The sequence below is a fragment of the Maniola hyperantus genome, chromosome 18 (genome assembly GCF_902806685.2).
Source record: "Maniola hyperantus chromosome 18, iAphHyp1.2, whole genome shotgun sequence".
Lineage (NCBI taxonomy): Eukaryota > Metazoa > Arthropoda > Insecta > Lepidoptera > Nymphalidae > Maniola > Maniola hyperantus.
The window spans coordinates 10,935,473-11,007,561 of record NC_048553.1 but is presented as its reverse complement, the minus strand read 5'-3'; the positions used below and the strand labels follow the sequence as shown (position 1 = coordinate 11,007,561).

At 37.8% G+C, this 72,089-nt stretch overlaps 5 protein-coding genes across 11 annotated transcripts in view; 2 read left to right on the top strand and 3 right to left on the bottom strand.

Annotated features, from left to right (window-relative positions):
• Positions 1-33,757: 33,757 nt before the first annotated feature.
• LOC117990485 (uncharacterized) lies at positions 33,758-36,897 on the bottom strand. The gene is made up of 3 exons (XM_034977936.2): positions 36,574-36,897; positions 36,041-36,110; positions 33,758-34,119 (listed from the first exon to the last, which is right to left on the bottom strand). The coding sequence occupies exons 1-3, from the start codon at positions 36,820-36,822 to the stop codon at positions 33,809-33,811; spliced, it is 630 nt and encodes a 209-aa protein (XP_034833827.1). The 5' UTR covers positions 36,823-36,897; the 3' UTR covers positions 33,758-33,808.
• A 1,154-nt stretch (positions 36,898-38,051) lies between these two features.
• Positions 38,052-39,302, top strand: LOC138403563 (ATP-dependent DNA helicase DDX31-like). The gene has a single exon (XM_069504700.1). It carries the CDS (start codon positions 38,195-38,197, stop codon positions 38,858-38,860), a length of 666 nt encoding a protein of 221 aa, XP_069360801.1. The 5' UTR covers positions 38,052-38,194; the 3' UTR covers positions 38,861-39,302.
• A 7,423-nt stretch (positions 39,303-46,725) lies between these two features.
• On the top strand, positions 46,726-58,707 carry LOC117990866 (cilia- and flagella-associated protein 36). 3 transcript variants are annotated; one of them, XM_069504463.1, is made up of 8 exons: positions 50,628-50,693; positions 51,091-51,164; positions 56,713-56,789; positions 56,860-57,063; positions 57,241-57,377; positions 57,459-57,645; positions 57,971-58,097; positions 58,502-58,706. In XM_069504463.1, the coding sequence occupies exons 4-8, from the start codon at positions 56,869-56,871 to the stop codon at positions 58,657-58,659; spliced, it is 804 nt and encodes a 267-aa protein (XP_069360564.1). In that variant the 5' UTR covers positions 50,628-50,693; positions 51,091-51,164; positions 56,713-56,789; positions 56,860-56,868; the 3' UTR covers positions 58,660-58,706. The 3 variants fall into 3 exon arrangements, with proteins under 3 accessions (XP_069360563.1, XP_069360564.1, XP_034834252.1); XM_069504462.1 differs by lacking the exons at positions 50,628-50,693; positions 51,091-51,164 and adding an exon at positions 46,726-46,854; XM_034978361.2 differs by lacking the exons at positions 50,628-50,693; positions 51,091-51,164 and adding an exon at positions 51,596-51,844 and having other exon boundaries at positions 58,502-58,707.
• Positions 47,700-50,392, bottom strand: LOC117990867 (phosphatidylinositol N-acetylglucosaminyltransferase subunit H-like). The gene is made up of 4 exons (XM_034978363.2): positions 49,996-50,392; positions 49,522-49,646; positions 48,803-48,907; positions 47,700-48,528 (listed from the first exon to the last, which is right to left on the bottom strand). The coding sequence occupies exons 1-4, from the start codon at positions 50,276-50,278 to the stop codon at positions 48,406-48,408; spliced, it is 636 nt and encodes a 211-aa protein (XP_034834254.1). The 5' UTR covers positions 50,279-50,392; the 3' UTR covers positions 47,700-48,405.
• Positions 58,708-67,261: 8,554 nt separating the features above from the next.
• flfl (serine/threonine-protein phosphatase 4 regulatory subunit 3 flfl) overlaps positions 67,262-72,089 on the bottom strand; it is a 10,229-nt gene continuing 5,401 nt past the window's right edge. For 4 of the 5 annotated variants that reach the window (XM_069504685.1, XM_069504686.1, XM_069504687.1 and 1 more), the window contains exons 7-10: positions 71,353-71,543; positions 70,841-71,035; positions 69,701-69,987; positions 67,262-67,886 (exon numbers count right to left, since the gene is read on the bottom strand). In XM_069504685.1, the coding sequence (XP_069360786.1) occupies positions 67,767-67,886; positions 69,701-69,987; positions 70,841-71,035; positions 71,353-71,543 (793 nt within the window). In that variant the 3' untranslated portion in view covers positions 67,262-67,766. The remainder of the gene's footprint in view (positions 67,887-69,700; positions 69,988-70,840; positions 71,036-71,352; positions 71,544-72,089) is intronic. The other variant, XM_034977800.2, reaches the window with a different exon arrangement.

Below are 72,089 nucleotides of genomic sequence, written 5' to 3'. Positions count from 1 at the left end.
CCCTAAGTCAAGCTTCAAGGTTAAGGAAAAACAAATACTAGGATAACACCTTGCGCTGGAGCGAATATCTCTTCGGCGAAAGGCTGCGCTTCAAAGTTGGTATCTGTGTTGACTTTTGAGACGCGGTGATGTATGAAATTCTTTCTGGCGCCCGACCTGCGCTGCTCTGTAAATTGAAACATGTTTGGCCCTGGTATTCTGTAAGTCTTTACAGCGCTGTGCTCGTTGACGAGTTCACCGTGAAAATATTATTTACAGCCTTACTAGTACAAAGACGTATCGCTAAAAGATTTGGCTTTGTCGTATAAACCTGCCAATTTAGTTTAGAGATTGTGCACAACAGAAGTTGCCTCAATGTCAGCTAATCAGCTCTCATTTTAAAGCAATCAACCCTCTGATCGCAGTCAAATATATCATTGTTTAAAGAAATCTTATTCGTATCGTTGCTGTTTCAACGTTGAAACCCGGAATGTGCGTTTACAAAATAGCTCGCCAGCGATGTACATTGTGCAACGCACGTCTCTCGCTACGAAGCAGTATTAAGTTGGAAGCGACTTTGTTAAATTGTGAAGCATTCCTCATACGAGGAGCTGGAAGAGGTTCAGTAAACAACGTCATATTTTGTGCTGCTTGGAGAACTTAAAATAATGATGCTGTCATGGAAAGAGGATCTCTATTAATAAGCCACTTTAAGTTATTTACTACTAGCTGATGGCCGTAACTTCGTTCGAGTAGATTTAGGTTTTTAAAAATCCCGTTGGAATTCTTTGATTTGCCTTGATAAAAAGTAGCCTATGTCACTCTCCAGGTCTTTAACTATACATATGCAAAAAATTACCTCAATCCGTTGCTCCGTTGCGACGTGATTGACGGGCAAACCAACAAACTAATAAACCAACAAACAAACACCATTTTTATATTGAAATGATTGATGATAAACCATGATTGAAAAATAAACGTTTTATTAAAAAAAAAAAAAAAAAAACCTTTTTGGTTAGGTAGGGATGTTAGTGAAGTAGCTCTCTATATGCTTGTAAGAATGCATTGAAATAAACGTCGTAAAATCGTGTGGATCTATCTATATTAGGTTTATTTAAAATCGCTAGTAAACCTTATAAAAATAGCTTCTTAGAATCATATACCTACGCATTTCGTTAAATCTAGAGCTGTTTGGTCTTTTAAAACGTTTCCCGTCACTGCCATGACGAGCAGTAGTAAGAAAGTAGAAAAGAGCATTCTTCCTCGCAAAAAACACTGTGCAGGTACCTAGGTAGACTTTTGAAATGTATCAGAGCGCGAAATTCTTTGTAACATCCACTTCCGCTTACGAACGAGTGAATATTTAAAGACGTTTCTGCAATTTGTGCAGATAGGTACTACCGTTTCCATGTTTGAACTTGCTTGGACAACTTATTTATAACTATCATTCATTTTAAGGCAACTTTTTAATTTTAATATAATAATAATTATGTTTCGATACTAATATTATAAAGAGGTAAAGTTTGTAAGTTTGTAATAACAAAGAATTTAATAAAGTTTGTCTTACGTCTACACAATAATTACCTATCAATTTTTAAGTTAGTATGTAAGTATAAATTATATACACTTAATATTTAAAATAGCGCATAATTATTTTATCAACAAAAATAGTTCATTCTCTTTTATTTGAATGAAAGTGACTTCAATGGAAATTTATAGAACAAAATGATAAACCTAAGTTGCTTAAAACTGTCTGATTGTATAAGTTTGTTAGTATCGAAAGTAATTTCTAGAACTAACGAACCGACTTATAAGCTATACTATTCCTGAGTTACATAGGCTATGTTTTTTTTTTTAAAGAAACGGGCCGAATTGAAAACCACCTCCTTTTTGGAAGTCGGTTAAAAAAATTAGAGATCCTTACGAAAATTTTAATAAGCTACGCGTGTTTTTAATAAAGTGTTTCACCTACAATTTAAAAGACTTTTTTAATTCATATCAATAAAATTATTGTGAAACCGGCAGGGTTCGAACCTCGACTCGTTCTGGGTATCACATCCTGAGTGCATTTGAGTAGCACGGTTGCCAATCCTCAGTGCCGAAATTTCCGTACTAATCGGTATTATAATCCATGCGATAGTGTGTCTAGCTAGCTTTACACGGTCCAACAGTTTAACCGATTTTGATGAAATTCTGTACAGAGTTAGCTTAGATCCCGGGGAAGGACGTAGGCTACTTTTTATCCCGGAAAATTAAATGATTCCCACGGGATTTTGACAAACCTAAATCCACATGGATGAAAGTCGCGGGCATCATTCTAGTAATATGATAATTTTTACGGCTCATCCGCAAAACTGATTTTGATACAAGGTTAGCTTGTGACCCGGCACGGATATAGGCTACATTTTGTCCTGAAAAATTTAAAAGTTGCCACGGGATTTAAAAAAGAAATATACGCGGATAAAGTCGCGGGCATCATCTAGTAAAAATAGCTGCTCTGCTCTGAGTATGTCAGTTAATTGTTTCAGAGTAAATAATGTATTTACATAATACCACGCTAGTCTAATATTAATGTTAGCAGAACAAACAGTCCCCCCCCCCCTAGTTGCAGCGAAAGGAGGTTCTCGAACTAGACGCAGTCTGAATACAAACACGTAGAGGGGAGGCTTCTATATTGTTTGAACTCCAAACTGCGCCGGTGTCCCTCCCAAAGTTCACTTTTAATTTCGGAACGAGCTTGCTCTTAAGTTCACATTGAAATATAAAGATTTTTTCAAATAAATTTTAACAAGTGCTTTTGAGTCATTTAGTAAGTAGGTACTTAAATCTAACCGAGGTTCCGAATAACCTTGCATTTTGTAAATTTGTTAACCGAATTCCATACTTTGATTAAAACCGGTTCACGACAATCAGGAAACTTCTAACAAAGTCGTTGAGTCTACTGGCAGGCGTCAAATGTCACCTACATTTGACGCTAGGTAGGTTATGAAATAACAAGGTTTCTTTGATTTCACGTCACCCATAGCATAATATTTGACAGATTGTCGATTCAGGATCAAACTAAAAGTTCCCTCACTCTAGTTCACTCTGCTAGAACTTTAAATAATCTAATTGCACTGGTAAATGAGGGCATATTACTATAGTAAAGTAAAAATACCAAAATTAACGTGCAAAAATTCACCTCAGTATAATTAATGTAACCGCCACACTTTCTAAACAATAGAGGGGAACTTCTCCCGTTTTTATTACACAAGATTACAACGCCGCTTAATTTATTCGCGAAATTTGTCCCATCGTGAAAAATCCCCCGTCACAGTCGCCAACAAAAGAGTGACAAATGGCTTCGAGACACAAACTTACTGAACGCACAAACTGTGGACGCTTTCCCGCCCGTGAAATATTATCTCGGAATTTCCTCCGCGATTAGAACTCCAAAAAATACTTTATGAATAATTAATTCACAAACTTTTCTTTTCTCTCTTAATTTTTAAGACGTTTATTTAATTCGCAGGATATTTTGAGGTATTTCAAGTTTGGAATCTGCTTTTCGAATCGGTGTTAGGTAGATTCTAGATTCTAAAAGGCACTTGTCTCACCGCCGACGAAGAAGCGACTAGCTTACGACTACTTTCTCGCTCTATGATTCTGTGTCAATAAAAGAGAAATTTATTTATAACTAGCTGATGCCCAGGAATTCGTCCGCGTGGAATTAGGTTTTTAAAAACCCTTGGGAACTCTTTGATTTTCACGCAGGTCTTTATCTATATACAAAAAAACCGGCCAAGTGCGAGTAAGGCTCGCGCAACGAGGGTTCCGTACTACAGTCGTTCTAGGTCAACGGGAAGTACCCTGTAGGTTTCTTGACAGACAGACAGACAGACAGACAACAAAGTGATCCTGTAAGGGTTCCGTTTTTCCTTTGGAGGTACGGAACCCTAAAAATCACGTCAATGCGATGCACCGTGGTGACGTGATTGAAGGACAAACCAACAAACAAACACACTTTCGCATTTATAATAAGGGTACTGATTTGATTGCTGACTATGCTATCTGTAGGCGAGAACTCTCTCTCTCTCTCTGCGTAGTTTGTCGCAGTGAGTTAAGCTATCAAAGAGAAAAACTCACTCAGTGACGCTCTCTTGGTGATCAAGACACTCGCACAGTTTGATCCGAGGGACCGGTCACTCGCTCATAGTCCAGCGACAAAACTATCTCAACTACACTTTCGCTTCACGTTGTTCACCAAACGGGTTCTAGTTTTTATCTCAACTCCATTCCTCGTTAACTGTCGACGGTAGGACAAATGACATGATTTTGTTTTAATAATTACGAATTTAAAATTCTGGGGTTGAACATCAGTACCTACCTACCCGTATAATAAATGCGAAAGTGGGTTTATTTGTTGGTTTGAGAGTGACATAGGTTACTTTTTATCCCGGAAAATGAAAGAGTTCCCACGGGATTTTTAAAAATCTAAATACACGCGGACGAAGTCGCGGGCATCAGCTAGTTTTAACCTTGCCTAAACGGACTCCTTTTAATAATATATTTTAGTTATAATATTATATTTTTTAAGGTTTTAGCTAGTTTTTAATCATAAGTATTAATACATGAAATCTGCACAAGGTCAAATACAACAAGAGTTATTATTACAACGGTAACCGAAGAGTTATGGCACATTCAATTTCCAACTACTCTAAACCAGAGAGATTTAACCGTGAAACTTTCGCTGTTATATTGTCGATATGCCAACCATTGGGATTTGATTACCTGAACCCGAGGTGGGTGCGCCCGTTTTGATCCCGTCAGGCCCTTTATGACTTGGGAACCTTAAACTTTCGTGTACGAATACTTTTGTTTAGCAGCAGACTTACTTTGCGGAAATCCATGATACAAGGATCCAAAAGCTTAATTTGATGAAACAGACAAAATCTGTATGGTGCATAGGGTGCATAATCGCATGCTGCATGTTGTACCATACTGATTTGTCTGTTTCAGCTGATTATAGCAAACTAGCGTATTCCCGCGACTTCATCCGCGTGGACTACACAAATTTCAAACCCCTGTTTTATCCCCTTAGGGGTTGAATTTTCACAAATCGTTTCTTAGCGGATGTCTACGTCACAATAGCTATCTGCATGCCAAATTTCAGCCCGATCCGTCCAGTAGTTTGAGCTGTGCGTTGATAGATCAGCCAGTCAGTCAGTCAACTTTTCCTTAGCTTTGTCATAGGTGTAACGGACTTCCATACATCCCGATATCCCGATCTTGCACTGCCTGAATCTACTTATCGGGTAACTGCGACTCGCCTGATGTCGGTCTATCCACCTAGTTTGGGACTCCCAACGCTTCGCCTTGGAATTTCCCAACTATTTGCCTTGCCCTGCGTAGCTAAAGTGGCAATGGGCAGGGCACAAATTAATAATAATTAGTCAAACCAAAAAGCTCTAGCGGGTGAAGATTTTTCTGCGTATAACAGGTAAATTGCTCGCGATCGAGTTCGCAAGAAACAGCTAGTATCAAGTTTTAGCACAAGGCTATTTATTATAGTCCAAAATTATTCAGAATAATATTTGCATTGCCTATTTGGTATTCAATAATACAATTGTACCTCAGATAATTATTTTAACCCCTAGAGAATCGGCACACTTGGCCGATTCAATTAGTATGCAAAAACAATTATTGCAAATGCTACTAGAATAACTAGGTGCTGTTATTTGAAATAATAATATATTCTGAGAGATATTTAATATATTACAAGTTTTTACCTGCTACTTCGTGCTGCTACTGCGATTACAACGCTACTACAACTTGAACGTACGGTAGAAATTAGAAAAAAACCGGCCAAGTGCGAGTCAGGCTCGCGTAATGAGGGTTCCGTACTACAGTCGTATTTTTTCGACATTTTGCACGATAATTCAAAAACTATGATGCATAAAAATAAACAAAAATCTGTTTTAGAATGTACAGGTAAAGACCTTTCATATGATACCCCATTTGATATAGTCACTCACTTCCAAAGTTGAAAATACTAATTATTAGTTCATGACCACATTTAAATTTTTTTGTGTGATCTAACCCTAAATTCACGGTTTTCAGATTTTTCCCCAAATGTCAGCTATAAGATCTACCTACCTGCCAAATTTCATGATTCTAGGTCAACGGGAAGTACCCTGTAGGTAGGTTTCTTGACAGACAGACAGACAGACAGACAGACAGACAGACAGACAGACAGACAGACAGACAACAAAGTGATCCTATAAGGGTTCCGTTTTTCCTTTTGAAGTATGGAACCCTAAAAACCGACCAAGTGCGAGTCCGTACCGACTACACTCGTATTTTTTCGACATTTTGTATGACAAATCAAAAACCATTTAGCATAAAAATAAATAAAAATCTGTTTTAGAATGTAGGGGGTAGAGCCCTTTCATTATGATACCCCATTTGGTATAGTAGTCTTACTTTTAAAGTTGAAAATACTTACTAATTATTTTTCACGAACACATTTCAATTTTGTTTCGTAATGCTCTAAGATCTTAGCCACCTGCCAAATTTCAAGATTGTAGGTCAACGGGAAGCATCCTAAAGGTTTCTTGACACACACGACAGATAGACAGACAGACAACGAAGTGATTCTTTTTTCTCTGGAAATAAGGACCATAAAAACAAGCAGGAGAAGTGTACCAGATTTGGGTCACTACCGCTACGCCAAAATTAAATCTGAATTTGAGTTGTTGAAAGAAACAGCACTGTTCTAAAATTGTACTTAAGTCTGTATCTTTCTTGAAAGGTATAAAAACCATGAAGTGCTTAAGAGAACGAGGAGTAAACAAGGGGCAAGCAATGAATCACGTTAACAGTTTTCCGATAAGGAGTGGGCACTCGATACACTGAGTCCTGTTTTATTGTGCACTATTTTCCCCTATCGCCAGAGGAGGCAACGGTACGGAAACTCGGATAAAGTCGCAATAATATACAGCCCTTATAAAAAGTGTTTGGATTTGGTAAGGTAACTTATTTTTAGACTTACAGACCTAAAGAGTGGACCTAAAAATGAAAATAGGCTTAACACAGACCGTGGTATTAGGTAAGTCAGTCTGCGTAAAATATGAAACTGCATCTTACCACCCAAAGATTCCGTGATGGATAAAAATCGGTCTCACTCAAAAAGCGGCGGTCTGCGTTAGATTTAATATTCATAGACGATGAAAATTTTGCTTGTACAAACTTTCATCCTTGATGAATATTTAGTTGTAGTTACCTACTTTTAAGTACAACTACATCTTTTTAAGTACAACGAACAAAGGTTAAGAGCTTGGTAAGTAAACAGAGCAAGCAATGAATCACGTTAACAGTTTTCCGATAAGGAGTGGGCTCTCGATACACTGAGTCCTGTTTTATTGTGCACTATTTTCCCCTATCGCCAGAGGAGGCAACGGTACGGAAATTCGGATAAAGTCGCAGTAATATAGAGCCATTATAGCAATTCTTTGTTGACTTTAATCAAGAATTGTTACTAAGAAAAGCGCGTAGAGGTAGAGGTAAACCTCAAGATTTTCAAGTCTTCTCAGTATCTATTCTAGACCAACTTATGGACTATCAAAGCAGTTCAATTATTTAATCAGATGTTTAATTTTTTAACGTTTTTGTTCTGTAGATACAATAAAAAACGTAAAGACCGCCGATATCTTTCTCAAGTTTAGCGGTGAGCCACTAAGTACCAAAAATATGCTATTGTAAGTAAGTAAAAGTAAAATATTCTTTATGGTACACCAAAACCAAAACAATAGAAATATAACAAAGCAAGTACGTTAGGCGGCCTTATCGCTAAAATAGTGATCTCTTAATAATAATAAGTACATACTTAATACTTTGAAATTACTAAGACAAAATTATTTTTAATCGGAAATCATATCACATTTCCTCATAGTCTTCGTCAAAATTTATAATTAACAAGTGCCACGCACCGGTTAAGTATAAGAGATGGCAAATAAACCCAAAGCAATGAATTACCCTAGCAGTTTTCCGATAAGCACTGGCCTCTCTCCTCGATACAGTGAACCCTATTTCATTGTGGCACTATTTTCTCCCTGTATCCAAAGAACGCAGCGACACGGAAATTCAGATAAAGCCGCAGTCGTGGCAACTTCTCACGGTGTGTGAAACTACGAACCGAACTGTCTTCATATTTTAATGGATCGTGCCACTCAAAGCTACCACTATAATAGAAAAGTGTTCGAGCAAAACTCGTAATACTTAATAATAATAATGTAATAAAATTTATTTATTTAAAATCCTACTCTCTGTCATCAGTAATTTGACATTTGAAGGAAAAAGACAAAACAGAGTATAACTATTCCACCGCTATTCCAGGTTTATTTGTTAGAGTCTTTACAATGTTACGTAGTCATTAGTTACTAAGGACGTATGAATGGGCCGCGTGACAACCCCTGTACTAGTGAATACTGTATTACAGTGGGTTCTTCCCCATTCCTAAAAACTTAAATAAAATATGTTATTACAATTTGGTGCGCTAAGGTCGGACATGTTATACCGGTGTCTATTACAAGCGATAGTGGTGTGTATGACTGTGTGTTTGTGTGGGTGCGTGTGTGTGTATGTGTGTATGTGTATTATTTGTTGTTTATATTAGCTAGTTTGTTTCAATCATATTATTTTAATCAGAAGATCCTCAGTTCCGTTATAATTTAGAGCATTGAGATATTTTATTGATTGCGTTTTCGTTTATTAATGACTTCAATTCAAACTTCAGGCCCTCTTATTCGGCAAGCGATCGTGTATTTACTCTTCATACCTTAAAATACGACCCATAGAACAATGTTTGGCAACAAATCAGGAAGTTAAATCGCTCGCTCCTATGGACATTCAGCTCACGTTCGTTTAACAACAGTGACGCTTTACTCAAGACCCGCACGATAATGTAGCTCGAGCTATTACGCATCATGGGAAGTCACCTTAAAGTACAACCCGTAGAAAAGTGTTTGGCCACAGATCAGGAACTTAAGTCGCTCTGCTGCTATGGGCATTCAGCTCACGTTCGCTTAACAATGGTGGCACGTAATTGCTTTACTCTGCACTTCGAACAGTATTGTCACGTTTCATATACCGTTTTATGTGGTTAACTTTTTATAGACAAGATATGATTAAATACAAAACTACTTAATTAAAAGATGCGAAGGACGTGTGACCTTTTTTTTAACGCTGGGAAATGCATTTTCGCACCTCCTTCCTGGAAGCCAGCCAGCTAACCAGCCCGCCAACGAACTGGAGGGAAGGTATGTGGGACTCGCCGGCCGAGGGGCGACCGGAATACCCACAAAAACCCAGCGGCACTCTTGCGTGTCGCCTGGTGACTGGGTCACGGGAACACCGAAGTAAACCACTGCGACCCAGCCAGCGACATCCGCCGAGGCGGACCCTCCACCGGGGACCCCGCTCACGAGGCCCCCATACCGTACGTCCGAGGCGCACCGACGATGTGCGTGCGCCTCCCTACCCGGGGACCCAACGGGCGACAACTGCAGACTCCGCGCACGTCGCCCGCGTCCCATCCTCCGCTTCGTCCACTGTGCCCTCTGCTAGTCAGAGGGACACGCGGAGAAACCTCCCCCCCTGCCAGGTCATTAGCCATGGCTAACAATATCCCCGAAGAGAGATTATTAGCCATGTTACCGGGGTGCACCGGCCCGAATACTGTTCTTCCCCTCGGATGCCCGATGCATCCAAAAGGGACCAGCAGCACCCAGGCAAACTGGAAGGTTACCTGGCTAGCACCCCAAGGACGTGTGACGTAGTTGCATGTCAGTCAACAGCCTTCGTCCTTTGTGAAGTTGAATATAGCTATGCTTTTGTGACATGATTTTAAATCAGTTCTCAGATTTGCCATTGCATTTTAACACAACATTAATTGTTAGCATTTAATCTATCGTCAGTGATATCCAATTATCAAATACATTGTAAACTCTATATAGCAAAATTGAAGGAACCGGGTGTTTTATAAAGAGTTTTCGTTAAACGGAGATTAAAAGAAAACGATATAACCTAACTAAATACTCGTACATAAAAGGAAAAGGTGGCTGACAGATCTATCAACGCGTAGCTCAAACTACTGGACGGATCGGGCTGCAATTTGGCATGCAGATAGCTATTATGACGTAGGCATCCGACAACAAAGGATTTTTGAAAATTCAAAGTAGGTGAAATATGGGTTTGTTTGTGTAGTCCACACGGACGAAGTCGCGAGCATAATCTATATATATAGAAGGAAAAGGTGACTGACTGACTGACTGACTGATCTATCAACGCACAGCTCAAACTACTGGACGGATCACGCTGAAATTCGGCATGCAGATAGCTATTATAACGTAGGCGTCCGCTAAGATTTTTCAAAATTCAACCCCTAAAGGGGTAAAATAGGGGTTTGAAGTTTGTATGAAACTCTGTCAGTTTTGAAGTGTCTATAAAGAAGTTTTGTAGTTTATATTTTTGCAATTAACAGTATGCCATATTTTATTAAGCTTACTTATGTTAAAATCTCATAGTTAAAGATCAACCCTAAGGGTGTAAAGTAGGGGTTTAAAATTTGTATAGTCCACGCGGACGAAGCCGCGGGCATAAGCTAGTCTAGTATAATCGTCTAATTACAGTTTTATTGTAACTAAATTACTCGATCAGAATTTACTCAATTAATCTGATCCAGGTTTAGTGCAGTTTGGTAAGTACCAAGTACTTATCGAATATTGGTTTGTTAAGAGCTATTCCGCAAAAGTTCGTTTGTTGGTCTAGCCAACTGGGGTTTAAATCAACGATCCCGTGGGATAATATTTGCTTTCAACAAGTTTAAATCAATCATGACCTTTGAACATTATTGATAGATCAATAATAGAAATTACAGTGTTAAATAACAGAAATTACAGTAGATATAGGTACCTACGTAATACGATATACGATTCTGTGGTATAGGTAGGTAACCTTCTCAATCTGAGAGGAGACCCGCAGTAGGTAGTGAGTCAACGATGGGCTGACCATGATTTTTTAAAATTCAGATACAAGTTAGCCCTTGACTACAGTCTCACCAGGTGGTAAGTGATGATGCAGTCTAAGATGGAAGCGAGCAAACCTGGAAGGGGTATGGCAGTTTTTATTAAATCCATGCCCCTTTGGTTCTATACGGCATGATACCGGAACGCAAAATTGCTTGGCGGCACGGCTTTGCCGGTAGGGTGGTAACTAACCACGGCCGAAGCTTTCCACCAGACCAGACCAGAAATTTAGAAATTATAAAATTCCAAACCCCTGCCAGGAATCGAACCCGGGACCTCACACTAATAAGACCACAGTGCTTACCACTGCGCTAAAGAGGTAAGGTGACTTAGGGTAATTTTGACAGGAATTTCTATGAGATGATAACGTACACAATTTAAAAATAAGCTGTTTGATTTGGTTTGAATGAAATTTCGTAAAAATGAACAGTGAACTCTATCAATTTGTGCACTTTAAAAGGTCCAAGCACGTCCGTCAGAATTCAGTGCGCCTCAAAAAATCCATTATAAATACTGCGAGCGTCCAGGGAGGTAAAATTGAATATTTCATCGTGAGTTCGTTTACCAGGCGCCCAGCAAACGAGATGAGTCCGCCTCATTGAGCCCACGACCCAATAACCTACTACAATTGTTGGGACACCCTCGGGAGGACGAGAATTTCAAATCTCATTAACTAGCCACGAGATTTTATTATTGAATCAAAGTTAAATGCTGCTGAGTGGAACTTATCACAATTGCCGATTTAACTAAGATAACAATTGACTTGATTCAAAATAATAAAGAATTACAACACAACAATACAAATATTTTGAATTTGTGGCTTAAAAAGGTCCGGACGCGTCCGTCAGAATTCATTGCGCTTCAAAAAATCCCGAGCGTCCAGGGAGGTAAAATTGAATATTTCATCGTGAGTTCGTTTACCAGGAGCCCAGCAAACGAGATGAGTCCGCCTCATTGAGCCCACGACCCAATAACCGACTACAATTGTTGGGACACCCTCGGGAGGACGAGAATTTCAAATCTCATTAACTAGCCACGAGCTTTTATTATCGAATCATAGCTCAGTGCTGCTAAGTGGAATTTAAAACTATTAGGTACTATGTACATATATACCTACCCTCGTAGCTTTAGAATTAGAATTAGAATTTGTTTATTAATCACTTGGTACACAATCAATTAATTTACAAAACCACTATAATTATTATTAATCAGTAAAATAATATGTGTAAACAAAACAACACAAATCGATAGTACTGCATTAGTGAAACACTGCGTCGCAATTCTATCGCCCATCCCTAAGCTTTAGTTTTAAGTTCGCGTAAAAATTATCATCTTACAAATGCAACAACCTACTAACAAAAAGTGTAATTTATTATATTTTGAATAAACCATTTGATTTGATATGTAGTTACATCATAATTATTTTCGTGCTGACTCCTTCTTTTACCGACGAATTAAAAAAAATCGGCCAAGTGCGAGTCAGGCTCGCGCAATGAGGGTTCCGTAATACAGTCCTATTTTTTCGACATTTTGCACGATAATTCAAAAACTATGATGCATATAAATAAATAAAAATCTGTTTTAGAATGTACAGGTAAAGACCTTTCATATGATACCCCACTCGATATAGTCACTCACTTCGAAAGTTGAAAATACTAGTTATTAGTTCATGACCACAATTTTTTTTGTGTGATCTAACCCTAAATTCACGGTTTTCAGATTTTTCCCCAAATGTCAGCTATAAGATCTACCTACCTGCCAAATTTCATGATTCTAGGTCAACGGGAAGTACCCTGTAGGTTTCTTGACAAACAGACAGACAACAAAGTGATCCTATAAGGGTTCCGTTTTTCCTTTTGAGGTACGGAACCCTAAAAATGGAATCCGGCGTACTTACCTACGTTTTGTATTATTTCAACCGCGCGTAGGTTGCTACACGCTGTATTTTTTTAACGATAAAAGCATTTTAATAAAATATTTCAACACGAATTACTGAATTACTGGTCTTCAATTGTTGAAATACTCTTGAGATCTCGCTGAAAAGACTGCCCACGGAATTTAAATCTCATTAAGTAGCCACGAGAATTTGTTATTGAATTATAGTTGAGTGCTGCTAAGTGGAATTTGAAATACTTACTGGGAAATATTATCAGGCGCCATTTCCCGCGACTTCACTCGCGCTATTTATACTTATGAACTCGACTTCGTACATGTGGACTTCACAAAATTTCCAATCCCTATTTCATCCCCTTAAGGGTTGAATTTTCATACATTCTTTCATAGCGGATGCTAGGCAACCTAATATGGTTGGATTGACAATAAATTTATCTTTCATCTAAATATATAAAACGAAAAGGTGACTGACTGACTGACTGACTGATCTATCAACGCACAGCTCAAACTACTGGACAGATCGGGCTGAATTTTGGCATGCAGATAGCTATTATGACGTAGACATCCGCTAAGAAAGGATTTTTGAAAATTCAACCCCTAAGGGGGTAAAATAGGGGTTTGAAATTTGTGTAGTCCACGCGGATTAAGTCGCGGGAATAAGCTAGTTTCATATAAAATTCAATTTAATAACAGAATTGATGAGGGAAATTAATAACGCTTACTTATCTGTTTATGCTTATAATAGCTGGAGCTTATAAGCATAAACAGATAAGATTATGAAGCTGTGATAGCCTAGTGGTTAGGACGTCCGCCTTCTAATCGGAGGTCGGGGGTTTGATCCCGGGCACGCACCTCTAACTTTTCGGAGTCATGTGCGTTTTGAGAAATTAAATATCACTTGCTTTAACGGTGAAGGAAAACATATAAAGTATTTCAACGCTCGAATTATGTCAACGTATGTACGTAACGGCCGGTTCACACATGTCTCCGTTTTACTGTTCCGTTTTATCGTGTACGTTTTTTTTTCGTCAATGGCGTATGTAGTTGTATGAGCGACTTCACACATGGCACAGTATTTAGTATACAGTTAAAAATAATATCGTTCCGTAAAAAAATGACATTCCGTTTTTTCATCGAATACTGGACGGACGGAACGGAAATACGTAGAATTTTAACGGATAGATACTGTGTCCGTGGCGGGTGGTGTCAGGTGTGTAATGACGGATCCGTTGAACGTTATACGGTGCCTATGTGTGAACAGAGCATAAATTTATGACGTATCCCTTAAAAACGTACCAGTAAAACGGACTCCCATGTCTGAACGGGCCGTAAGATGTAATATCTTATACTGAGCCTACCAACACTCCACAGTTATAGGTAGGTACATAAGATACCTTCTGAAATAGAAATACGATTTATGATGTTGTTAGGACGCCAGGTAAAGTGGAGTGTGGCAGGTGATCCGTCGTATTGAGCTTCTTACCTTTGTTGCCGGTCTATTGAATTACCGCGCCCCACCGGAGATGTGTTTTGGGGAAATGGCGAACTGAATTAGTACCTATTGCAGTATCTAATGTTATTTTGACGAATTAGGTATATTGGATGAACTGTGGCTAGAATATTGGGAAAAGTGGAACCATATCACCTGGGATTTAGATATACCTACCTACAGTGGCGTGCAGCTCATAGAAGCATAAACGCACTGCTTACCCTCATTGTAATAAATCAATGCTTATTTTTCATTATAACCTGCCGTAAAATAAGTTCATACCTAAATGCATACCCTGGCTTGAACTCCTGTGCACGCCACTGCCTACCTACCTATCACATGAAGATTAACGTGAATGTGGAGTGGCCAGTATTTCGTATTTATAAATTTTTTAATTTAAAATTTTGATAGAATTTCACAATAAAACATCGCGGCCTCAAAAATAGAGATTTGGTTTGGCTTGGCTATGGAAGTGACGTTCGTGCGTTACGTCTGTCCAGAAAAGACCTCAAGTTGCGACCTCATGATATACGGACTGAGAGAGAGACAGAAAAGTGATATTTTAATAGGGCTCCGTTTTGCTCAAAGGCGTTTGCTCTTAGCCTAACCCTTGGACCTAAAGGCTGAAATTTTCCACAGAGGTTTTATAATGATTGATTGATAAAGGCGGATTTTTCGAAATACCTACGGGAGCGCAGCCACGAGAAGTCCCCAGTAGTTAATACAATAATATTATTAAACTGTCTAAAAGCAATAACATTAGTAAGCCTTGGAACTATTTAACTTTGATATATCACCAGTAATGGTACCTAATAGCAAACTTTGTTGTGTTAGTCCCAGAAGACTCGTGAATACGGGCAATTACGCATATTATAGTACTGCGCTAAATGGCCTGCTGAAATGCATTCAATTAATTTTAAAAGCATCTGTATCTATACTAGGTATAATGGAAAACGTAAAGTTGAAATAGAATATGTAGATTAAATACATCGAAGGCTTAGTGCGATTGGCAGTTACACCTAGTTTTCCCAACTCCCAAAGTAATCTTGTCTTTCCTACCCCTAGTCGCGCGACGCTGTAAAACAAATTGCTGTAAAATACATTGCCTTTCCTCTCTTACATATTCTTGCAACCAGACACTAGCTTTTTACCATGTTAGTACAAATTTTATTATTTTATACAGCTATATAGAAAGCCACCTTGAGCCGTCGCGCAGTGCATATGAAAACCAAACATCTCAGCCCGAGTGAGGAATTAGGTAATGGGATTTGCCTAATGTAATCCCACCCGCCTCGCGCGCGTCGTTGTAAAACAAATTGCTGTAAAATACATTGCCTTTCCTCTCGAACATATTCATGCAACCAGACACTAGCTTTTTACCATGTTAGTACAAATTTTATTATTTTATACAGCTATATAGAAAGCCACCTTGAGCCGTCGCGCAGTGCATATGAAAACCAAACATCTCAGCCCGAGTGAGGAATTAGGTAATGGGATTTGCCTAATGTAATCCCACCCGCCTCGCGCGCGTCGTTTGTAAAACAAATTGCTGTAAAATACATTGCCTTTCCTCTCTTACATAATCTTGCAACCAGACACTCTAGCTTTTTACTATAATATAAGTACGGATTTTATTTTATGCAGTCAGTTGCCTCGTGTAATCCTCCTTGCCTCGTCGCTGTAAAACAAATTGCTGTAAAACACATTGCATTAATTACTCTCCTATATAATATTGCTAGCAGATACTCTAGCTTTTTATCATATTAGTACAGATTTTATTATTTAATACATAGCAAGCCACCTTAAGCCGTCGCGCAGTGCATATGCAAACCAAACATCTTAACCCGAGTGAGGAATTAGGTAATGGGATTTGCCTAATGTAATCCCACCCGCCTCGCGCGCGTCGTTGTAAAACAAATTGCTGTAAAATACATTGCCTTTGCTCTCCTCCTTTATAATCTTGCTACTATACAAACTCAAAACATTTGCATTCACACAAAGTTAAATGGTAAAAAACCTCACAATTATTTTAAGATACCATCGATTTAAAATGCGGCCAGTGGCATGCAAGTCACAGAGCAGAGGCATACCCCACCCATATTTGCTTCTTATTTATACCCTAGTCTGAAAGGTGCTATTACTATTAAGTATCAAGCTGTGGTAGCCCAGTGGTTAGTACGTCCGCCTTCCAATTGGTGGTCGGGGTTCGATCCCGGGCACGCACCTCTAACTTTTCGAAGTACATAACTTCGTAAAGCTAACTAGCGTTTTTAAGTAATTAAAATATCACTTGCTTTAACGGTGAAGGAAAACATCGTGAGGAAACCTGCATGCCTGAGAGTTCTCCATAATGTTCTCAAAGGTGTGTGAAGTCTGCCAATCCGCACTTGGCCAGCGTGGTAGACTATGGTCAAAACCCTTCTCACTCTGATAGGAGACCTGTGCTCTGTAGTGAGCCGGTGATGGGTTGATCATGATGATGATGATGATTCTGTGCCCTAGTTAAAGTAGCTCAAATCAAAGCTTATTTTTTTACCTATCGATGGTTCGATGGTAAGTTAAGATGCATGAGATCATTTATTTATATAACATATTTTACTTTTCTCAGAGGGGGCTTATTATTTTAACCTGTCTCGTACTATCATGGTGTTATCGCGCGTTGCTACCGTCGCGCTTCTTGTATGTCCAACTCCTTAAATGTAAGGAGATGTTCGTACATTAACCCTTGTTAGCCGCTTTGACATCACAGACCCTACTCACTTACCGACCGTAGCGATTTTGCGAACGAACGAAATGCTCCAAAGGCTCGAAGTGAATAGAATTCTCAATGCTCCGCGATTTTTTCAAGCTTCAACCAAGAATGCGGAGTGGGTCGTAATGAAGTCCTTTGTTATGAGTCATGACTTATTTGGATTTACGCATTTAATGTACTTATCGGCGTTTTTTCTTACTTTCGTTAGTGTTATCTTATATTTTACATATTTTCGAAGAATTATTTTCGTTGGTTACCACTAGGTAACAAGTGGCATTATGTCGCAACTTTTTTTTTAATTTTAATAATATTTATTTATTTAATTATTATATATCTAACTAGCACATTTTAAGAACAGATTCTATCACTTTTCGGAGACGGTAAAGGAAAAGGTTCTAAAAGATGTGTGTAATTCTCAGTGTGATGGACTATGGCCTAAAACTTTTCTCATTCTTAAGAGAAGACCCGTGCTCATTAGTGGGCTGCTTTGACATTACAGACCCTACTCGCTTACCGACCGTAGCGATTTTGCGAACGAACGAAATGCTCCAAAGACTCGAAGTGAATAGAATTCTCAATGCTCCGCGATTTTTTCAAGCTTCAACCAAGAATGCGAAGTGGGTCGTAATGAAGTCCTTTGTTATGAGTCATGACTTATTTGGATTTACACATTTTACGTATCGGAGTTTTTCTTAAATGCTTTTGTTTATCATCATCATGTACCATCGCCATCGCCGGCTCACTACAGAGAACGGGTCTCCTTACAGAGTGTGAAGGGTTTTAGTGGTAGGTACCTACTATAAACGCTGCAGGTATGTTCACAATATGGTCCCGTGTGTTTTCATCAAACCCGTGTCTCTTTGTATCGTACAATATCACATCTCCCTTTCAGCAGTTCTCAACTAACTAGTTAGTCAAATGTTCGGGAGTTACCTACTACGACGCTGTATTCATTGAACCTCGTTAGATGTTTCTAATGACGGGAACTTTAGATCAAACTACCTATCTGCTGTTTCATCCACTTCGGGTTACATTATAAACTAGCTGATGCCCGCGACTTCGTACGCGTGGATTTAGGTTTTTAAAAATCCCGTGGGAACTCTTTGATTTTCCGGGAAAAAGTCTTAAACTATACCCATGCGAAAAATCACGTCGATCCGTTGCTCCGTTGCAACGTGATTGAAGGACAAACCAGCAAACCAACAAACAAACTAGTTCCTATGTAAATTTGAAGAATAAATAAAATAAAATAAAAAAATAAACACACTTTCACATTTATAATAGGGGTAGTGATTACTAGAAGATGCCCACGACTTCGTCTGTTTAAAAATCCCGCAGTCACCATGAAGCTTTACAGAATAAATATGCCTATGTGTTAATCCAAAGTATAACAAGGACTGAAAACCGAAAGGTCGACGGTTCAAACCCCGCCCGTTGCACTATTGTCGTACCTACTCCTAGCACAAGCTTGACGCTTAATTGGAGAGGAAAGGGGAGTATTAGTCATTTAACATGGCTAATATTCTTAAAAAAAAAAAAAAAAAATCTATCTCCATTCAAAATTTCAGCCAAATCCACCGAGTAGGTTTTGCATCATCATTATCAACCGATAGACATCCACTCCTAACATGCGCACCACGAGAAAATTTTGTCTACGCATTTACTCGTCTTATTTGTACGAAAATACACGAGATAATGCGTAGACAAAATTTTCTCGCGGGGCGCATGTTAGACCCTCTGGACATAAGTCTCTTGTAGGGACGTACAACAAAGTCTTACGCCGCACCGCCAGGGACTGGTCCCCAACGTCTATCAATTTTTTCGAACTACATCGGTATGTGCCCGCCCATTGACACTTTTGCCACCTCGCTTCTGATTTGACCACGTATGTCACTTAACTTGACCAGACTATCACCATATTTAACTCTTTTACCTACTATAGTCTATACCAGTGTTTCCCATTTGCCGGGTCGCGACCCGGTACCGGACCATCAAAATAAAATCCCGGGTCACAATATTCCCGCATTGTTTTAGAAATAATTACCAACTATCGACAATATTACTATCAATAAATGTGTATTATTTTACTCAATGGAACCAGCCGGGAGTTGTGTAACAAAAACGTATTCATCGTTGTTGTCATCGTCAACAAATTCTGCCCTTTGATTGGCTGCGAAAAAATGTAAACAGCGAATCAACCTATCAAAGGGCAGATTTTTTTGACGATTACGATAACGATGAATACGTTTTTCTTACATAATCGGGGGCTGCTTGGGTCTAAAAGTGTTAAGTGGGTCACGAAAAGGCAATGTAAAAATTACCGGGCCATGGCAGAACAATGTTTGGGAAACACTGGTCTATACTGATACTAAACTAGCGGCACGCTATGATGGCCGGTTTGACGTTTGTCCGCTCATGAAGTTCCGTATTAATTGATAACGACTTTGAAGGAAATAATTGTATTACTTTATTGACGATAGTGATGTGCAGAGATTCATAAATTTTATCGAATGTAGTTTTAGGTTTAGGACTCAAAATTTATTTATTAAATTGATTTCTTAAATGTATACAAGTGTAGAAAAATCAGTTTGCACCATTTAAGGGGTGAATGTACTTGTGAATATGAACAATTTTCACTATGTGGACAAACCTCTGAAATCGCAAAAAAATATCAATAAATTTTTAAAAATGGAATCTAATACGATCGTCACATAGGATCGCTGGCTAGCACAACTACTACCTCCGGCAAACTCGCGTCAATGCTCAATGCAAAACAAAGCAGTTTCGAATTGACGTTGCTTCGAAAAGTATAAACTGTCAGTGCAATGCGATTGTGATATAGTTTTGACCTGGCTTTGGATTTCAAATATTGATACTGCATTACTGTTGACCCTTGCTCGTTAATTTGGACTCTGTTCAAGCCCTTTGTTGTGGATTTCGTCGATATGACCGAACGTACGCAGAGAACTGTTCTAAATAGTCAGACACGTGAGTTCCTAATACGCCTTCGTAACTATTTCGATCGTGAAGCTCAAAATGGAGGGCCAATTTTACCTATAACGTCAGTGGTTGAACGCGTAGCTGATGCGCTTAATATTGGACAACGAACTGTTAGACGGATAACTAAAAAAAAATATGGCGAGACTGGCACAGAAGAAAATAAACTTCACACACCAAAAAAGAGAAAACGAGCAAAACCAGTCGTAGGCATCGATAGCTTTGATGCCGATGCTATCCGAAGACATGTTTACGGCTACTATTTACAGAAGGAGTATCCAACAAGAAAAAAGTTGGTGCATTCACTGAAGGAAGCTGGATTATTCTTCGGTGGGGAAAGTTCTTTAACGAAGATTTTGAAGACCATTGGATTTCGATACAAAAAATGTAACAAACGCAAAATATTGATGGAAAGATTTGATATAGCGATGGCAAGGTATACTTTTTTACGGCAAGTGAAAGAAATCAAAAATTGGCAAAATGTTGTGTTCTTGGATGAAACATGGCTTAATGCTAACCATACTGTAGGCCGTTCTTGGAACGATGACACAGCAGCATCTACTTCCAAAGTTCCTGTAGGAAAAGGATCGCGACTTATAATTTGTCACGCCGGAACCATCAACGGGTTTGTCGAAGGTTCTCTCATGGCTTTTGCGTCAAAAACCACTGGAGACTATCATGAAGACATGAATGGAGAAAAGTTTACTGAATGGTTTACCTCAATGTTGTGTAGCCTCCCTGAACCATCTATTATAATTATGGACAACGCCCCATACCACTCGATGCAAATTGACAAGCCACCTGCCCAATCCCAAAAGAAAGCTGATATCGTCGCATGGCTTCGTAAAAATGGCGTAGATGCAAACATGAATATGTTAAAAGCGGAATTAGTACGTCTTTTAAAAGAAAACAAACCAACCAAGATCCGATACGTCATTGACGAAATAGCATTAGAACATGGGCACAGAGTTATACGGTTACCGCCTTACCATTGTGAGTATAATGCGATTGAGTTGGTGTGGGCTCAAATTAAGGGATATGCTGCAAGACACAATACAGAACCCCCATTTACCACAAAAAAAATGCTAAAATTATTAGAAGAAGCTTGTGAACATGTGACTAAAGGAGACTGGGAAAAGGTTGTGAATAGAACTGTTAAATTAATAAGGGAAGATTATGAAAGAGATGTGAAAATAGATAATATTATAGAAAACGAACATATAATTATTAATGTATGTGATGATAGCAGTGACGACAGTGAAAATAGTAGTATGGACGAATCTGATTAATTATGGCCTTTTGTGGCACCTTTTTCGGTATCTTTTGTATTCATATGTTTCTTGTGTGCATATAAAGTATGTATATTCATTTTCGTTCAAATATTCAGTTCGTTCAAATAAATTAAATAAACATATACATTTTTGTTTTATTAAACCTATTTAATCAGGTACAAAAACAAAACTTAATTGTTTTTTGTTCGAGAATAAATTGACATTCCACATCACTATTGTAATGTGTCAAACCGGCCATCATAGCGTGCCGCTAGTGTAGCGTACAATAGGCTACTTGACAATTTTTTTAAGTTGGTCTTAAATGGTTAATATTTGTCCTATTATATCAAAAAAATTAACACTATATTTTTTTGCGCCCTAAAAACCGTAAAACTTTAATTTAAAAAAATATTTTTCTTAGACAGGTGAAAACACTGTCGGCCATGTTTGGCCGATAGATTATCTGTGCTCTGACGTCATGCATTTGTAAACAACAGTATAACCCTGGTTATACTGTTGTTTACAAATGCATGACAAATGTAAACAACAGTATAACCCTGGTTATACTGTTGTTTACAAATGCATGACGTCAGAGCACAGATAATCTATCGGCCAAACATGGCCGACAGTGTTTTCACCTGTCTAAGAAAAATATTTTTTTAAATTAAAGTTTTACGGTTTTTAGGGCGCAAAAAATATAGTGTTAATTTTTTTGATATAATAGGACAAATATTAACCATTTAAGACCAACTTAAAAAAATTGTCAAGTAGCCTATTAGTTAAGGTACCATTAAGATACATTTTTGGACCAGAAAGATTTCTACGATGTTAGATGGACAACACTGTAATCTGATGTATTTAAACGGGAGAGAAAATGGACTTTTCGACTCACAGAGTCATAAAAATGCACCACAGTACTACGTGTACTTGTGAATATGGTTCATAACAATAAAAACACTGTTAGGGCCCGTGTACACGACACGGTTGGACGACTCTAGTTGACAATCTTTTCTCTGCGAGATACAATGTTTACGAACCAATACGATCCTTGTACGTGTTTATACGGGCCGGCATCGGTACAATAGCGAAGGATTTCTTTGTTTTAGCCTCAGCTCAGAATATCTCCGCTCTTGTTATTATGTTGGCAGTGTTTTAAGAGAGAATATTTGTTAAAGAAATTTTTTTACTGAAAACTTTTTATTAAAACTTATCATCATCATCATCAAAAAACATTAGCTGCCAAACAAATATATTACTTATATTAAAATAAACTTAGCGAACCCACTACTGGCTCCTATGTGCGGGTGCGTGTACACGCTCTCTTACAACAGAACAAAATAAAGAAGACACTCAGATTTTAAGAGTGCAAACTTTTATTTCACGTTTCATTTCCAAGTTCCCCCTTTTTACTCTTCGCGTACACAATATAGCGACATCACGCCGCGCTGTGTGGCTGCAGCTTAGGTCAGCTGCACACTGGGCGACTAGTGGTGATGACTAGTGGCCACCCTGTTTATGGCACTAGCGGCCACCACTTACAGTCACCTGTGACTAGACGCGGTCGGCCACCTGTCACGACCACCTGTGGGTAGTAGTGGCTAACAATCGCGGCTACCAGTGGCTAGATGCAGCCAACACTTGTAGCTACTAACGCGTAGACAAAGCCACTTTTCCGCTCATTTACTCCCAGTAGTCGACAGCAGTTGGATGCATATTACATGTGTCATGTGGGGCGACTGTGGTCAAGTGTGCGTGGGCAAGTAATGTGAGCACCCGAAAACTTTTTATATATCACGCTTCATTTCTTAGTTCCCCCTTTTTACTCTTCGTGTTCACAATAATATAGCGACATCACGGCGCGTTGTGTGGCTGCAGCTTAGGTTAGTTACACACTGGGCGACCAGTGGTGATGACTAGTAGCCACCAGTGGCTACGACTAGTGGCCACAAGTAGTTAAATAAGTGATATTTAATTGTTTAAACTATCGTGAGTGATTTCCATATTATACATATCTCACACCCAGCTATACTCACGTGTTTCGTCGACGTTAGCCCGACTAGTCTCAACCACGACGTGTGCGCGAACTCCTTTGAAAAAGAACCTCGGATGGGTTCGAAACTAGACGGGCTAGCGTCGACGAAACACGTGAGTAAACCCGGGTGTGAGATATGTATGATATTTAATTGATTAAAACACACATAGCTCCGAACCACTGGGCTATCACGGCTAGTGGCTATGTAACAGGTGGCTACCTTGAACTATTCGTCTCTGTGACAGGAGACCGTCTAGTGGTTTGGTTGGGCAACCAGTGGCGGCCACTAAGTCGTCGCCATAAGTGACCCGGTGTGCGATGTAACAAACACGAATAAAGGTTTCCTAATAAAAGTGTTCATCAACCGAAATTGACTTTTTGTACTGGAGCTCCACAGGAAATGTGGCAATGAATATAAATCTGTAGTATTCGGGTCAAAGATTAAAGAATTATGTACTTACTTTTACTTTGTCTGGTACCATACCAACAAGTTCCCAACACACTACCTGGTTGCTTGGTATAGTGCATTCAAAATAAACTGGCGTGTTTCCACTTGAGACCGTCATTAGCAATAAGTAGCCTATACATAGGCTACTTTTTATCCCGGAGAATCAAAGAGTTCCCACGGGATTTTTAAAAACATAATTCCACGCGGACGAAGTCGCGGGTATCCTGTAGTGTATTATAATCTACATATTCTATTTCAATTTTACATTTTCTATTATCCCTACCTAGTATAGATACAGATGCTTTTTAAATTAATTGAATGCATTTCAGCAGGCCGTTTAGCGCAGTACTAAAAGAAATAAAATTATAACGGCTAGAAGAAATAAAATTATAACGGCTGTGAAATTGAAAATTCGGTCAAAACTTAAAAAGACTTTTCTGAAAAATGCCCCGTTTGAGCTTCTTGGAGCGTTGTGCCATTTTCTTAATGAAAAGAAACAAAATTATTTATTTTATATAGGACAATATTTTGTCCTATATAAAATAAATAATTTCACGACTTATAGTGAGAGAGCCAGGTGGTGCCAGACCTTCGTTATTTTAAAAAAGCTGAAAGTTTCTCTGCGTATTGTCCCCAACACTGGGAGGAACGTTTGTTGGGATCATGGTAGCTTTGGAAGATAACATTGGCAGAATAGTATTAGAAAAGGGGCTGTGTGGGTGTGCGGGGGCGTTCTCACCCTGATTGCCATGTCGACCTGTCGCGATATTATGTTGCTGTAAAAACACAAACTATGACGGCAAATCGAAATCCATACTAATATTATAAATGCGAAAGTGTGTCTGTCTGTCTGTCTGCTAGATTTTCACGGCCCAACAGTTTTGCTGATTTTGATGAAATTTGGTACAGAGTTAACTTACATCCCGGGGAAGGACATAGGCTACTTTTAGGAAAATTAAAGAGTTCCCACAGGATTTTAAAAAACCCATATCCACGAGGGTGAAGCCGCGGGGATCAGCTAATAAGTATATAAAAGTAAAAGGTGACTGACTGACTGATTATAATCGCACAGCTCAAACTACTGAACGGATCGGACTGGGCATGCGGATAGCTATTACGACGTAGACATCCGCTAAGAAAATAGTTTTGAAAATGTGTTGTAAAGTAGGGGTTTGAAAGTGTACCTAGGATAGTATATAGATAGTATAAACCCTAAAATAATAGAAGAGAAAGGATAACCATGTCAAGTGGGATCTTAACTCCAACGCGCTGCATGTGAACTGAAAACATCTTGAAATGTGGGGAGAATTAGGTATTGTATTTGCCTAATGCAATCTTGCAAGCTTCGGCGGTGAAAAGCTAAATAAACTACTTTCAAATAAAATGCACATGTAAAATCTATATGAATAATCATCTTCTTTATATATAAAACTAGCTGATGCCCTGGACTTCCGTACGCGTGAATTTAGATTTTTTAAAATCCCATGGGACCTCTTTGATTTTCCAGGATAAAAAGAAGAAGAAGAAGTTTAAGATCTGGAGAGTGACATAGGCTACTTTTTATCCCGAAAAATCAAAGAGTTCCCACGGTATATTTAAAAACCTAAATCCACGCGTACAAAGTCGCGGGCATCAGTTAGGCCGAAAGTAATGTACATCGGCCTTTAAAATGACATTTCGGCTTTGTAGAGCGTTGTCTCTGTCTGTTATACCTATATGACGTTTTATCGGTCTCAACGACAGTGACAACGCTCTACAAATTTGCTGTCTCCTTCTTAAGGTCGATGTACATTACTTTTGGCCGCGTACTGCACTTAGTAAACGTTTCCGGGTGCAACACAACAAATTTTACAAAATCCAATATTGTGGATGCATCCAAACCAAACGGATACACATTGAGAGGAGCTTAAGGTGCTAAAGCTGTGTATTCTTTGCGCAAGGACACACTAACGACATTTTGTTTTTCAATTTTTTTAATGTACTATTACTAAGAAAATTTAACCCTTGATAGCATCGATGTACTATGATATAGCTACTTGATAGCGACTGTAGGTACAGTGGTACAGTCAACCAATCAATCAATCAGTCAGTTATTTTGTCAAAATCGGATAAACGGATTAGTCGTAAAAAGGCAGATCCCCCAGATCCACTTTCGCATTCATGGTGTTTAAAAATTTATTTGGGTTACACAAGTAATCTTATCCAAAACTCATACGAATTTAATAAAATGAAGTGTCATTTAATATCTATGAAAACTTAAAAACCTTTCGTCAAGTCAACATTATAAGTCGGAGTAGGGTTTAGTTTTTTGACTTTATCAACCTTATTTTATACGAAATGGGGTATAAGTCCCTCAAATTGCTAATGCGCGTGGCCGCCACTTTAGTGACGACAGCACTAGACTGAAGTTTCGAGCTCATGGTATATTTTTATTTCGAACAACCTCAAAATGGCGTCATTTCGATGTTAATGAGACATGGTTCCACCGCAATAGCAATTTGCGCGACTTATATGCCTACTACGACTTTTTGCCGACGAACACGTCGCTAATGTAAGCTTTTAGATTTCTCGATGCTTTTGTGACGGTACGAAGGAATTTTGTATAAGTGGCTGTTGCAACGAGTTTGGATTCGGTAAAGCCCTTTTACGGTATCAGTATACTGCGAACACCTAACGAAAGCCTGGTTCGAAGATATGCTGCTGTGCTGTGGACTTGTTCGATACACCTTTTTTTTTATAAAGAATATTAGCCATGTTAAATGACAAATATTCCCCTTTCCTCTCCAATTAAGCGTCAGGCTTGTGCTAGGAGCAGGTACGACAATAGTGCAACGGGCGGGGTTTGAACCGTCGACCTTTCGGTTTTCAGTCCACTCATATACCGGTTGAGCTATTGAGGCTCAAATCAAATATCTAGTAGCGAAAAAAAATATCTAGTAACGATATACCTCGATAGCTCAACGGTTAAAGGAGCGGAGCGGAATTAGGTTTTTAAAAATCCCCTGGGAACTAAATTATGGGCGGTCAATAGCCTCACCTGGTGACAGAATAGCTGGCTCATTTTTTGCATTTTTTTTGATAAGGCTAGCTTTAAGTTTTATATTCTTTTTTTAAAAGTCTTGTGCTCTTACGTATGCTACGTTACCTACGAGGATAATGAAGCTTTCTAATAAGTGAAAGAATTCATTAGTTCCGGAGATAAGCAGTAAGTAATTCCTACATACAATTTTATCTCTTTACTAGCTGACCCGCCCCGGCTTCGCTCGGGTGGAATTTAGAAAATAGAGGTGGGGGGTTGAATTTCAAAAAATCCTGAAATACATTTCTTCATTTGTTGCCGAAAACACAAATACCAATTTTTATGCAAATAACTTGAAAAACGACGGACTTTCATACAAACTTTCATCCTCTATTTAACCCCCTTGGTAGTAGAATTTCCAAAAATCGTGAAATATGTAATTTTTTATTTGTAACTGAGAGCTTAAATACCAATTTTCATCGATGTAACTTCAAAAATGACGGACTTTCATACAAACTTCCACCCCCCATTTAACCCACTTAGGGGTGGATTTTCAAAAAACTTTCTTAGTGGATACCTACTCTTTACAAAGAACACACTCTCCAAATTTTATGTCTCTAGGACCAGGGGTTTAGGCTGTGCGTTGATATATATGTCAGTCAGTCAGTCAGTCAGGACTTTGAATTTTATATATATAGGTAATATTAGTATAGGACTTTAACACGTTCGAGATTTTATCAGAACTTCCGTAGCATTGTTTTCTCTAGCATAATAGCGTAGCGTAGCGACGTAGCACATAGTATCGAGGAACCTCTCCCTATCGGAAAGCTGTAAGGGTGATTTATAGCACCCCTATTTACTGAGCTTAGCCGCTGAGAACTTTACTTGGAAAGTGTACCTCGTTCTTTACAATAAGCCATCTTTAGTTAGGAGACGTGAGATTTGTTAGGGCGGGGCCTAGGGCGGGGGTTGTAGAACCCACTGATAACTGTCAGATAACCAACTTTTGACTCTTTTTAAGATCTTGATCAGTCGGTTTATCGTCGAACTCGAACCCAACGAATTTCAATTTATTAGTTCGTTATCTAGCACTAAGGGGGAGAAGTTATTATTTAATATTTTTTAGTTACCTTTACATTATTTAATTCTATGTTAAATTAATTTACACCTACTTAATCCATACTTATATTTTATATTATAAATGCGAAAGTGTGTCTGTCTGTCTGTCTGCTAAGTTTTCACAATTTGGTACAGAGATAGCTTGCCTCCCGGGGAAAGACATTACGCCGCATCGGAGCAACGAATCGACGTGACTTTTTGTATGATTAAAGTTGAAGACCTGAAGAGTGATATAGGCTACTTTTTACCCCGGAAAATCAAAGAGTTCCTACGGGATTTTTAAAAATCTTAACCCACACAGATGAAGTGGCGGGCATCCCGGGCACATCTAGCGGCGAAATAAATTTTATCGGTCAATTTCAGGGACATTGCCGGTATTCTTCCAGCCATCAATCAGTTTCGCGTAGCGTGAATAAATTGATGTGGTTATTACCATTTATATTACTACAAGCATAAGCAGGTATATTTACCGTTGAAATTAATTTTTCTGCTAAATATAGCTTTGAAAAACGTACCTACCTACTTGCTAAGCGTTGCAAAACATGCGAAAGAGAGGCAGTGATTGTGTTCGCGAAGAATTTAGAATTTTGATCAACTTTTTCGCAGTAAAGGTTGAATATGCTTTTGAAATTTGAAAGTTCTCTTTTTTTATTTGATAATAATAACAAAATAATTAAAAAAAGCTCACCTCACAACAGCTTTACCTCACGAAGCCTTTACTGCGATCTCGCCATAACTAACTTTTGCATTGAAAGCGGGTTAACTTGGAAAATATATGACAGTTTTACTAAGCCCATACCTCTTTCAATTAATCCCATGCAAAAATTTCTATGTTGGTCTAACGGGTCACCGTAATCTCTGCGTTTGTCCCACCACCACCTTTAAAAAACCCCATTTAAAAAATCAAAACTCCAAAGTAGCAGGCATTCATGAACAAGGAGGTGATGTTTTAAAATCCAAACCTCTCTTGAATCAATCCCATGCAAAAAAATATTTCTATGTAGGCATAGCGGGTAACCGTGATATCTCTAGCTACGATTGTCCCACCACCACCTCTATCAAAACTGCAAAGTAGGTACCAGGCATTCATAAACAAGGAGGAGATGTTTTGAAATTTCGAACTTTGTTGGAGTCGTCGCTCAAATCTCGAGTGCATATTTTATTTATCGCCGCCTGCAAACTGTCGCGTCAAGTTTCGTGAACGCACTTAATTATGCAGGTGTAGTTGATCGTACCCGTTTACTCTGGACGGATATAAAATGGCCCCCTTTTACCTTTCCCAAGTAAATAAGTGATAAGTATTCCGGCCATGCATTTCCTAAAATCCGTACCTACTGCCCTAATAGTTAGAATACTAATTATCAAACAGTTCCGAATATTTTTGATATATTGGTATTATCTAAAATAAACATAGTTTTCTTATCTGAAATAGCCAACATCTAGGAGGGTACAAATATTTTCGAACAATGTACTTGTCCGAGCGAAGTCATCTTCTTCAACAAATACGGATAAGAATGTAACAGATGTACACATACTGGATGTGTCAACGTTTTATTACAAAGAAAAACTAGTATAAGACTCCGTACCCGAAGGGTGCCAATGCGCAATGGGAATGGGACCCTATTACTAAGCCTCCGCTCTCCGTGCGTCTGTTCGTTCTTCTGACTGTCTCTCATGAACCGTTGAAATTTTACATGCTGCTATGCAATTTAAAATAAAATAATAAGTATATAGTGTAGTCCTACGATGGTACGGAACCCTTCGTATGTGAGTTTGACTCGCACTTGACCTAGATTATAACGGAAGGCTAAATAATTGCGTGATGATACGTGCTATAGCTTTTATGGGTCAGGTAGTAGTCAGCCTACTGCAATTTTTTTTTTTTAATTCTAAATTTTTTGGGATCTTTCCATCCATAATACCCTAATTACACTTCTCTCTATTTTAACTTAGTACATAATATTCTTACGTTTCTATTATCCTTAAAATAAATTTAAAAAGAGTTCTCGCGGCTGTGGAAAAAGGCACCGCGAGAACGCTTTGGAAAATACCCACATCCGATAAATTAAGGCAAAACCGAGTCATCATTGCGGCTCGCATTTCTTCACTCCGCAAACGTGGGTATCTTCTATTAAACCACAAGTTGAACAATTTTTTGAGTCTACCTTCTTCATTAAGCCTACTGCTAATGTAATAATACTTACATTAGCAGTCGGCCGACTAGTCATTAAATAAGAAATTAATACTTTCTAGGCAGACTCATTAATACATTTTATCCCCGGTTCAGTAGCTGAGAATTCAATTAAAATGCCACACCTTTGCGGCGTTTTAATTGAATTCAGACTTAGTCTAAAATCTAAATTCTATCATTAACGTAATGAATTTAGACTGCCTGAAATCTATACAGCTCTAGAGAGAACTGCTACCTAAAATGAGCTAGGTTATAGTTTTTTCATTTGTTGTAGAAGTTTTTTTTAAAGTATAGGAGTACTTTTTCCAAACGTCTGTTCAATATTTTTCGCACGATCATTTTCGGTTATCATCTCACACATCACACGGTGCGTTACACTAAGCAATGGTAAAATATTTATAATCTTTATAATAGTGTTTTGTGAAATAGTCAAGCATTGTAGTCACTGCCACAGACGAGTTTGTTCGACGTACTAGAATTCATTGTGAGTTGGGCCACCTCCATAGTACCTACATCTTGCAGCTTCTATTGGCTATCTGGACATCTGTTGGCATTCTGCAGTGTTTACATTTCATTTCTCGGGGCGACAAACGGCGTAGTCAGAAGGATGCGCGCGCAGAGATCGCAATTCTGATAGCTTTGACTTCTCGTAATCGAGATCGACGCGCTTGTGGAAAACTCTCTCGACCCCGCTCTTTGTGCCGCTGCCGTATCCTTAGTACGACTGCACGTACGTTCATCGAACATCGAAACGACCACACATCTAGCGGCGCATCACCGCGGCGGACGAACATCGAAATACATAAGATTTTTGCATGAATATAGTTACAGAACGAGAAAGTGATTAACCTGTAAAATCCAAAAGTTCCCACAAGACTTAAAAGAAATCTAAGTAAATCCACGTGGTTTAAGTTATATCTATTGTCAATAAATCTGCCGCCAGTGTTGTAAGCGAAAACGTAATACCTACAAGAATCAGTAGAACTAAAAAAACTACTTTAAAACAGTTCGCTTTGGGTTCATTTAACTCGAGAGACTCGAGAGTTTAGTGTCTGTGACAATTTGATCAATACTGCTTTTTATTTTTATTTTATTTATTAAACACACAATACAGATTATGACAGTAATAACTAACTGAGTAATATATGCCATGAATTATAAAACTAGTCATTCTCCAAAAAAAGTGTGTACAGAAGCAGAAATAATCGAACGTGTCACTACTCACTATTAGACTGATTATTACTGATTTTGTTTATACTGGTGGTAGATTGTTGGACTTTGCAGGTTTATTAAAATACTTTGTATTCGAAACTCAAAACAGAGTGTTTTTATGTCAATTTTGCTTTGATGTTAGTTTCTATACCTACTCGAAATAATATACGTATATAAATCGACGTGGTCAAGATGGTCAAACGTATACTAAGCCTACCAGTTAAAAATTTGTTTTTAAAAGCGACCAACTAACTTTGTTTACCAACTTTTTTGGGGACGCGAATTGTTACGTATTTAGGTTGGTATATTCACTAAAGAACGAAAATTCTGTCTGTACAAAAATTTGTAACTGGCCTTTCGTAATAAAGTTGATAGTCATAGGTTTATTTTTAACTTCCTAGAGAGTTTAAACCAATTTCATGGTACCAAAGTATGTCTTTTACTATATTCAGGTAAATGTTAATAGATGCATTATTAAAGACTGCTTGTGTTTTTCGGCATCCACTAAACTACTAAACCTGAACACTTTTGCATTTGATATATTTTGATACCTATCGCCTAAATCATTGGCCGAGATTTATAGAGCGTACTTTGACTTTGCTCAGACTTAAGACACTGTCAAAACGAGACAAATTTATGCTAGCTGTATAACGCTGTCTCGTTTTAACAGTGTCTTAAGGCTGAGCAAAGTCAGAGTGCGCTATACATATAAGTAGATTTCGTGTGCATCAGCTAGTAAAAAATAAATACGTATATTAGCCCCCCCAAGAAGTGGTAGAAATAATATATATAAGCTCCAGTTATTATTGTACCTCACTGTAGTACGATTCTGCGGTTCGCCGATATAATCATACTACAGAATAATAATAGCGTCCGAATATTGTAAAGTCCCAAATACTCACCTCTTGTATGCCAGAGGGAACAATAAATCCGGAAGCAAGTCCGAAACACAGGGGAACTAAAACAACGGCAACATTTCTCATTTTCCACTATTGCGAAATAAATACCCAGGAATATTGTAGAGAGAGAGCCTGTAAGGGCCAGACATGCGTTATTTAATAAAGCTGAAAGTTTCTCTGCGCATTTTTCCCGACATAGGGAGGAACGATCAGCGACTATGAAGTTTGGATCATCGTGGCTTTGACAGAAAACAGGTAACAAAGGTGTATAAAATCTTTCGTCAAAGTATAAAGTGTAATCTAGGTAAATATATAAAAGGAAAAGGTGACTGACTGACTGGACGGATCGGGCTGGGCATGCAGATAGCTATTATGACGTAGGCATCCGCTAAGAAAGGATTTTCGAAAATTCAACCCCTAAGGGGGTGAAATAGGGGTTTGAAATTTGTGTAGTCCACGCCGACGAAGTCGCGAGCATAAGCTAGTTTTTTTATATTTTATTTTAAATGGTATTAGAAATCACGTCATACATTGCCAGACAGTATTAAAAAATTACACTTCATATTTTTACGAAGGGTTTTTATACACTTTTTGTTACCCGTTATCTGTCAAAGCCACGATGATCCAAACTTCATAGTAAAGTTGTTGATCGTTCCTACCTGTGTTGGGGACTTTTATAAAATAACGAAGGTCTGGCTCTCGCGGGCTCTTAGTCCATAGGTATAAGGTATCTGCTGCGATAAAATTGCTTTAGTTTACTACTTTACAACTGCCTTTCACTGATGAATCTTGAATTGGTTCTAACATGACAATGGTCCGAGTTGTATAGATGGTTTGAACAATGGAGAATATTATTATAAACAACAGAACCGATCACCTATTGTTGGTTTTGATCAGAGTGTTTATTTGGAAAAGATACTTACCTATAATTATTAATTCAAGATTGAGGAATGTAAGGAAGGCAAACATTTATGTGCCAAGACTTTAATTTTTCGTCATTGTCATATTCAACGTCATCTGGTTAGACGTCCACTGATGAATATAAGTATCTTGTACGGGTTTACCATCTTGGACTGCATCCTCACTCTCATCTCTCTGCATCATCCTCATTTGATCTGAAATCCAATAGGCCTCAATTTCATGTCCTACTGCTAGATTATCATCGTATCCAAGTACCTATCTAACACACTCTTCTTCTTCTTCTTCATTCTGGGCTGGCTTCCGCACTTAAACGTTTCCGTCTGTTGTGCGTGCATCGCCCCTCCCCGCCGAAGTTATCTAACACACTTAGTGAGTAAGATATTAGTCATGAGAAAACATGGCTAATATTCTGAAAAAAAAACCACATTCAACAAAAAGAAGTTTATTTTTATTTACAACAGCGCTTCCTTCAAGACGTTCTACATAATTATTATTGTGATGTTCTTTAAAACTTTCGTATATTTCAATCGAAAATTCCCATGACAGCCCTCAGTTCAAAGAGCACGACCTCAACATCGATGCCATTAGCATTGAGCTCCTCAACCTCGCTGAGGAAGACCTCGTTCTTCCAGAGAGCGTTGTAGATCTGGTCCCATTCCTCGCTCCAGAAACTTTCCATGGCGAGTCTGAAACTCTCGGAGTTGGCTGACTTCTCCTCGTACAGAGCGACCAGCTTGTCCTTAGGGAACAGCTTGATGGAGTCCTGGATGAAGGACGAGATGTCACGACCGCTTACCGCTTGACGAGTGCTTCTCCTTGCATTCTGGATACCGTCTGAAATATAAAATTTATTTATATATTATAAACTAGCTGACCCGGCGAACTTCGTACCTAACAGTCGATTTTGTTTAATACATACAATTTTATAAATTTTTCTCTAGGTAAGAACCATCCTCGTACTTCAAGGAATATTATAAAAAAAGAATTAGCGAAATCGGTTCAGCGGTTCTCGAGATTTGCGATGAGCAACACATTTGGTGATTCATTTTTATATTATAGACTAGCGGATACCCGGCGTGTGCTACTACGCTAAAAACTCTAAACCGCCTTCGCATTATTGCCTTTCTAATGAAACCGGTTTGGGACACGTCGGTTGGAAGGTTTCAAAGTCTATAACGAACACAAGTAGATTTTTTTTGTTTACATATATTAAGACTAATGCTCGCGACTTCGTCCGACTACACAAATTTCTAACCCCTATTTTATATTTTGAAAAATTCTTTCTCACCGGATGTCTACGTCATAATAGCTAGGTATATCTGCATGCCAATCCGTCCAGTAGTTTGAGCTGTGCGTTGATGGATCAGTTAGTCAGTCAGTATCAAGTCTGTCAGCTCTTCCTAATGGTAATGGGTCATTATTTTTGAAGCATGCTCGTAGATGTCGTTTTACCCAGAAGTGCTTTAAACCCGCGCCCGTATTTATGAAGCCTGTGTTGTTACGTGCATGCGTGTCACACACACTAAAGTTGTTCAATAAAATATACTTTAGATACTCAACAATATCATATTAGAAAAATATAATTCTGGGATTTCCAAAGATGTCAATCATAACACCTGTCATGTAAAGATAAAACACTTATTCAATTGAAATGTTTCAGAAGAAATCGAAGCGGCGAGATAAGAGAAAGACGTAAACAAAATTCCGTTAGGAGATAATCAATCACAAGTTGACAATTTATATCAATATCGAGATAAATGGTTGAACGCCGTTCGTGCGTGAGAAATAAAAAATGACTTGTGTGAAAACATGTTAAGGGTAAAAAACGAGACACGAAAAAGAAATAGATACGGCTACGAGCTGCGTGGAGCTAAAGATAAGCGAGCCAAAACGTTGTGGGGAAAAAGATTAGGCAATTTTTGCGCAACGGATCAGCCTGACTGTCCAGCGCGGAAATACAACCAGTAATCGTGGCACCATACCACGCGAGCATGATTTGTATAGTAGGTAATTATCATTAAAAAAAGACAAATAATAAACTCATTTCATCATGATCAACCCATCGCCAGGTCACTACAGAGCACGGGTCTCCTCTCAGAGTGATTTTGGTTATAGTCCACCACGCGGGCCAAGTGCGAATTGGCAGACTTCACATTTCCTTTATGTTCTATGGTTTAATGGTTAGGTTCTTATAGGTTCTACGGTATTCCTAATTCTAAGTTTTTTTATCGCTTTTTTTAATCGCTCCAGCAATGCACGGGGCTGCAATGGCTTGTATAGTACGGTATAATAACATTGTAAATTGAAAGATTAAAAAGAGCAACCGCCGAGTTTCTTGCTGGTTCTTCTCGGTAGGAACGGCATTCCGAACCAGTGGTAAAATAAACCTGACTATTCATAAGCACTTTTAAAAAGTTTACATGAATAAAAAAACATTCTATTCTATTCTTTATTTTATATAGAGATAGCGAGCAAACGAGCAGGCGAGTCACCTGATGTCAAGTGATTACCGCCACCCACGAACATTTGCAGCACCAGAGGAACCGCCGATGCGTTGCCGGTCTTTAAGGTATTTGTTGGTCCGCCCCTTGAATAACCCCATAATTGTTGCGTGATAATTATGCCAATAGACCCATGGAAATAATATACATGTACCTACCATATCTGAGCCAAATAAATAAAAGATTATGATTATGAATAAAACTTTTAGTGAAACAATTGTACCTATCTGAAATACTAACTACTTGCTACTTACCAACAGCGTCGTTGATTTCATTGATGAAGTAAAGGATGTCGATGTTGTTTGATTCCAGGAATTCAACCATCTGAAAATATATTCCAATATAAGCACTTTTAGGTAAACTTACAAAATACTGTTTATATTAACCATACTGACTGGGTCACCTTAGGTCGAAAAGGGATGTACTGAAATCTAAAAAAACACGCGTAATATTATAATGGTTCCATTTGACATTCGTAGCTGTTAAAAACGTTGGCACCCACTAAAGTATAACCCCATAAGTCACACATACAAACAGATGGACAGATGGACTGAACGAATCTTTAACGATTCCTTGTTTCTATGGAATCCTAAAATACCAAGCAATGATAATAAGATGGGTTTAATGAAAACTGCCATACCCTCTCCAGGTTAGCCCGGTACCATCATAGACTGCATCATAACTTACCACCAGGTGAGATTTCAATCAAGGGCTAATTTTTATATGAATAAAAAAATAAAATAAAAAACCCTATAGAAGCCCTTCATAAAAAAAAGTTTTTACTCACAGCTTTAAACTCGGGTATTTCTTCCATTTCATAGACCAAGTTCCTAAATCTGGGTGACATCAGGTATTCTACTCCGGCTTTGAACTCATCGAACTGTGCATATTCGTCCATCAACTGTGCGAATTCCTCCTCAGCCCCCTGTATGATAAGATCGAGGAACTCTTCATAATGCTCGTGGAATTCGTGTCTTGGTTGAGGAGCTGAGCAGCCCAGGGCTACCAGAGCGAGGAAGGTGACAAAGATCTTCATTGTGACTGATTGTGACGTTACAATGGCTTGTCGCAATAGAATCTGGCTTATATACCATGATGATATTATCTTGTATTGATTGATAGGATATCTCATGCGAGTGACATCTAGAGATTTTCTTATACGAGACCAGCGATATAAATGTTACAATAGATGCGGCACTTCATAGTTTAATTAATCAGTACCCTTATTATAAATGCGAAAGTGTGTTTGTTTGTTGGTTTTTTGGTTTACTTATCCCGGAAAATCAAAGAGTTCCCGCGGGATTCTTAAAAACCTGAATCCACGCGGACGAATTCGCCGACATCGGCTAGCAATCTTAGTCTTAATCTTATAGGATTCATAACTTATCATACCTGTCTATCACTGAAATAAATATCTGAGTACTGAGTAGGTATGTAGGTACTTGAGGTATTAAAAATACACTTGAACTACTCGTGTTGACTTATAGCAAGTTATATAAGTCATCATCATGATCAACCCATTACCGGCCCACTACTGAGCCGGGTCTCCTCTCAGAGTGGAAAGGGATTAGGCCATAGTCTGGCCACACTGGCCCAATGCGGATTGGCAGACTTCACACACCTTTGAGAACATGGAGAACTCTCAGGCATGCATGCACGCATATATGTTTCCTCACGATATTTTCCTTCACCGTTAAAGCAAGTGATATTTAATTGTTTTTTTAAACGCACATAGGTAACTCCAAAAACATAGTGGTGTGTGCCCGGAATCGAACCCCGGACCGATATCAATAAAACTAAAAACATTACGAATAGGTACTTAAATACTTTGGTTCTTCATCTCGAGAAAGGAACATAGAATCAAATATACTATAGGTATTATTACAGGTTAATACCCTCCTTTTGGGTTTTGCAACCGACTAAATATTAAAGTAAGATGGGATTCCCTTTCCAAGATAATTTCTTTATCGTTGAAAAATTCGTTTTAAGTCGCATCCGCCAAAGATACATATACCTACCTATATAAATTATTATTATGTAACAAAAATTGTAATTGAGCACCTACGTAATGATTTAAAGCGGGTTTATACTTTTAATATCACCGGGCAGATGTTTAAGTTTTTGAGACATAATTTTAGAGTAGAATCTTCTTAATCAGAGTGAAACCGGGTTCACCTAGACCTACCCACAGACAAAGCAGTAAAATAGGTAATCTGTATTTCAAATTTTTACAAAAAGTGGGTAGTTCAAAAAATGTAATGACACTAATTGTCAACGCTTGCAATCTTAATATTGCGTATTTATCGTAACAACCGTATTAATAATATATCGTTGAAAAACTGTGTTGTCACGTGAAAAGTGCCTAAAAATCGAATTGAAGTGTTTACAACTGTGGTTTTTCCGAGAAAATGAGTGACCAATCTGGAAACGAGATAGATGAGTCAGCCTTACTATCAGCAGACCGTACCAGCAACGGCGAATTCTTTATCGATGATTACTCGCATCTAAGACTGTCGTATTATCAATATCGTGACAACATATCCCTGAACGTGAGTGATTCGACCTACCAAGATTCTGCATACTCCACTAATGCTTCAACTAATGAAAGCTATCACGAAAAATTATCAAATTCTACCAATGCTTCAACGGATGTTAGTTGCCGTGAAAATAAAGATTTCAACAATACCACTTTAAATTCTACTAATGGTACCAATTCTCAAGTTCTAAATGAGGAAGAACAGCGCAATGCAACGCATGAAAGTTGCCGTCAAATTAAAGATTCGAATACCACTAAAAATTCTACTAGTTCAAGCAATGGTACCAATTCGAAAGTTCTAAATGAGGAAGAAAGGCGCAAACTTCGTGAGTACTTAGTATCCCAAATACCTGATCTACCACACCCATCGTACACTGCCGCATCGATTATTGCATCAGCTTCACATAGAATGGATCCATCAAATCGTTTTGTGTACAGTAATAGAATTGAACAAGGTAATAGAAGAGATGAAGATTTCGAAATGGAGACATTTACACCCGAGCGTAGGTCTACGCTGAAACCTGATACAAAACTTTAAATTGAATTGAAGTCAAATCTAATAACGTGTTTTTTTTTTTTTTAATTTTGAAAGTTTTTACTATTTTTTTACATCTAGGAGAATTTAAGTGAGTGCAAAATGTGTTTTAATACAGAAAGTTAAATACCTAGGTACTTGCTTACCTTTTTCATTAATAAGTTTTAAGCACTTTGTTTTTAATGGTTTTTTGTGTTTTAACTTTTAAGTTGGCTACCCGCTACAAATGTGCGTAGAAGATAGGTTCTTTTTACAAAACTAAATTATATTAAGAATTTAAGAAAATCTTATGTCTATTTCATAGTTTTAAGTTAAGCCTCAATAGCAGTAGTGGTTGTTAGAATGTAGTAGGTACATAATTAATTAGGAATTTTAAATACAATTTGCCTTTTAAACATTATTCTTGAGGATTAAATCTTTATCATTTTAATAATTCATATTTTTTATTTCTATATGTACCACTTTTTAAAGCAGGTCATAAGGCTCTTCAATCCTCACTAATAAAATACCAAAGTGTGTCTGTCTGTCTGCTACCATTTTACGACCCATCTATTTAACTGATTTTGACGAAATTTAGTACAGAGATAGCTTGCATCACATGCATAGACGTGACGACGAAAAGCACCTAGCTTTTTATCCCTGAAAATTAAAGAAATCCCACAGAATTTAAAAATCTAAATCCACACGAATGAGGTCGCGGGTGTCTATAGTTCGTGAAAGGTCGTAATGGCAATCGGGGTATGAGGCGGGGAGACGCCCCGCACGTCACTCGCGCTATCCCGCACCGGGTTAGCGCGGGGGTTGTGCGGGGCGTCCCCACCCGATTGCCATCTCGACCTATCGCGTACTTAGTCATCATGATCAACTCGTCACAGTACCTTAAGTGAAACCAAATATGAACCTAAAAAACCGGCCAAGTGCGATTCAGACTCGCGCACCGAGGGTTCCGTACTACAGTCGTATTTTATCGACATTTTGCACGATAAATCAAAAACTATTAGGTATGCCTTAAAATAAAATATAAATGAATCTGGTTTAGAATGTACAAGTAAAGCCCTTTCATATGATACCCACTTGGTATAGTAATCTTACTTTGAAAGTTGAAAATAGCAATATTTGTTTATGAACACATTTTAATTTTTTCACAAATTCACGGTTTTTAAATTTTTCCCCTCATGTCTGCTATAAGACCTACCTTCCTGCCAAATTTCATGATTCTAGGTCAACGGGAAGTACCCCGTAGGTTTCTTGACAGACAACAAAGTGATCCTCCTATAAGGGGTCCGTTTCTCCTTTTGAGGTACGGAACCCTAAAAAATATGAAACCAAGTTCTAAACATAATTTATAGCCCCCTTTTACTCATATAAAACTAAAATAAAATACCGGAACAGAATGTCCGTAATACATAACGGACACTTGCAGTCTGCGCGCCATTTGTATGGCTTGGCTAAAGCACGGAATATATTGCAGCTTGAAGTCTGTTCATATTTTTTAAACGGAGATTAGGAAGAATTACTCTCTGCGTCATATCCCTCATAGCTGAGGGTTGTGACCCTTTCTATTAATCACATAATAATAGTATTTATTAATTACTAGATGATTTGCGGGACTTATATTGGATTAGTAGATTAGGTAGTATAACAATAATAACGCTAAGTTTTTGCTTATAGCCTTCTGGTTACATCCTGTAAGTATATAATTATAGTTATAGTTATTATATATCCTGTATATATATTTTACATAATAAAGTTCTAACCATTTTAACATGGGTTACGTATTACCCTACGTATTTAAATTCAAGGAAACATGTTACTTCGACGGAAAGAGAATTTTCTAAATGGCTCGGGGCGCAGCGGCGACCTACCTGAAATTTAATAAAGGTACTCCGGTCCCTCATATGCTATCTGATATCATCTAGCCACGAACTAATTTTGTTTACTTACTATAAGCAAATTCACTCGCTCCGTGAACTTTTAGAATTTAAAATAAATCTTGAAATTTTGCAAAGTTTACCTTTTTAAGTTTATATTTGCGATGAAAATTCTTAAAATAAGATTTATTTTAGACTTTAGGCACAGTTCACGACAGTAACATAGGTACTCCTTTGGTTTCTACACGGCATCGAATGCTAAATCGCTTGGCGGCTTTGCCGGTAGGGTGGTAACTAGCCACGGTCGAAGCCTCTTACCAGACCAGACCAGAGAAAATTTCAAAATTATAAAATTCCAAATTTCCCCTGCCGGGAATCGAACCCGAGACCTCCCACTAACTGTTAGGGAACTTCTAACAAAACGTTGAGGCTTGGACGTCACTGGCAGGCGTCAAATGTTAGTACTTACATTTGACGCAGGTAACCCTAAAGTAGCCCTATATTTCTTTGATTTTACGTCAGCATAGCCTAATATGTGATGTTTCGTCGATTCAGGATCAAACCGAGAGTTTCCTCACTCTAATTCACTCTGCTTTGACTGAGAATAGATTAACTTTAGGCCTAATTAATACACGTACCTACTAGTTTTTATCGGTGACTTAGTCTGTGCGAAATTAGGTTTCTATGTGTTACAGCAACAGCAGACCCGGCGCTGCGGGCACAACATTTAATATACAAATACACAATACGTCCTGTAGCAGTCATAATAACTGCCTTATGACGAAATCATGTGCATGTCCAAATCTCGCAAGAGTTACAACCATAAAATATCTGGGAGTTATAATAGACGACCAACTCTCGTGGAAGCCTCATCTTATGGCAACAGCGCTTAGGGTAAGGAAATTGAATATAATTTTCAAAAACTTGAGACCCATACTGGACAAAAAGCGGCTGATACAAATTTACAAAACTCTTTGTGAATGCGTATTAACCTACTGCATTACATCATGGGGCGGAGCGCCTAAATCGAATTTCCTTCTAGTAGAACGCGCACAACGGGCAATACTTAAGGTGGCGTTAAAACTTCCTTATAGATACCCAACTCATTTACTATATCAAGAAGCTGAGGTTCTTAGTGTTAGAAAATTGTTTATATACAAAAGCATTTTAAGATATCACAACGAGACTGTTCCATTGCTATCAGCAAACACTAAAAGAGTTACTAGATACCCAACACCAGCAGTAAAAACTGCGCTGGCTCAACGCCACTTTGCCTTCTTAGCACCTTTATTATATAAAGCGATTGATAGGAAAACCACAATTAATAATATTAACAACTACTCGGCAAAAACAAAAATAATTTCCTACCTCAAGAACCTTAGTCATGTGAGTATTGAAGAACTTTTAAGCGCACACCACATTTCTACGTAAAAATAATATACACACTTACTTACACACACACCCACACACACACACACACCCACACCACCATACACCCACACACATATGCATATACACACGCCATGTGAATTTTTATTTTATTCTATTTTATTTTACTTATTTATCTTATTTTATTGTTTAATTTAGATTTTATTATTAAGTAATAGTTAGATACTCAATAATTGTATTGTAAATTAAAAAAAGCTTATGTAACAGGGAAGGCACTGGCTCCCATGACACAGTTTATACTTCTTTGGGAGCCAGTGGTCAAAGTCTTATGTGTCAAACCTTTTTTGCAAATAAATATATATTTATTTATTTATTTATTTATTATTATATGGGGTTAAAACTTCATTGGCACGATTTAGGCGTCATAGCAAATGATTAAGGGCACCTGCGGTGCTATCTAGGGAGATTGTAAGTTGATTTCGTTCGTATTTGTAAAGTTTAAAAACGATCATCAACGAAATGATTGAAAATCATATTTTTATTTATCTACAGGTATGAAAATTTCACGATGTCGTCGCGTCGAATCAGAAAGAAGGCCGGGAAGACAAAACATAAATAATTACTATGGCTTGTGATTTTGATTTCCCGCGGGAAAACCGCGCTGCAGAGCTCTCTTTATTTTTATACTTATATTAATTTCTGAACTTAAGGTGACACAGTACGCTCGACCGAACCTGTTTGCTTTTCACTTGACATTGTATGAGAAAGGTGAGAGGCACGATGATTTTCACTGAAATCAAGGGATTAGGAAAAGTATTTTTAAGAAAAAACTACTGAGTTTATGTTTTCAAAGTATAGTTATTTCAACTAATGAATAAATAAACTATGTCTAATGTTAAATTTCTTTAGAATTTTCATACCCCTAATCTTATTTATTTACATCCAAAGTTGTCATAAATTTAGTGTTAAAATAGGAATCTTTTGAGGCTTGTAACTTTAAAATCAATATTTTTTTCAATGTTTCATATATCAATAAACCTAGATAATGACGAGATTAATCGATATAATACTTAGTTTTGAGCGTGCAGTTTCAAATAATGTAGTAATTACCCTCCTACGTTTGTATGAAGAAAGCACCATCCTGAGCCCTCTTAACTGTGTCACGAGATGAAATATATTCTTCTGTAAGCCATTAGCAATCATCATCATGATCAACCTATCGCCGTCTCATTAATAAGCACGGGTCTCCTCTCAGAATGAGAAGGATTTGGCAATAGCCGTGTGCGGATTGGCAGATTTCATGAAAACGCACATAATTTCAAAATATTAGAGGTGCGTGCTCGGGATCGGTTCCCCGCCCTCCCGTATATGAAGCGGACGTCTGAACGCTTAACCATAAAGCTATCAAGGCTCGTGTTTTAGCATTGGCTTCACGTTATTACTGTGCCCTCTAAGTATAATAATTGTTACCTACTATAGCCCACTAAATATCGGCTAGTCAGAGAAACTCCATGTTTCTCTACACCTCGGAGACGTACCTTGCGAGAAAATGAGAGAATATTAGGAATGTTATGCAACATGTTCCGGATGAAGAACTCAGCGTCAAGCATGATACAGCATCTCCCATCCATTGTTTAAGCTCGAATCCTCACTTTTTGGGCACTAGGTTATAGTTTTTCCGAATCGTATTTAGTTTCTTAGTTGGTATGTGCATAGGTAGATACTTATTACTTATCTACCGACCTACCGTACTCCTGGCAAAAAAGATTTTAAACAAACATCCTCTTATCAATTGGGATAGGCAATATCAGCGCCACGCTACCCGCCTAACGGGACGGCTGATTGATTGCGTTGTATGCACGCTCACAATCTATATGCTAATAGGCCGAGGAGGTTTTTAAGGCGCTCTTATTATGTAAAGTAGACTCGCTTAATCCCGATCGGACGTTCCCAAGGCTGTGATGTACAGAAAACAACGGCCGTAGGTAAAGTTTGATTATATTGCCCCGAAAATTTTCGGAATAGGGACGGCATTATTATAAGGCGATAGGCATAGACTTATTATAGTAAGTAGGTAATCTATAAGTCTATAAATATTATAAGGCGATAGGAGAATCCTTTTATGTCAGCTAAGGACCTGAGTCCACTTCAAAAGGTAGACGTTAAGAGGTATTTTTTTTCATATGATACACCAACGATACACTGTATTAACATTAAAATATTACATTATAATAAATTGTCTAATCCGAGTACAGTAATCATTACAGGCATGTACATAGCATTCTAGTTATCCGGTAAAAAAATAGCATAAAATAAATTTTTAACAATTTTAAAAGTATTAAGGAACTCAATAATTAGGTACTATATCAATGTCAAAGAGATAATTATGGCAATAAGTGAATGCTATAATAATACTATAACTATACAGAATATTAATCATCATCTACGCTCAGAAAAAAAAAATTTGGCATAGTCATATAGTCCACTACAGTTTTGACAGACTGGTATGCGATTTGGCGTTGCTGTAAGCATACCGAGGATATTTTCCCAACGAATCACACTGTAGCTGCGGGTGTGACTCGATGGGAATTTTTTTCGATGGACTCTCAACGAGTGACGCTGTTACACGATTGGGTATGACTCGTTGGGAACCCATCTTAAAAAGTCAGAAAAAAGTTAAAAAAGAAATGGTCACGGCTACAAATGTCTGTAGCACTCACAAATAAAGACACGTTAGGAACTTTGCAGCTATTCCAAACTTTCCCTCCCCGGGGCGATTTCTATGACAGTTCACTTAAACTTAAGACCTTATAAATAGAGCTCCCTACGGATAGAATTTCAGGATTATCTACTGAGTGTTTTTTATGACTGCAATTGTTTCTAAAATAAAATAAAAAGCTTTTTTATTCGAATAAACTTTTACAAGTACTTACGAATAGTCGGATGCATCTACCACTGGTTCGGAATGCCTTTCCTACCGAGAAGAACCAGCAATAAACTCGGCGGTTGCTCTTTTCAAATATTTGATATATTCTGTTCTCTGTGGAGGGTATTTATCAGACAACTTACAATACCAAACTCAAAACTCAAATTATTTATTCAGAATAGGTAAAATTTTACGCTGACTGATGGTCAAAATTCTTAATTTGTAAGATGATAATTAATACTTACCTAAAACTAACGCTACGAGGGTTCCAAACTCGCCCAGGTCTGAGAAGAGCCGCACAATATAAAAACAGTTTTCCTTGTCGCTTCTACATAACAAAGTCGCCGAGACAACCCGGGCGGCGCGCCGCGCCGGGTTGTCTCGGCTTTCAAATTTCATTTTTTAGGGTTTCGTATCTCCAGATAAAAAGTAAGCTAAGTTCCTACAAGGCTTACTTTTTATCTTTTAAGAATCACTTCGTTGTCTGTGTATCTGTCTGTCAAGACCCGACAAGGGAATCAAAACCTATATAGGGTAGGTACTTCCCGTTGACCTACAATCATGAAATTTGGCAGGTAGCAGTGTTTACAAGTAAAAGAAAATTCGAAAATCGTGAATTTGTGGTTAGATATAGGTACCTACTACCTACCTAGGTATTTACATCACAAAAAAAAAGTTAAAAGTGTTATTTCTTGTACAATGGTACGGAACCCTTGGTGTGCGAGTCCAACTTACACCTGACCGGTTTTTTCGTATTAGATTAAAAAGCCGCCTGTTTTTTTAACAAGGTTAGTAGATTGTAATTTGCAAGTCCAGCCTAAGCCGCCGACTAAGTTCCCCAGATACCTAAATGAAATACTGAAAAAAAATCGACCAAGTGCGAGTCGGACACGCACGCAAAGGGTTCCTTACCATCCTACAAGAAATAACAATCTTTATTTTTTTTAATTTTCATGGCGGTAGTTTCAACCTGAATGCATGCGGGATTTCCATTACCATTCCTATCAGGAACATGTAAAACTGTGGATTCATGTTCAATAGTTAGTCCGTATACTTAAAGAATAAGTACTAATCGTAGGTACAAGGCGAGGCGGTGCTGGTCGGATGCAGGGTGGCTCTAATGAGCAATGACCTTTATAGTGTAGACTAGCTTATGCTCGCGACTTTGTCCGCGTGGATTACACAAATTTCAAACCCCTATTTCACTCCCTTAGCCGTTGAATTTTCAAAAATCCTTTCTCAGCGGATGCCTACGTCATAATAGCTATCTGCATGCCAAATATCAGCACAATTCGGCGTGTAGTTTGAGTTGTGCGTTGATAGATCAGTCAGTCACCTTTTCCTTTTATATTTAGACTAGCTGCCCTGGCGAACTTCATTTCACCTAAGACTGTTACGATTCAATTTTTTTTAATTTTTCTGCGTAAGAACCATCCTCGTACTTCAAGGAATATTATAAAAAAAGAAAGATAATAAGTAGGTACCTACGAATTTAGATACAATAACACAATTGAATAAGCACTTCTGCAATAGGACTTGTGTACGTTGTAGGCAGCACGGCAAGTCGCACGTTTCAGCTGTCTAATTGACGCCACAGTCTTCAGCAGAGCACGGAGCGCCGTCAAATGATTTCAATTACCTAATTTGATTTAGGCGGATGCAGTGTCGCGTTTCGGATCCAGGCGCGCGGGGAGTTGGTTGCTCAAATTACTCGCAGTTTCAACCTGAATGCATGCGGGATTTCCATTACTATTCCCATCAGGAATCTGTAGATCTGTGGAGGAATTTGTAGAACTGTGGAACCTATATTCGTGAGTTTAGTTCAGATCTATACTGTACGCGACAGATCGAGATGGCATTCGGGATGGGAACGCCCCGCCCACCCCCAGCACTAACCCAGTGCGGGGTAGCGCGGGTGTGCGGGACGTCCCCCCGCCTCATACTCCAATTGCCATCTCGATTCTCGACCTGTCGCGCACTATACTTACCCGTTGTTTACATTATAATAAAGTAAAAACTGAAATAACTTGCTGGCTAATTCGTTGAGCTATGTCAGTCACTCTGGTTCTCCGACGGATTTCCTCGTTATGGATTTTGCCCCTCAGAGAGATACTCAACATAGCCTGCAGCTGCACCATAGCACGCTGAGCAGCTTTGAACTTGTGGACAAGGCCAACTGTCAGTGTCTAGGTCTCAGCGCCATACGTCATCACAGGTAGGACGCAATACTTACGTCTTTAGGATTTGGGGTATCGAGGAATTGAAGACTTGACGCAATATTTCAAATGGTGCCCAGCCCAGTTGCATTATTTTGTCAGCTTGCTTGTCGAATTTGTTTTACCTGTCGTACCTAGGTAGTTGTATTCTTGAACAACTTCGATGCTAAAGTTTTCGACGGAGACGGATCTCGGGATGACGTACCCATTAAACGACGTATTATTTATTATAACGAAAATAACGGGTACATACCACCTACCTAAAATTAGTTTTCGCTATACCTACTGTTGGCAGTCCCCACAGACTACCAATTTTTTGCTTTCTACATACCTATGTATATGTATACAGAAAAAAAAGCTGTAATAGCCTAGTGGTGTTGTACGTCCATAAAAACATAAATATAAGGTCAAGAAAAAAGTGACTGCTATAATGTAAATACTAGAAATAAAAATAAACTTGTAATTCCCACCTCCAGGCTAAGTAAAGTTAGCAATTCATTTATTGGGAAATCTATAAGTTTTTATAATAAGCTTCCAGAAGACATATTGGAGATGTCTCTCAACAAGTTCAAAGTTTTCATAAAACGTAAACTAATTGAAAAATCCTATTACAATGTAAAGGATTATTTAAGTGATAAGCAAGCTTGGGAATGAGTTGCTTAACGGATTGTGATAGTTCTAATAAGTTTCAATAATTTTGTAAAGCGGTGATAATAAAAAGAATACCCGGCTGAGTTTGTTGTGGGCTCTTCTCAGACCTGGGCGCGTTTGGAACCCTCGTAGCTTTAGTTTTAAGTTTGCGTTATAATTATCACCACTAAATCTTAGAAATCCAACATCTGACCATCAAAAAGAGTTATTAATTACCTATTTTGAATAAATCATTTGACTTTGACTTTGACTTTGAGTGGTTAGGACGTCCGCTTTCTAATCGGAGTTCTTTCTAATCGGAATTCAGTTTCAGTTTGAAAATGTGTGATATTAGTATTATTATGTTAGTCTGGCCTGTTGATTTTTCAAATCAACAGGTCTACATTGACATTTAATGAAGTGTGCCACTTGAAATTGAAATAGTGTCTCTGGTAACATTAAGAAACTTCAGAATTCTACAGAATTAATAATCAGACTACATCTATTTAAGTAGACTTAGGTCTGATTCGACGGTTTATCGCCGCCTGCTGGATCTACGTCTTCGCACTGTGACGTCATTAGCAACGCTTGCAGTTCAGAGTATATTGTCTCCAGCATAACCAGCCGAGGTTTCGTGTACTGAAACAAGTATTAACATATTGAATGAAAGAAAAAATATTTGTTTTTTTTAATTTATTTGTTTGTACCAGAAACATTAACATAAAAAGAAAAAGAAAGTAAAACTTGGACAGGGAAGCACTTATCTCTATAAGAGATCACTACCAGTGACCCTTGGCAGTGCGAGAGGTTGTAAAGGGAGTAGAATAGGTACAAAATGAAGATATGAGATAAGAGATATTTACAACTTAGCTCTTAAGTTGTAAAATAAAATTGGAGAAGCATGAAAATGTACCTTGAACAATGGTATCAATTTGATAGACTCATTATTTGTTGAAGTTTCATTATTTGTTGAACTTCCAGTTTTAACCAATAAAGTCAGAATGTACAAAACTCGATTCTGAAACAGACAGAAGGTAAAGTGAATAGGAATTAGTTTCCTTATCATTTGAACCCATCGCAGGTCCACTACTGAACACAGATCTCCTTCTCAAGTGCAGATTGGCAGACTTCACACACTTTTGATAGTTATGCAGGTATTTTAATATGTAGTTTAAAACACACAATTGCAAAGACAGAGGAGAGTGCTCTGATTGAATTTGGGAAACCTAAATTTGGTATATCTACAAAAAAAATACATATAATTACATTTAAAGCTAAATTATTGAAATTTTTAGTGAAAAAAAATTATTACTCTGTCAACGATTACATAACAGACAAGAGATAGGAAATGACTCGGACAAAAACAATACTTCAAGGTGTATCTGTAGGTACATAATAATTTTATGTAATATGTATTTTTAATGTATTTTAAAGTAATTTAATTTAATTTGTATTATTGTATCATTGCATGCAGCAGGGTAGAATTTGTACACTAACCTAAATTCACAATAAAGAAAATTGAATTGAATTGAATTGCTTTTCATAGCACCAGATGTCAGTATGTGTGCATTCCTACAATAGACCTATATTTAGTAATGAACATTTACCGATGGAATAAATCTTTTTACTTACTAATTTGATAACTTCGTTTATTATCACATCTTCAATGCTGGACCAGGGCACAAAATTGTCTTCCCTCCCAAACACATACTTGACTGAGCTTTGTACACCAACTGTTGGAATGACTAGGAGACTTTCTGGAAGTAATAACAATAGATTTTATATTGAGAAATTTAAATCATATTATATACATATTTGTATTATCTATTTAAAGACTAGCACTTGGCTGCAATTATACTTAATGGCAAGTGATGATGATGTCTTAAGTATAGGCCTTAGTATATAATATATCAGTCAGTTTCTTCTTTTATACTAGAGGTAATCTTAATAAATAAAACAAGAAACTATTCTACCTGTCTGTTATAGAATTCATCCCACCAATGTGCCCCAAACCGGTTTCATTAGAAAGGCAATAATAGGAGGATGGTTTTAGCGTAGTAGCATACGCCGGGTATCCGCTAGTAGATAATAATCACGAATACAAACCTGATTGAACGCTATGGGTAATCCAGAAGAAAACTAAGAATGACAGCACAATAATTATCACCAATATCGCCTGCACGCTTATACGCACAAAACACAGGGCTAGCACATTAAATATCACGGCTAAAAACAGAGATTTTAACGGCCAAGCAGACTTCTGCTCCTTGTTTTTATAAGTTATTGTAAAGAGTTGAGAATTCGGTGAATTCAGACGATTTTCAACCCTCAAAGATAGATTTACGCCGTTAACATTTTCGTGGTTTATTATTTTGTAATTATGTGACATTTTAGTATGTTTTTATTTTATAATTTAGCGTTTTATTCTATAAACTTTACGATTTTTGGGATTTATTTACGAAATTCAAATCATGAAATGTCAGCTGTCAAACCTAAATGTCAAGTGATGTCAGTGTTAAATTGACAGAAAAAATGTTGCCATCTTTAAGACAGTATATTCCCTTCTTTTACGTTACCTACGGTTTCAGTCATAACTCAGATAAAATCATAGGTGAAATGAAAATTAAATTATTTGCCGAGACGCGGACGTCATATCAGTGAAACATTATAGAGAGAGAGCCCACGAGGGCTAGTCTTTCGTTATTTTATAAAAGCTGAAAGTTATGCACATCGTCCGTTGTACCCAAAACAGGAAGGAACGATCAGCAACTATGATGTTTGGAATTTGGATCATGGTGACTTTGGTAACAAAAGTGTATAAAAACTTTCATCAAAGTATAAAGTGTAGGTACATATTTTTTATAGTTATGTAACTACTTCCAAATAGAACCTATTAGAAATCACGTCATGCATTGCCAGACACTTAGTACTGAGGCAACCCACTGCCAGACACCCAAGACATAGTATCAAAGGTTAAAAGGTGTCGGGCAAGGGGTGAATTACCAGACACTTAGTATCGTGGCACGATACTTAGTGTCTGGTAATTTATGACAAAATTTCTAATACACTTCATACTTTGATGTAAGAAATTTTACACCTTTATTACCTGTTATCGATCTCTCAAAGCTACCATGATCCAAATTTCATAGTCGCTGATCGTTCCTTGCTTATGTTGGATTCAATGCGTACATAAACTTACAGCTTTTATAAAATAACGAAGGTCTGGTTCACGCGGGCTCTTAGCCCATTAGTTTCCATTCCACAATATAACGGAGGTAATATGCTAATAGTTAATATTTTGAATTTTGATGAATTACCTCAGAAGCCTTTGTTTTTTATGATAGTTAGACTAGGTAGCTGATCCACGTGCCTTCGCTTGGGTGAAATTTGATATAGTTATACATGCATAATATATCTACCCTATATTAATTCTGTTCTGGATAAAGTAGCTTTCTAATAGTGAAAGATTTATTAAAATCGGTTCAGTAGTTTCACAGTTTATCGATAACAAAGAAACTAACAAATCTTACCTCTTAAATTGGTATAGATTGGTAGGATACATCATACACCAGAGGGCAGTTAGTTACTATGAGTTCCTCTAAAAAATATGGTAGGATTATGAATCGCCAGTAACGTTTTTAAAGACGCAAAAACACATAGTAACCATAGCAACTAGAATACAAACAAATAGGTTTTTGAATGTCAAGGTAATTAAGCCACCACTCACCACTCTAGCTTAATTTAGTTATTGGCTAGGTCATAGAGGGCTAGGTGTTTAAATAGTTGGTGTATATTAATTAGAACATTGCAGTTAACTGCAGTGTTCAGTAAAGATACTTACCTACTATGGAAAACTTCGATAACAATGCATGGGTCTTCGACTCCCTTGTTGGGTTCCTACATGGTCCTGTTTGGAATATACCACTACAAACATTTATTGAAGAGAAATCACTGCGTGAGTGTAATCAATATTACCTATACATCGATGTTATTAGTTAGGTACCTATTTATTGTCATATCATTCTCTTGAAAAAAACAATTTTTTGTGAGATCCAAATTCTTATTCTTGAGCCCTTTTTATCTTTAGAATTGTTAAAGAAGGTTTTGTATTAATTTATGTGTCACACTGGCTGTCTATTTTATTCTAATTCTTTTTAAAAATTGGAATGTCACTCTAACATGTCCTATAATAAAAATATGTTTTCTCAAAGTATATTATTTATTTAATTGAATTTTATCGATCCTAAAACGGACTCTAATATGGTAGCAGATCGAAAATAAATTCAAGAATTATTTTAGAGCAGAGATAAGCTATAATTTCTATTTTCTTTAAAAATTCTAACAAGATTTATCAAAATGTCGTCTTCATGGAATTCATCCACGAGCTTCAAAATTGATATTGGTCGTTTAGAAGGAAAGGAAAATTGGACAACATGGCGCTGCAAGGTACTGTTAATGCTAAGAGGTACTGCTGGATGCTTAGATGCGATAAATGGCAATCTAAACAAACCAAAGGAACCGGATAGCACAGCATCAGCAGAAGTTTTTGATTCTTATCAAAAAGCTCTGAGAACATACAATGAGATAAACAATACTGCAATGTTCATTTTAATGGCTAATATGTCAGATGCTACTCTACAAAAAGTGATGAGATTCACAAATGCTAAACAGGTTTGGGAAGAATTGCACACTCTGTTTGATGGTACATCTGAAGATAAAAGCTATACACTATGCTACAGTTTCTTCGGCTATCGTAAAGATCCTTCTCATGACATGTCAATGCATATATCTAAATTGAAAAATATATGGCATGAATTGAAAGTAGAACTACAAAAATCTGAAAAAGATGATCTTCAAGATAAAGAAAAATATGACCTTCCAGAGATTTTACTCATCTGCAAGATCTTAGAAACTTTACCTGATGACAGCTATTTTCCATTTAAGTCTAGTTGGATGCTTATGTCTAAAAAGGATCGTCATATTGATAATTTGACAGCTCAAATTTGCGCTTATGAACGATCGCTTACAAATAAAGAAGGAAATACTGAAGCACTAGTTGTACATAGTAAAATGAATAAAAAGAAGAAATGTGGTTATTGCGGCCTTACTGGACACAAAGTCAAAAGCTGTTATAAGTGGATATCGGATGGTAAACCTTCTAAGCCACAAAAACCATCAACAAGTAAAGCTAAAGATGCCAACTTTACACTTTCACTAATGCAGATTGAAACTAATGAAACAGTTAATGTAATTGAAAGAGATGATGAGAATTGGTATGTTGACAATGGTGCAACTAGCCATGTCTCTTGTTGCAATGACATATTTTCTACATTTCAATATTTTACTAATAACCAATCGGTTACAACTGCAAATGGCGCTAAAATACAAGCTATCGGTAAAGGTACAGTTGATATAATAGCAGACGTTCATGGACAGCAAGAATATATAAGGCTTTGTGACGTATGGTATGTACCTGAAATAAAAAGAAATTTATTTTCTGTTCTTGCCGCACAAGACAAACTAGAGGACAGTGTCTTTATATCTGAAAGAGAATCGTGTATGTTGAAAGTAAAAGGAAAAATTAATTTAATTGGAAAACGCGTTAAAAATGGAGGTCTGTATAAGTTAAATATACAAGCAATTAAAAGACAAACTCCTGAATTGAACACTGTATCTAATGATAATATCCTACAACTGTATCACGAACGATTTTGTCACCAGAATAAAAGACATGTAAAACTTTTGTTAGAAAAGGAACTTGGTATCAAAGTGAAACTCGATTCTCAATTATGCACAGGATGTGTCTATGGTAAAACACACAGATGTAAATTTGGAACAAGAGAAAGAGCTAAAGTACCAGGAGAGATTATACATACTGATGTGTGTGGTCCGTTCCCAAATTCTTTCAGTAAATTTCGCTATTTTGTACTTTTTAAAGATGATTACAGCAAGTATCGTCAAATTTATTTTATCAAAAACAAGTTTGAAGTTAAAGATAAGCTTGTACAGATGATTAATGAAACAAAGACTGCTGGTCATGTAATAAAAACAATTCTCAGCGATAATGGTGGAGAATTTCATAACGAGGCTGTAGAAAATATTTTAAAGTCTCATGGTATTCAGCAAAGATTGATAATGCCATATACACCAGAGCAAAATGGGTGTTGTGAAAGAGATAACAGAACTTTAGTTGAGGCTGCTCGTACTATGATGCATGCTCATGAAGAACTTCCACTTGCTTGTTGGTCAGAGCTTGTCAACACTGCTGCTTATGTTCTGAACAGAACTGGACCGACTTCTACAGAAGGTAAATCACCATTTGAGTTATGGTTTGGACAAAAACCATCCATTAAACATTTAAGGATAATTGGTAGTGAATGTTACGCTCACGTTCCAAAACAAAAGCGAACAAAACTCTGCAAGAAAGCCGATAAATGTATTCTCATTGGTTATGATGGTAATGATGGTTACAGATTATTGGGCTGTGATAATAAGGGCAATGTTAAATTAATAAGATCGAGGGATGTAACATTTAATGAGTCGATTATTAGATCAATTGGATTAGATTCAGATGCAACTGAAGCAGATGAACAAAGTATAGAAATTCACTTCCCTAAGACTAATGAAAATCATCCAATGTTCGATGCAAGGGAGGATGTATTACAAGATGATGCTGTTTCTAGTATGCCTCAAACATTGAATGCTCCAGATTCAAGCTCACATGAAGTAATTCCCACTTCGTCGACTAATGGAAATGAAATCATCAGTCAAAATGAAGACGAGTCTAATGAATCATATGTTACTCCTAATTCCTCTGATTCTGAGGATGAAGAAATTCCTGAAACAAGAACTCTTCGAGATAGATCTATACTAAGACCACCAGTGCGATTCGATGACTATTTTATATCTACTGTTGTAAATGATTTAGGCGAACCTGAAACATATAAACAAGCTATAAATAGTTCTGAAAAAGCTGAATGGTTGAAAGCTATGGAAAGTGAGCTAAATTCTCTGAAAGAGAATAAAACTTGGATACTTGTGGATAAACCGAAAGACAGAAAGCTTATTTCTTGTAAATGGATCTATAAAAAGAAGACCAATGCTGATGGAAGCCTCGACAAATATAAAGCTAGACTTGTAGCAAGAGGTTATACTCAGGAGAAGGGAATTGATTATGAGGAAACATTTAGCCCTGTTGCTAGAATGTCAACTATTAGGTCAATTTTAAGCATCGCTGCAAACGAAGGACTATCTCTCTTACAGTTTGATGTAACAACTGCCTTTTTGAATGGTTTATTAGAAGAAGATATCTATATGAAACAACCAGAAGGCTATAGTGATGGCACAAATAAAGTCTGTAAATTGAAGAGAAGTCTATATGGACTTAAACAGGCTCCCAGATGTTGGAACAAATGTATTGTCGACTATCTGAAAAATATTGGCTTTAAACAATGTGACACAGATCCATGTTTGTTTATTAGAAATCGACGAGGCAATAAAATTATTCTAGCACTCTATGTCGATGATGGACTTGTTGCATCAACAAATCAGAAAGATTCTGAGAAGTTTATAGCTGAATTGAGAAGTAGGTTCAAGATAACCACTAAACCAGCTAATTACTTTCTTGGTTTAGAACTTTCTAGTGATAAAGATGGTGGAATTGTAGTTTCACAAAAGCATTATGCTCAAAAGCTACTAGAACGCTTTGGGATGAGTGACTGTAAAGCAGTCAATACTCCAATTATTAAAGAAGCTCAAACAGATTCTGAAAAGGAGAATGATGTTAAGTTTCCTTATAGAGAAGCTGTTGGTGCATTAGCATACTTGATGACAGCAAGCAGACCAGATATATCGTATGCTGTAAGTTTTGTATCCAGGTCACTTGCTAATCCCACTACAGAAGACGTACAAAAGGTCAAGCGCATTTTTCGTTACATCAAAGGAACAATAGATTTTGGAATTGTATATAAGAAAGATTACAAGTCTGGAATCTTAGAATGTTATAGTGACGCAGATCACGGTGGAGATCCAAACACAGGACGCTCTACATCTGGAATTCTGTGTATGTATGCTGGAGGAGTAATTGCTTGGGCAAGTCGGAAGCAAACATCAGTAGCAATTTCGAGTACTGAAGCGGAGCTCGTAGCAGCTAGTGAAGCAGCTCGTGAAATTGTATGGCTTAAGAGACTGTTTAATGAAGTTACCAAATTAAAAGAAATTCCCAAGCTGCAAATTGATAATGATGCAGCTATAAAAATTTCTCAAAATCCAGAGCTTCATCGACGTACGAAACATATTGCTTTAAGACATTTTTATGTCAGAGAATTAGTTTCAGAAAATGATCTTGAAGTCAAATATGTTCCCACAGAATATCAATGTGCAGATATTCTAACTAAGCCTATCCATAAGCCTAGACTTATGTTTATTTGTAAGTTAATCGGCTTGGTGACATAAATTTCTCAAAACGGGAGGATGTTAAAGAAGGTTTTGTATTAATTTATGTGTCACACTGGCTGTCTATTTTATTCTAATTCTTTTTAAAAATTGGAATGTCACTCTAACATGTCCTATAATAAAAATATGTTTTCTCAAAGTATATTATTTATTTAATTGAATTTTATCGATCCTAAAACGGACTCTAATAAGAATAACAAAGATTACAACCGCTCAGTGTTTCCCAAAAACATGTTTAAAGTTATTCACCTACTCCGAAATTCATTCAACATATTATTGATATAATTTATTGCAAACACGAATGTATTATTCCTAAAATCGCTGAAGCATTTTAGCCTATTTATACAATAAGGGTTTTTTTCATTTCAGCTTTTGAGCCTACTGAAGACGGAGAAGTTCTAGACAGACCAGAATATAAAAAAATACATAATGAGTACCGCAATTTGGTAAGAAAATATCTATATTGTAATGCCGTAAATAAACGCCTTTTTCAAACAACCATTTCCTATTCTTCAGGTAGATGTAATGCTGGGTTCCTTCATGGATGATATTGGTATATCAGCTGACCAATTCGAAGCAGCATGTCGTTTGTCAGCACACGACCTCGCAGGGCTACCTGCCTATTTTCACAAACGACTATTCGAACAAATCTGGGCAGCTAATAATTACGAAATGTTTGTCAAAATGATGACCCACAAAAATGTTGAGCTGCAGCTACAGGTACCTGGTCTACTTACCTTAAAATATCGTAGATAAAACAAGCATTGCATTTACAAAACTGGGTGCATTGGGGTTACGCACTTACGACGTACTGCCCGTCAGACCACACTTTAAAATCATTTTTCAACAACTAACTACACAAGTATAATAGGTAACTACATTAAAATTATTTTGCAGGCATTGGAGCTAATCGAAAAGCGTTTTGGTACGATGCCAAATCTTTTTACAGCTGAACCTGAAGATTTAGATTCTTCGCACAGTGATGAAAGTTCAGACTGGCCAGACAATGATGACGTCATGACGGAAATCAAGAAGTAGGTAGTTAGTTAACTTTACCATATTCAGTTTAAAAATCTGTATTAAAAATTAAATTAATTAATAATGATTATTATTAGATTGCAGTATGTTGATTTCCCTGAAAAAGATGAAATAATCACAGTTGCCCCAGAAGCAGTTGTAGCCGAAAAACAAACATTACTGTCCAAATTGCAACACATTGAAAACAAAGATGAGGACATTGTGACCAAGCTGGACAGATTGAAGATAAAAGAGGAAAAAGACGTAATACCAAAGAAAGTAGCAGTAAGTAAAAAAATCAAATGAAGTTTATTAATATGCAAACTATTTTAAAGATTTTGAGATAATTCATCGAGCTCGTATTCAGCTAAAATATTGATATACTATGACGGTAATATTATTATTGAGGTTGGTACGAAACGCGAGATCTCAATAAGTATATTCTGAAAATATTACATTCCTAAAAGGCCTGTCCTGTACCCTAAAGGGTACCGGTGAACAAAGTCCGATTAACTTTACTTGTTGCCACTTGCCAACCTCCATTAAAGAAAGGAGATCTCAACTCGAAAAGGAGAGAAGTATTTAAGCCATTTAACAGTCTTTTTTATAGGTAAGTGAAGAAGAAATTCAAGCTCGACAAGAGTACTTGAAGCAGCAACGTGACAAACTTCTAGCGCTAAAGAAACAAGTCAGAGAGAAGAGACTAGATGCTGTGCAAAATGAAACCGATGTAGGAGGTATTAAAAAGATATTATTTTCATATTATACAGAAGCAAAAGTGGCGATTGAGTGCATACATATAAATATGTCTGCTCCATAAAATTTTATTGTGAGTTATACTCAGAAGATGGATGCTTCACTCACCACTACGCCAACTACAAATAACTATTAGGTACTTAGTATATAATGTTGGGGGCATTTGTGTTTGCAATAACAACGTGATATCGCAGTTGAAATAGACAAACATACAGACCAATAATTTTAAACGTAGAAAATGTGCGAGAAATGAACTTGGATTGGTAAGAACAAAATAGTCACGTAAACATAACTATGGTTGATTTTGTTTTGTAATGTTTGTAAAATTTAAGTGTTGTGTGTTACGTCCTATTCCATAGCGAATAATAAAAATGTGAAATAACAGGTGAAAGCTCCCGTCAATACGCCCCAAGACCGAAGTCTGCCCGCGCAGCTCAAGCGGCACTTGCCGGCACCACACCTCCACCGCCGCCGGATGCGATGCAGTTGAGGAGGGCGCTTGCCTCAAAACTGAAGACCGAAGTCGTTGATATCAAGCAATAGTGTATCTATTTCTATTGTAAACATTAATTCGTAATAAAAATTAAATTATATTAAATTTTTTTCAATAAATAATATTATTTTTGTGATGGCAACATTTGATTTCATTTACACTAAAACAAGAATCCAGAGCTAAAAAAAATCGATTAAAAAGTTTTGAGCACATTACCACAGACGAATAACCATGGAATTAATGAATACCTACTTTAAAATGCTTTTTAAATAGCTTGCCTAATCAGTAAGCACAGATGAATTTAATACTTATTAATAAGTCTAGATTAGATGCCTATTAATTTCAAGCGAATAACGCTGGTCATGCACGATCAAGGAAGTGGCGTAAACTTGACGGTGTATGGCTATCAGTTGCCTGGACGCTGCAAACTTGATTGTGTATGGCCAGCGTAACTTAGACGCTTATTATAAAAGCAACATAAAAGTATGAAATAAGTCAATGAGTAAGACACTTTTAAACGCTCATGGTCAACAGTCACCACGAACGTGCTAGTCACAGGACGCTGATTGGTATTTGGTAATAAAACGTAGGTATAGTACGTACCTACACGACAGGTCGAGATGGCAATCGGGTTATGAGGCAGGGGGACTCCCCACACATTACCCGTGCTACCTATTTCGCGCGTCGCACCGGGTTAGCGCGGGGACTGTGTGGTTGACCGGGGCGTCCCCACCCCGAATGCCATCTCGACCTGTCGCGTACTATGCGCTCAGTGGTGGTTCTTTTAACTTAGTAGATCAGTCTTGTTTTTGACCAATACGCTTAAATTAATTTGTTGAATAGTAGGTATATGCAAGGTACTTTTAGTGCTGTTGTTGTATCAATTTCTCCTATATAATATGCAGTGCGTGTTGACCGCACAAATATACCATTTCTTGGTAGAATCCGTAGACTATATCAAATAGGTACGTCATTCATCCTATTGAGACAGACGGGTAGTAACGTACAGTGCGACAAGACTATCTTGGCGCGTGGCGAAAATCGGAACTAACGTTGCCTTCAAGTGCCCCCTTTGTTCGTTTGAATATTCTAAGCCTTTGTTCTCCAACAGCGCCCTCCTGTCAATGTCTTTCAAGTGCCAAGAGAACCTTGTCGCACTGTAGATGGAGTATGGTAGTTACTATGAAATGTGGGTATTTCTAGTTCACTTGGATAGCGGGTAGTTTTAAATAAAATATACACTATCGTATTGTAATTTCCTTATATTTATATTGCTTACGTAACTAGTGACATAATATTAGCATTAAAAGTAAGCTTATTTATTTTACACAAATTTCCAATAGGTAAATCTATTTATTTTTATTCTGTGTATAAATTAGTTTATGATGGTCAACCACCTAGATAGATAAAAAATAGTTGTTACAATCTACTTTCATCTAGAAATCCATTTTTTATTTAATTATTATAATTAATTATTTATTTATTATACGGAAAATTATTTCAAGGAATATAAGATTCGTATATATCTAATTGACAGCTAGACGCTATTATACACGTGGATGTTTCGACAGATTTTCAAAATAATGTATTACAATAAAATGTCTATTTACAATTGTTTCTGAGACACCCTTTCCACGCATTTAATTATAAATTTTAGTCTCGCATTAACTGTGCATGTCACATCAATGCCTATTTTATTTCGTTTTTGTCTCAATGAAAAATAAATTAATAATAGTTAGTAGAATAAATGGGAAATATGGACCAAATTATTTGGACAGGGATCACTGTTTTTATTTTATTGTATAAATGTTTTGTCTTCATTTGATTACTAATCAGTATAACTAACAACCTTATAATGTACGTAAAAAAGTCCAAATTCAATTGTTATTGTTCATTATCTTATAAAAATCTTTTGCACAATGGGGCTAATTCCATTGTACACAATCTCTAAACTAAACTAAAATGGCACGTCTAAATCTATTGCTATCCCTTTCATAATGTTGCTTGCGAAAAAGGATGGCACTAAATTTAGACCTGTTAATTTGGTTTAGTTTAGAGATTGTGTACAAGAGAATCGGCCCCAATATCAGCTTTATTATACAAGTGATACCTGACCAAATATCATGTTAAGCATGTCAGTTTAATTTAACAATCAATATTTTAAATGATAATAGTAATCAATGCAGAGATCAATATATCTTTGTCAAATTTAATTCAAAATTGATATGTATTTCTAGGGCAGATACATATGCATATTTGTTTTAATTTAAAAAAAATACAATACAGTATTGCAGCGGACAGATCTTTCACGAATAGTCCCTAGTAATTAATATAAAAATCACACAAATTTAATTATCACGTAATATATTACAAAACAAAATTACACACCAAATAAATAAAATTAGATGATTTCTAAACATGCACTTCTTTAAATTTTCAAGCGGTCAAAGCAGCATCCTATGTGAGCGAAACGTTGCCAAGCGACGCAACGTATCAATCGCACACACACATCACAGTGCGACGGAAACATAACGCTATGCGAAAAAGGGACGACTGTACGACAATAAAATATCATGGTCCAATAATAATTTGGACCTTTTGTTAGCAAAAAAACCAATCCACACAGAGTTGTTTTCAATATTCAACAAATAATTGTATATTTAGTTGGATTATTTTCGCGTAACAACACCCAATTAATAATAGCAATAACAACTTGAAAAAGGTAATTATATATTTCAAGCTATTTTCTAATAACGTTGTAAAAGAACTTGAAGAAGTAATCTTATTTCACGTTCGATATAACGTTGTAGAACTTGGAGAAGTAATGTTATTTTCACGTAACATAATTTACGAATAATGTTGTTGAAGAACTTGGAGAAGTAATGTTATTTTCACGTAACGATAAATTCTAATAACCTTGTAGAACTTGGAGAAGCAATGTTATTTTCACGTAACGTTAAATTCTAATAACCTTGTAGAAGAACTTGGAGAAGTAATGTTATTTTGACGTAACGTTAAATTGTAATAACCTTGTAGAACTTGGAGAAGCAATGTTATTTTCACGTAACATAACTTACGAATAATGTTGTTGAAGAACTTGGAGAAGTAATGTTATTTTCACGTAACGTTAAGTTCTAATAACCTTGTAGAAGAACTTGGAGAAGTGATGTTATTTTCACGTAACGTTAAATTCTAATAACCTTGTAGAACTTGGAGAAGCAATGATATTTTCACGTAACGTTAAATTCTAATAACATTGGAGAAGAACTTGGAGAAGTAATGTTATTTTCACGTAACGTTAAGTTCTAATAACCTTGTAGAAGAACTTGGAGAAGTGATGTTATTTTCACGTAACGTTAAATTCTAATAACCTTGTAGAACTTGGAGAAGCAATGATATTTTCACGTAACGTTAAATTCTAATAACATTGGAGAAGAACTTGGAGAAGTAATGTTATTTCCACGTAACATAATTTACGAATAATGTTGTTGAAGAACTTGGAGAAGTAATGTTATTTTCACGTAACGTTAACTTCTAATAACCTTGTAGAAGAACTTGGAGGAGTAATGTTATTTTCACGTAACGTTAATTTCTAATAACCTGGGAGCAGAACTTGGAAAAGTAATATAATTGTCACGTAACATTATTTTTGAATAACGTTATTCGCGCTTAGGAACGCGGTATTGCATTCATTTTTACCGGTATTCGAAGACAGTTTATTTCGTTTTATGGAGAATCGCTCACGTAGGAGGTAATTATACAATACAAATTACAATTATTGTACTTTCATGTTGAATATAAGAGACAAATTAAATAAAAATAATGATTGTGCTACAACGATGTAAATAGGGATACTATTATAAGTATATATTTTTAGAACAGAAAGGAAGAATTTAGGAAACCATTTTATAGACAAATTTTCTCGTAAGACCTTTGACCCTTCAACTTGTGACAAAATCAATAGATACGTACGTATTTTATTTAAAATTTTACTATATTATTTTAAAAAGCTATATTAATTGTTATTTACAACGTAATATCGATAAAATTATATTATTATTCATTTAAGTCGTAATAAAATAAACTCAAACTGTTACTAATCATCAGATATCATTTTATCACAAACCTACATCATATTATAATTAATAATAATTAATAGAAACGCAAAAGCAAACATTTGCTGTCTAAGAAACTGGCAAACGTAGAACTTATAAACAGAAAAAATCGATTTATTTTTTAAAGTACGAAATGGTGACTTTTCGTACTATGCAATATGTCTATAAATACAAACGTTCATAGATTAAATTCAATACCATAGGGTACACTAGAGAGTAGATAGGTAACCGAAAGTTGGCTCGAAACGATACCTACTAGATTGCAGGCGCACTTACCGCCGTGCACTTTTCTCACGGATAAAAATTTAAATGTCGCCCTTATGCCATTCAAATACAGTTGTAAATAGTATGCAAAATAGAATTAGACTTGCAGCGGACAGCAGCCGCAAAGAGCTCGAATCTTAGACGGCCATAAGATGATAATTAAGAAATATAGAAAAATAATTTTGAAATCAAAATTATTGATTTACCCTAGTAACTTTCAATGACAAAATCTCATTATTTTATGCGATCAAAGCACACTGCAGCTCACGAATCTGAGGACTTACCTAATACTTAGTAGAAATAGAAAAAATGCAAGAAAAAAAAAAAGAATGGACCGAACTAATAAAAAAGTGAGAGTTTATTCCTTTAAGTTAAAAGAAACAAAACAAATACTTTAATGCCATTTAAGCTTTAAAGAATTTTTGGAAAACACATTTGAATTATCCGTTCAAGTGTTGCTAGAACTTCACCAAAAGTTCCAGCAACACTGAAAGTCTCAGCAACGGCAAAAGTTCCAGCAACACCAGAAGTTCTAGCAACACCAAAAATTCTAACAATACCAAAAGTTCTAGCAACGCCAAAAGTTTCAGCAACACCAAAAAAATTTGCAATACCAAAAGTTACAGCAACACCAAAAATTTTAGCAATACCAAAAGTTCCAGCAACACCAAAAAATTTAGCAATACCAAAAGTTCAACAACACCAAAAATTTTAGCCATACCAAAAGTTCCAGCAACACCAAAAATTCTATAGCTAAGCATCGGCACAGTGGTAAATGATAATTACATTGTAACTTCCTGGCCTAAACTTTTAGTACGTGACAGGTCGAGATGGCAATAAGGCGGGGGACGACGCCCCGCCCCGCACACCCGCGCTTACCCGCACCGAGTTAGCGCGGGGGCTGTGCGGGTGTGTCCCCACCCCGATTGCTATCTCGATCTGTGTCTACGTTCTTCGTTCATCTTACAATTAACAATTAGAGAGAGGTGAACGATTTGTTCAAATCTTTTGTGCCTATCCATTTTGTAGTATAAACATATAAACAGCGGTAAATTCAAATATAATATAGGGCAATATATTATAGAATTAATTGCCCTATATTTCTTGAGCAATGCCATTCTATTCGACAGGTAACATTGTAAAATAACAGCACTATTCTACGATCTCTCAAATGTGCAGTTTTGTTTACAATGTTTTTTTTTAAAATAGATATAGCGAGCAAACGAGCAGGCGGGACATATCTAAAATAATTGGGAATTGAATTAAATTGAATTGACATGTCTAAAAATAGTGCTTTCTTTTCAACAGGAAACGTTAAAAGGACAGCACTATTTTACGATCTCTCAAATGTGCAGTTTTGTTTTGAATGACATGTCTAAAATAATTGGGAATTGAATTGACATGTCTAAAAACAGTGCTTTCTTTTCAACAGTAAACGTAAAAAGGACAGCACTATTTTACGATCTCTCAAATGTGCAGTTTTGTTTCGAATGACATGTTTAAAATAATTGGGAATTGAATTGACATGTCTAAAAATAGTGGCTTTCTTTTCAACAGGAAACAATGTAAAAAGGACAGCACTATTTTATGACTTCTCAATGCTTCTCAATTTGTTATATTAAGGTGACGCAGTACGCTCCACCGAAATTGCCGGCGCACGAGGGTAACCTGTTTGCTTTTCACCTGACATTGTATGAGAAAGGTGAGAGGCTGTGATTTTCACCGAAATCAAGCGTGCGAAAAGGTTTTAGGAAAATTTTTTTTGGGGAATAAATACTAAATGTATGTTTGCAAAGTGAAGACATTTCAACTAATAAATAAACTTTAAATTGTTTTAGAATGTTCACACTTCTTATTTTATTTATTTACGCCCAAAGTTGAAATTTAATATTAAAATAAGAATATTTCGAGGCTCGTAACTTTTTTCAATGATTTTTTATATCAATGAACCTAGATAATGGCAAGACAAACTGATAAAATACTTAGTTTTGAGCGTAAAATATCAAATAACATAGTAATACCCTCCAACGTTTGTATGAAGAAAGCGCCGAACTGCGCCCTCTTAATAGACCAATGTAACATTAATGTAGTTTTAAGAGTAAGAAAATAAGTAAAGCTCAATTTTTAGGGTTCTGTACCCGAAAGCTGCCAACGGGCCCTATTACTAAGTCTTCGCTGTCTGTCCGTCCGCCGTCCGTAGTGTTTTTTAGGGTATTTCAGACTTCCAAACATCACCGCGCGATTTCTCCCACGAATTCCGTGACATAAATGTAAATTGAGTGCGTGCGGATTTGTATACTTTCCATGTCAGGGGGAAAAATCGTGCGGCGAAATTTCGTAGTGTAAGCTTACCCTAAACCCCCGTACCCACTTGTCTTCTGTCAGGCCCGGATTTAAATTGGATGTTCCAGTGGCAGAACATTTTATATGAAGCTATTCAAGTGTGAATGTCGGAAATGTCGGAAACCGATTTTGTGTCAAAACAAAACTCAAAATGTACTGCCACTGGAACATCAAGCGACAAACGACAAGTGGGAATGGGGGTAAGGGTTTTTGTTTCATAGCTTCAATCAATCCAGTTCTTCATAGGGATCAAAAGATTCTATGGGACTAATACTATGGTAGGACTAAAAACTATTAAATAAACAGTAGGTAAAAAATACATTAAACAAATCTTTCACCAGCTCTTTGACCACTTTATTTTCTTAAATAACACATGAAATCTCTTCATACACTAAATATTGAAGTAAATCGCGTCACTTTGTATGTATTTACAGTTATAGGCACACTTACACGTACTTTCTTAGGTAGTTATATCTAACTTTTTGACATTTAGCAACTGGATCGTAATCGTAAAATGACAACTACAATGTCACGATCGCAATCACCTCTGCTTGGTTGACGCTCGCTCACTATTGGCTGCAATGCATTGTTGCAACAAGAATCGCACAAATTCAGCCAATCACATCAATTGAGATTGTAATAATGATTGACGCAGTTTTTCCGCAATCGACCTACTGATTTTTGTTTGAAAGTGACAGGTTGCGACCATGTTATTTCGGGGTAACCGTATAACTTACCAATTCGAGATTACGTAAACTGTCATTTTTTTATCCGCTTATCCGTGCATGAAAGCGTTTTGCGACCAAGCCTAGTCACTTCTCAAACAGAGACCGTACTAGAAAGGCTGTTTCTATTACTTGAAAAGTTCAGAAGTGGGATGGTCATTTATTTGTTGATATACAAAAGTTTGCGTTGCGAAATCACTCATCGTCATTTTAGGTAATAAAATGTAATAAATATGGCTTCCGCATTCTTTAGACCCAACGCTATAAAATGTGGTGATAAAAGATATCCAAATAAAAATAAAACATTTCTATCCTCTGTTCCGGAGTGAGATGGTTACTACGCTACGTAGCTCCGCGGTAGACTGTAATTTGATATTCAAACTTACAAATATTCATCATCCATCTGGATGACCATGAAAAACTGCTCCTAGATGACATTAAAAAAAATAAGACAATACACTACTACCACTTTTATAAATCGCATCGGCAAAATGTATCATGTAGGGACTTCCACAAGCCACGGTCTTGCACCACCCGCCTGAATCCAGCGGCTCCCTGCATCTCGTCTGATGTCGTCCGTCCACCTAGTGGGCGGGGGTCTGTCAACACTGCGTCTTCCGGTGCGAGGTCGCCATTCCAGCTTCTTGGGGCCCCAAGGTCTGTGCGGTATGTGCCCTGCCCATTGCCACTACAGCTTCGCAACCCGTCGAGCTATGTCCGGATCTCCTCATTTCTGATTTGAACATGTAGAGAAACTCCGAGCATAGCTCTCTCCATCACTCGCTGAGTGACCCTGAGCTTTCTTGAGGCCCATAGTTAGTTTTATATGACTTAACAAACAAAATCCCTCCCTCTTCATACCAGGAACTTGGAATATCATGCACATAATATGTTCATTTCTTTTTAGTTTTCTGCGTCTTCGCACAAGAAAGCCGCAACGATCACTTCTTCGCTTAATAATTTGTCCATTTTGTTAATCAGATAACCAACAACGAAATTATTCAGCCGCGTTTTTTTTTTAAATTAAAAATAGCGAGCAAACGAACGAGCAGGTAGGTCACCTGATGTTAATTGATTACTGATTTATTACCATCGTGGTGTTCTCACACTGCTGCAGTTCACGACAGTTAGGGAACTTCTAACAAGGCTTCGACGTCACTGGAAGGCATCAAATGTTAGTACGTTTGACGCAGGTAGCCCTAAAGTAGCGCTATTTTTCTTTGATTTCACGTCACCAAAGCCTAATATTTGACATATCGTCGATTCAGGATCAAACCGAGAGTTCCCTCACTCTAGTTCACTCTGGTACAGTTCTTGCAATTCACGAAGGCGAGTGGACTTTACTTGTGGTTACGTCGGATACACGGGCATTGCGTAAGTGTGCGTGCATGTCGGACCAATCAGTCGCGAGCAAGGGCTCGCAAACTTACTCGCTCGTTACTTATACCGATACGACTTAAACACAAGCATTAGCCACTCGCCTTCGTGAATTGCAACAACTGTACAGTGCGTTTAGGAAGGGCGATTCTAGCTTAAGAATATAAACGACTTTCCCATCGCTACAAAATCTGCCCCTAGACATTATGGGTACCAAAAATAAGGTAGATTAAGATTACATATACATAAATGATGTCAGTTACTCTCACGGCACTGCACAGTGGGGCGAGACTGGTTATATTCCTTGAAACGTTCGGGGGTGGAATGGTGTCACTACGCGAGCCGCGGCCGCTTCGCGTCGCGCTCTTCGGACGAGCTCGAGCTGCTCGACGAGCCGCTTGACGCGCCGCCCTCTTCCTCCTCGTCTGAGTCGCCGTCGTAGTCCACCAGACCCTGTGCGGTTAAAAATGTTTGTAAAATAACATTCCCAAGGGTGAAAGGCATGCGTGCGTGAAATTGAAATCAATCTAAATAAATGAACAGGAATTTGGTGCTTGTTAAATGTGCATCTTCAAGTTTTCAAAAATTGCAAGAAAATGTGCTCACTTCGCTCATGATATTCAGTATCTGAATGTTAAAATCTTGTTGAAATAATTATGCGCTCGTTTCGCTTGCACTTACGTTCTTGCATAATATTGTTATTTGCATTATTTTCAAATGTAGTAAGCATTGATTCGACAAAACTTGGAAAAAACCTAAAATAACGCTCGCTTCGTTCGAGATTTTGTTCGAATTCATCTTGTTTGCTTTACATACGAATAATTAACGTTTTAGAAAATTTAAAAACCTAACCACAAATTGGCGGAGCCTAGGTATAAATAAGTTGACGAAAAGTAATATTAGAAATGCGAACTGACCGTGTGTATAGCACGCCTAGCGCCTATCCCGTTTGCAGTGTGGGTACGGGAGGTGATATGTACCTGAGTGAGTAATCTGGGCGCGGACACCTGAGCGTCGGTGTGCGGCGCCTTGCCCGCGCTCAGCAACACGCGGCCCGGCCCGTTCACGCTCACGCTCTCACTACTGCCTAACCCGACCATGTGTATAGCACGCTTAGCGCCTATCCCGTTTGCAGTGTGGGTAAGGGAGGTGATATGTACCTGAGTGAGTAATCTGGGCGCGGATACCTGAGCGTCGGTGTGCGGCGCCTTGCCCGCGCTCAGCAACACGCGGCCCGGCCCGTTCACGCTCACGCTCTCACTACTGCCTAACCCGACCATGTGTATAGCACGCTTAGCGCCTATCCCGTTTGCAGTGTGGGTAAGGGAGGTGATATGTACCTGAGTGAGTAATCTGGGCGCGGATACCTGAGCGTCGGTGTGCGGCGCCTTGCCCGCGCTCAGCAACACGCGGCCCGGCCCGTTCACGCTCACGCTCTCACTACTGCCTAACCCGACCATGTGTATAGCACGCTTAGCGCCTATCCCGTTTGCAGTGTGGGTAAAGGAGGTGATATGTACCTGAGTGAGTAATCTGGGCGCGGATACCTGAGCGTCGGTGTGCGGCGCCTTGCCCGCGCTCAGCAACACGCGGCCCGGCCCGTTCACGCTCACGCTCTCACTACTGCCTAACCCGACCATGTGTATAGCACGCTTAGCGCCTATCCCGTTTGCAGTGTGGGTAAGGGAGGTGATATGTACCTGAGTGAGTAATCTGGGCGCGGATACCTGAGCGTCGGTGTGCGGCGCCTTGCCCGCGCTCAGCAACACGCGGCCCGGCCCGTTCACGCTCACGCTCTCACTACTGCCTAACCCGACCATGTGTATAGCACGCTTAGCGCCTATCCCGTTTGCAGTGTGGGTAAAGGAGGTGATATGTACCTGAGTGAGTAATCTGGGCGCGGATACCTGAGCGTCGGTGTGCGGCGCCTTGCCCGCGCTCAGCAACACGCGGCCCGGCCCGTTCACGCTCACGCTCTCACTACTGCCTAACCCGACCATGTGTATAGCACGCTTAGCGCCTATCCCGTTTGCAGTGTGGGTAAGGGAGGTGATATGTACCTGAGTGAGTAATCTGGGCGCGGATACCTGAGCGTCGGTGTGCGGCGCCTTGCCCGCGCTCAGCAACACGCGGCCCGGCCCGTTCACGCTCACGCTCTCACTACTGCCTAACCCGACCATGTGTATAGCACGCTTAGCGCCTATCCCGTTTGCAGTGTGGGTAAGGGAAGTGATATGTACCTGAGTGAGTAATCTGGGCGCGGATACCTGAGCGTCGGTGTGCGGCGCCTTGCCCGCGCTCAGCAGCACGCGGCCCGGCCCGTTCACGCTCACGCTCTCACTACTGCCTAACCCGACCATGTGTATAGCACGCTTAGCGCCTATCCCGTTTGCAGTGTGGGTAAGGGAGGTGATATGTACCTGAGTGAGTAATCTGGGCGCGGATACCTGAGCGTCGGTGTGCGGCGCCTTGCCCGCGCTCAGCAGCACGCGGCCCGGCCCGTTCACGCTCACGCTCTCAGCGCCAGAACACACCTTCTTTTCCACAATTTTGCCTGGAAAACAATACAAACCGTCCTGTAATTTTTTTTAGTATTGAATGTCCAAATCTCTTATTAATCAGATTAGTTTTCTTTTCCAAAAAAATATAATGACTACCATAGTAAACTTTTTAATTGTCAATTGTGGAATTTGTAAGATATTGATTTAAAGGTGATCCATACTAATATTATAAATGTGAAAGTGTGTGTCTGTCTGTCTGTCTGCTAGCCTTTCACGGTCCATCCGTTGAACCGATTTTGACGAAATTTGGTACAGATACAAAATAAAAATAAAATAAATATAGCTTGCATCCCGGGGAAGGACATAGCCTACTTTTTATCCCGAAAAATCAACGAGTTCCCACGGGATTTTTAAAAACATCTAGTAATAAATAATTACGTAATGTGTTACGTAATCCCATCTTCTCGTGCTTCTTCCACTGGCGATACCTTTTGTTCCTTTGAAGTGGAACGAGTAGGGACGACGGAAGACCATGTTTGTATTCTTTTTGAGATTTAAGTCCTTATTTTTTATATTTTTTTTGTGTTTTACCTACACTTCAAGGAAATTACTAAATAATTTTAAATACATATCATAAATTGCGTAATCGGCAGGAATCGAACCTGCATCTTCTGGGTTCGCGCCCGATGCCTTGACCACTCGGCCACGGTCTCGCTTACTGCCAGTGACGAAATTGGTTATATGTATGTTAACTCAGTACTCAGTAATCAGAGTGGTCAAGGCATCGGGCACGAACCCAGAATATGCAGGTTCGATTCCTGCCGGTTACGCAATTTTTGATATGTATTTAAAATTATTTATGTCCTTATGTCCAGCAGTGGACTCATGCTGGAGGTATTTACTCACCGATGGCGTCTAGCGCGTGATGCGCGTGTGTGTGCGCGTGCGGCTGCGCGGCGTCCAGCGGCGCGTCGTCCTCCAACTCATCGTCATCATTGAACCACATCTCTTCCTCCTCGTCCGGCTGCCGCGCCTCCCGACGGTATCTCGTACGTAAGAGTGATGGTACCACCGCTTCCGCTACCCCCACGCTGCCACTCACTGGAAAAAATTTGCAAAATTATTGAAACTCTCAATGGAAAAAAAATTATTACTCTGTTAACAGTTATATAACAGAAAGATATAAGAAATGACTCGGACAAAATAATATCTAAGGTATCTGTAAATAATATTTTAATGTGTATGTATTTTTAATGTAATTTTAATTTTTTAAGTACTGTTGCCAGTACTTTCCAGTTAAAAAAAAAAAAAACTAGAACTACAAAATGAGGCAAATGGGTTATTGGATTGTGTTTAGGTAGTATAACAATAACGCTAAGTTTTTGCTAGCGTTCTTGTTACATCCTGTATATACTAACCTCTGTCCCTTTCTTTTAACTTGTCCTGATGCTGGTCGTACCGCGTCCTCAGAGCCTTGAAGGTTTGCACGTACTCCACATCCTCGAGGATCTTGCCGTAGTTCTCCACAACGTGCGAACACAGCGACTTGATGTCCTCCAACTTTATGAACTCAAATAACTCTAGTATGGCGGAGTCTAATAAATTATACCTGAAAATTATACAAATTTCATTTATTATTAATTACTAGCTGATGCCCGCGACTCCGTCCGCGTGGATTTATGTTTTGTAAAATCCCGTGGGAACTCTGTAATTTTCCGCGATAAAAAGTAGCCTATGGCCTTCCCCGGGATATAAGCTAACTCTGTACCAAATTTCATCAAAATCGGTTGAACGGTTAGGCTGTGAAAAGCGAGCAGACAGACAGACACACTTTCGCATTTATAATATTAGTATGGATATGGTAGTATGGAAGTATGGATTACTACTTTACTATTACTATATAATATTACTATATAGCTGTGATAGCCTAGTGGTTAGGACGTCCGCCTTCTAATCGGATGTCGGGGGTTCTATCCCGGGCATGCACCTCTCACTTTTCAGAGTTATGTGCGTTTTAAGTAATTAAATATCACTTGCTTTAACAGTGAAGGAAAACATCGTGAGGAAACCTGCATACCTGATAGTTGTTCTCAACGGTGTGTGAAGTCTACCAATCCGCACATGGCCAGCGTGGTAGACTATGGCCAAACCCTTC

Excerpts from the sequence above, each read along its gene's own strand:
- LOC117990485 (XM_034977936.2), bottom strand. The coding sequence starts at position 36,822 with ATGAAGATCTTTGTCACCTTCCTCGCTCTGGTAGCCCTGGGCTGCTCA. Across the intron at positions 36,111-36,573 it reads AAATACCCGAGTTTAAAGCT|ATGGTTGAATTCCTGGAATC; the intron begins GTGAGTAAAAAC and ends ATATATTTTCAG. Across the intron at positions 34,120-36,040 it reads TGAAATCAACGACGCTGTTG|ACGGTATCCAGAATGCAAGG; the intron begins GTAAGTAGCAAG and ends TTTATATTTCAG.
- LOC138403563 (XM_069504700.1), top strand. The coding sequence starts at position 38,195 with ATGAGTGACCAATCTGGAAACGAGATAGATGAGTCAGCCTTACTATCA.
- LOC117990867 (XM_034978363.2), bottom strand. The coding sequence starts at position 50,278 with ATGTCACATAATTACAAAATAATAAACCACGAAAATGTTAACGGCGTA. Across the intron at positions 48,908-49,521 it reads TAAACGAAGTTATCAAATTA|AATCGAGTTTTGTACATTCT; the intron begins GTAAGTAAAAAG and ends TGTCTGTTTCAG. Across the intron at positions 48,529-48,802 it reads AATTGATACCATTGTTCAAG|TACACGAAACCTCGGCTGGT; the intron begins GTACATTTTCAT and ends TACTTGTTTCAG.
- LOC117990866 (XM_034978361.2), top strand. The coding sequence starts at position 51,736 with ATGGAAAACTTCGATAACAATGCATGGGTCTTCGACTCCCTTGTTGGG. Across the intron at positions 51,845-56,712 it reads TATTGAAGAGAAATCACTGC|CTTTTGAGCCTACTGAAGAC; the intron begins GTGAGTGTAATC and ends TTTTCATTTCAG. Across the intron at positions 57,646-57,970 it reads TAATACCAAAGAAAGTAGCA|GTAAGTGAAGAAGAAATTCA; the intron begins GTAAGTAAAAAA and ends TCTTTTTTATAG.